Raw genomic sequence first — 72089 nt, 5'->3', positions numbered from 1 at the left:
GACGTTTGGCATTGGCATGAGTGACCAAAGGTTTGGCAATAGCAGCCTGTCCGTGTATATTGACCCTGTGGAGCTCCCGACAGATAGTTCTGGTGGAAACAGGAGAGTTGAGGTGCACATTTAATTCTGCCGTGATTTGGACAGCCGTGGTTTTATGTTTTTTGGATACAATCTGGGTTAGCACCCGAACATCCCTTTCAGACAGCTTCCTCTTGCGTCCACAGTTAATCCTGTTGGATGTGGTTCGTCCTTCTAGGTGGTATGCTGACATTACCCTGGATACCGTGGCTCTTGATACATCACAAAGACTAGCTGTATTGGTCACAGATGCGCCAGCAAGACGTGCACCAACAATTTGTCCTCTTTTGAACTCTGGTATGTCACCCATAATGTTGTGTGCATTTCAAAATTTTGAGCAAAACTGTGCTCTTACCCCGTTAATTGAACCTACACACTCTGCTCTTACTGGTGCAATGTGCAATCAATGAACACTGGCTACCAGGCTGGTCCAATTTTGCCATGAAACCTCCCATACTAAAATGACAGGTGTTTCAGTTTCATTGTCCAACCCCTGTATCTTAGATTGTCATCATGTTCCTCCACAGTTTTGCCACTTATGAGTATATCATCAACAACATCATGATGGCACATGGATACCCATCAAATATCTGCTCCATGGGACATTGAAACACCTCACTGGCAGAGTTGAGTCCTAATGACATTCTGAGGAACCTGTAATGACCAAAACAGGTACTGACTGTAATTAGCATGGATGACCTGTGATCGAGTGACACCTGCCAAAAGGAGTTCTTTGGATCCAAAACAGAAAATGCAGTTGCATTTGAGATTAAAGCAGCTAATTCTTCTAGGGTAGGCATGGGTTAATGTGGTCTTTTCAGAGCAGTGTTTAAATCTCTTGGATTTACGCATATTCTGATCTCATTCTTGCCCTTTTTATTAGTGGCCACCATGGATGATACCCAGTCTGTTGGCTCAGAGACAGGAGTGATGAAACCCAGTTCCTGCATCTAACTCAGTTTTGACTTTGTCTTTCATAGCAAAAGGAATGAGATGTGCTGGATGAACAACTGGCTTCACTTCAGGGTTTAGTGTCATGTGATAAGTGACTGGTATCTTTCTAAGCTCATAATAAAACCAATCACTGTATTCTGTGAGAATTTGCTGTGACAAATCATCTTCAGTCATGCTTAACTGGTGAACATCTTTACTAAATGACACAAGGCCAATTTCTTTACATGCACATAGCCCTGTAGTGGTTAAATATCTTCATCAACGACGTACAATGGCAAGGTGTATGATTGCCCATTAAAGAAACACTGTAACTTAGTCACACCCAATATTTCGATCTTGCTGCCACCATAAGCTACCAGGTTCACAGACTTGGAAAATGTTTTATCAGTTCATTAGGTTTTATGCAGTCAAATGTATTTCCGGGGACAACACTAAACTTGGCACCTGTGTCCACTTTTTTTTCAGCTGTGGTGCTGTTATCCTGCACAGTGACAAAAACGTCATCCTTGTCATATTGACATCAGCTGAAGGGGTAGAACCATGGAAATATATCCTGTCAACATAAAATGTTTCATTTCCACTTTTATCAGCTTGGTCTGGCCTTATGTGATGAACACTTCTTCTGGATCTTTGTGTACTCTGAATAGGCTTTCTTAAAGTGATTCCGCTTTTTGCATACATGGCACTGCTGTCCAAAAGCTGGACATTTACTTTTCTTAGCAGCATGAGCACCACCACAGTTATTACAGATAATGATACGCTGTGCTCCCGTTTTATCACACAGATTTTTTATTTTATCCTCTCTCTGTTTTCTTAAAAATTTGGGAATGACAGCATTTACATTTGTGGTAGACTGTGGAGGAGAAGCAAGGGTCTTATTGTGCTCTTCAGTCATTTAATGGATCTGGCATACAGAAATTGGCTTTGCTAAAGTCAGATTGCTATCACGCAGCTAACACTTTTCTCAGACTGTCATTGTTGATGCCACAGACTAGTCTGTCTCTAATTAGCTTTTCACTCAGATTCCCAAATCTGCAACTCTTTACTTTAATCCTCAGATCACTCACATAAGATTCAACAGTCTCAGCAGTCTTTTGATTCCGTGTGTTAAACTTGTGCCGTTCTATTGTCACATTAGTTTGTGGGTTACATATCTCCCTGAACTTCCTCTTAGCTTCAGGTCCCACCAAGTTGAGCAGAATATAGGCTTCTGTGCACGCTGCCTCGTCAGAGTGTGCCGCCGTGACAAAAATGTCATATTCCTGTTCAAAGATATGCCAATTTTTGGCAATGTTACAGTCAAACACAAGCGGGTCGGGTGTCCAAAATACATGCGCCATATTCACTGACTGACTTACCAGTCTGCTCTAGCTCCACCACGAATAGAGTAGACATTTGGATTTTACATCAGTTTTGCAGCAGCATTGAAGATGCCCAGGTCTCGTAGTTGGATAAAAATTACCCCAACGGACTCAGGATGTTATGAGGGGGATTGTTAAAGCATACGTCTACCGAGTTTTTCATCAGGTTGCAAAATTCTTAGAGTGATCCCCAGAATGCAGGCTGGGAGGCAGAAGCAGCTCAGTGAGAAGAACCAGTTTAACCTTTTAAGCCCCAAGGAGTTTTTTTGTGAAATTTGTGCTCAATGTAACATGCCAGGAACCTAAAGGAATGAACTGAAGCACCACCTGGCAAACATAATAAGAAACATACATCATGATAAGAGGAAAAACCCAAAACAAAACTCAAACATCTTTAAATCATAGCAGCTTTTTAGCCTCCTCCACCACTGAGGATCTACTTAATTTTCAAATAAGCTCACAATGATATGATCTCTTTCAACTGCAGGCAAGTTAACTATTATCAATAACAACTTAACAGAATTTCACTCGAAAAATGCAAACTAGAACTTCATGCTGTCTTTCAGTCTAAATCTTGCATAAGAGACAGAAACCATATGACAGAGAAAAGAAAATGTTTTTTTTTTGCTAGTTTTTGCAATATCTGGCATTCAGAGGTCTCCAAAATTATTGGCACGCACATCTAGTAAAGATGTGTGCAAAATCTATAAAATAAATTGTTGTTAAGTGAAACTTAGTGTCCCAGAAGTGCAAGTCTTTATTGCAGTTTTATAACTGCCCTGTGAAGATACATATTTTCTAACGTCTTTATCTTCCAAATCATTGTGCATGGCTGCAAGTTGATTCTGGGTCTCTGTTCAGCCTTGACAGTCACAGTTCCAGTTCTTTAAAAAATTTTTAATTCATGCTTTGGCTCTGAAAGAGAACTGAAAAGGACTAGCAGGAAGGTTTTTCTCAAATGAATCATAGCTCATCGCCTTTGCGTTTATGAATATTTTCAATTTAACATTACTTAATATGTTTGTGTGGAGAATTTATTCACTCAGTACAAGGGAAATAAATTATGTGTACCGTAGTTTAATGCCAGTATGAAAACAGCTGTTTTGTGAAGGCCTCAGAGCTTTTAGTGATCACTGGTGAACAAACATTACCCAGATGATCACTTGTGCATAGAACTTCTGTTGTTAGATGCCACTGATGCCACTGCTGTTTTAAACTTTTTGTACTCAACCCAATCGATGGATTTTTAAAACAAATTCAGTTTGAGATTATGCTGCTGCAATAAAAATGAATTTATTTTAAGGTTTAATATAAATTTACATGAACAGTGCCAAAAATTGTGAAGGGAACTTTGGTTGCTGGCAGATGAAGTCCCAAAAGGACTTCATCTGCCAAACTGCTTTATAAGCATCAACAAAGATATTTTCCTTCATCACATTCTGGGAGGATTTGCACAATAACAGCACGACAATGAACACAGACTTCAGCAGAGTGATGAAGCAATACAGTTTATGTTGTTAAAAACAGTCTATAAAACACACTGTCCTAGAGAAAGAAAACACACTGTGTAGATTTCACAGCTTTCTGGGGTGTGACCATTTGGGTTTTCTGAACATTTTCATCACCACCAAGAACAGCCTGTCTACTTCAGTCACTGAGTCATTGGATGTTAAACTGATGACTGAAAGTTTGGGGGAAACAATCACTGAACCTGCAGGCACAAATGTTTATTTGAAACAATGAATGTGTCATATGTTGTGTACAAACACTCCAAATGTACAATATGAGATCTCGATTAAACTAAAGTGAAGACTATAGTTTGGATCAAATAAACGATTACCATATGGACTACTCAATTAAAGCCTGCCTAAACTGGACCTGATTTTTCAAGTTCATCCGCGACGAAACACAAGCTAAAACAGGGTAAATGTGGTTTTGTTCTGCCTTCCTGTCACTATTTTATGATTTCTCACAGTGTAAAATAAATTTTTACATCAACTAGAACATAATCACAATAACTACATTATTGATTTGATGACCTAAAATAGAATACCAGCAGCACAAAGTGAAAGGCTAATAGAGGCTTGCATATTCACACAGGTAAAAAACATCTAAAAAAACAAAAAACAAAAAATAAGACAAAATGTGCATGTATATTTGTGTGAAAATAAAAAAAAATACAACAACAACAGTCTACTTACAAGAAATGAGAAAACTATGTAAATAACACTAGAGATGTAAACACTTACTGTGTTTAAGTTTGTTGGGAGCAGTGAGGGTTATGAGGTCTATCAGCTGCTGGGAGAAGGGATCTGTAATGACGCTTCTTTTGACACCTAGGATGCAGCAGTCTGTCAGGAGCTCTCCAGTTCTGCAACAGCTTCATACATGGTACAGGACATGTTGTCCAAAAGTGATGTTAATTTTGCTAGAGTCCTTCTGTCTCCCATCACCTACACTGGGTCTAGGAGGCATCCTAGGACACTGCTGACCTTCCTGTTTTCTAATCACTTATCTAACCACTTCCTCTCAGTTATAGATAAGCTGCTGTCAACAAAGTACACCATAGAAGATGGCTGATGCCACAAAGGGTCAACATCTTCAGGAGCACCCCCTGCACTCAGCCTCCTTAGCAGAGTCTGCTCTGACCCTTACTGTAAACAGCATCAGTGTTGTGACTCTACTCTAGTTTATTGTTCAGGTGAACACCCAGGTATAAGAGTCCACTATCTCAATATCAGTTCCTTGGATGTTCATTGCTTTCAGTCTGGTGGGTCTGCGCCTGTGGAAATCTGCCACCAGCTCCTAGGTGATCAGACAACATTTGTAGATGACCATATGGGGAGTTGATGGAGAAGTCTGCAGTGTAGAAGGTGAACAGGAATGATGCCAGCACAGTTCGCTGTGAGACCCCTACTGCAGACCAGCCTGTCAGAGACAGCCATGTGTTCTCACATACTGCGGGCGGCCAGTGAGGTACTCCAGTATCCACTGGGCTAGGTGGTGGTCCGCTCCTGACGGCTCCAGCTTGTCCCTCAGAGGCCCCGGCTGTATAGAATAAAAAGCACCAGAGAAATCAATTAACATGATCCTCACGGTGCTTCCAGGGTTCTCCATATGGGTGAAATGCCTGGAAGCACTGATTTAGATACTATAACAAAAAAAAGTTGTACTCAGTTTTACATGCAGAAATAAAAATAAAAAAACAACTTAAAACACATCAGACGTATTATTTATTGTTCTTTGGGAGCAATTTGATTTAGAAAATTTCAATTAGAAAGTCCTGGTAACTTATGCAGCATAAAACACGAGTTTAATCTGAAGAAGTATCAGCAATATGGGAGTATATGTAGGAAAAAAGGAAGTGGGTGTGAAACGTATAAGAGCTCACAACTTCTCTAGAGATAACAGATTCATGTAAAACCGATGGAGAGAAAAGCAAGCCTGACAGATGAAAGAGAGTAGGAAAGCAGCAGAGGGAAGGTTATTCTCACTGGAATTACATCTCATCACACTCCCCATGCCTGCAGTATATTTTTTGTAAAAAAAACAGAGGGAATGAAACAATAAAAAGCCATACAGTCACTAGAATAATCTACTGCTCATTTGGGTGAGATAATCATTCCCATTAGTTCTTGAATGTAAAAAAGAAATTTCTGCCAAAACTAAATGATGAGGGTAGTGGAAGAAAAAACGCACCCATTCTTTAATGATACGATTCTTAGTAAAGAATGTATCTAATAACACTAAACCTGGAGAAAATTCTAGTGAGCATCCATCTAACTCATAGTATAGAGCATAAGATCAAACCAACATATGTGATGTCCACATGCATGCAATGAACTGCAGTCGACAGTTTATACTTTGCTTCTAGCCTGGAGAAGAAGGGAGAATGGCTGATAGGCAGGTCAAGTTTATCCCTCAAACATAATACTTTTTTTTTAGTTACTGTGTATGCTATCATGTTTCGCACCACGTTTGTGTCAGCAGCAATAGGAAGACCAAGGAACATATGAGACAGTTGTGGGATAAACATTGTGGAAAAGTGCTTGGCTCAATCTATAATTCATCTATGCATCTGAACCTACCTGTCCTTGCATGGTCTCTTTAATTTAGCTCTTTTGCAGGGAGCTGCAGAGATCCATTATTTAGGTGGGGGAATTTGTAAAAAGGACAATTAGTTGTGCAGTCCACTAATCGGTCCTTAATGGATAAGTGGCTTGAGGAAAGCCTTTGTTAAAAGAAAGCCATAACAGCGGCCATTTAAGGTTTGCCACAGCCCATGTAGGGGACACATGCAAAATGCCATGTGTGGAGGACATATTTACCTGAACACATCATACCCTTTGTCAAACATGGTGGTGCCAGAATCATGCCTCAAGAATACTCTTTCACAGCATGGACTGAGAAGCTACTCATTGTTGATGAGAAGATGAAAGGAGCTAGATGTTGGGTGTTACTGAAGAAAAGCTGTTAGATGCTACAAAAGGCTGGAGCTGGGCAGAGGTTCACCTTTCAGCAGGACTACAACCACAGATACTGTTGAATGGTATAGTATCAGGATCTGGGTGTGTGTTTGTGTTTTGGTGTTGCTACATGTGCTTATTCTCAGGTGGTGCTGGGTGACAGGTGCGACTTATTCCACTGGTTGCCAGGAGGAGTACTTAAGCAGGAGGCTGCCAGCACTTCGATGCCAGAGTGTTTTGCCACCAGTGGTACAAACTTGAGCCACACTCTAAGTTTATGCTTCGTTCTTTGACCTCGTTTAACTTTGTTTTTGCTCCTCTGCAGATTTTGAAAGCCTAAGCTTGGATCTATGTCACTGAGTTTCTGATTACGTTTCTTGAAATCATTCTGGATGATCAAGCCCATCTACATTCGAGGATTCCTATCCTGTCATCTGCTTTCGTTTGGATTCGCATCAAGCTGGCAGCTTCCTGCTCTCTTCGTTTCCTGAGCCAAGTGACAAGCGTACCCTGTCCACCCTCCAACGTAAGCCACCGCACATCGAACTAATTCCTTTGTTCCGAGCTCACACAGAACAGCACCAAGTGAACTCTCTATGGATATCCCTGCTTACACCTGGATCCTGAATCTCATTCCCCCTGGCGACCTGACCACCATTACTCAGTAAGCCGATCTCAGAATCATGTTAGTTATTTGTTCTTAGTTTTGTTTTTCCTTTCATTACCCGTACTCATCCATTCTCTTCACTTCTCTCCCTACAGTGAGATTTTCGTCCATTTCGTTCCTGATTTCATGGTCAATAAAACAGTCTTTCTTTTTCTTCCTCCTCCTGAGTGTTCTCTGTATGTGGGTCAGAGCTATTTCGAATATAATGACATATAGTTCATTACTTAGGTTAGAATAGCACAGTCAAAGTCCAAAAAAGTCAAAATCCATTAAAGAAACTGGGATAAACCTTTGCCATTTAGAGACGCTCCATCGAGTTATTTTGCAAAGAAAAGCAGGAAAAACATTGCTGTGCACTTTTGGGTTTGATACATTTTTTTTATGTTAACCAACAGGCCTATAAACATCTCACACCTGATTTATACTGGCTGTTTCTGTCCTTGCAAATGGCAAATTGCGTGGGGTGTTTTGGACATGGTAGGTAATGTCAAAACAGCAAGGGAGGCAGTGACTTGACAACAATAGGGTTCAAATATTTTATGCCCCTTTTTCATTGGCTCTGCTCTGGCCAGCTCCACTTCATTCAGCCTGTTTTGCAACCATTTCCATTACTGGTTTTTCCTGCCCAGTACTAGCTTCCTTGGTACCAGCTCATCAGCAGGTCCAATCAGGACTCAGCAGGGCTGAAATGTGACGTGAACAGACTGCTGATCACTGATTGGCCAAGTGCGTGCTCCGCCGTATGTCAACGGCATGAGAAAGTGCCAGCAAGGGTCAATAGAGGCACAGCACAAGACGCTGATGGCTGGAGGTGGGGCTTCAAGCCATATCTCCAGCTGTCAAGTCAATGTAAACAATACAGCTTTCGTGAGGAGTAGAGATCGAGCGGAGAGGAGCAATGCAGCAGTTACTGAACCACAATTTATTTTTTGTAGCCTTGTTAATTTTAGTTGAGCAAATTGACTTTGCAACATTATTATGCATACAACTATGTTATAATGATAAATATTTGTGTGTGTGGGTATATATATATATATATATATATATATATATATATATATATATATGGTGCTATGCATGGAGTTTGCATGTCCTCCCCATGCGTGGGTTCTCACCAGGTACTCCAGCTTCCTCCCACAGTCCAAAGACATGCCTGTTAGGTTAATTGGTAACTCTAAATTGCCCTTAGGTGTATGAATGAGTGTGTGCATGGTTGTTTGTGTGTTGCCCTGCGATGGACTGGCAACCTGTCCAGGGTGTACCCTGCCTCTCGCCCATAGACTGCTGGAGATAGGCACCAGCTCCTCCGCAACCCACTATGGAATAAGCGGTAGAAAATGACTGACTGACTGACTATATATATATATATGAATAAATTAAAATATTTATTTAAGTGTCATGTGCACAATGTGCCCAGCCTATTCAGGCTTATATGACACTATTAAGAAGTAGTCATACATAAACAATACAATAAAGAAACAATATTTTAGACATGATAAAGTGCTGTTTGTATAAGCAACCATGCTCTCTCTATAAATTTTGCCAACATAAACATCTATTTTTCAAAAAGCCAACTCAATATATCACCGTCTGATAGCCTAAACAAATCAGGATTTGTATTTGAATCTTCTCAAACATAGAGATTCTCAGGTCAGTTTATAATAGACAATAAAACAAAAAAGGAAATTCATCTTCAACATTTAAATCACATAAAACACACAAACATAGTTACCCCAATAGCCCTTTATCACACCCAACCTCAACAAAAAGAGGCAGAACACCTGCTCTCAGCTGAGCACAGAGAGATCTCTCTCTTCTTTTTTCTTCAAATTTCCACTGGTCTTTTTATGTCTGAAACAAAGTCTGCTTAAGTGTACATAAAAATTGACTGCTTATTAAAGGAAATATTGCTAGAACATTGTTTGACTAGGGATATTTTTCAGATTTGTCCCAATTAAAACAATTCCTCAGGAGCACAAGGCGGTTCCACAATCGGATGACTTCTGCTCTCAGTTTAATCAGACAAGGCTCCCACCCCATGTCACCCTCTTTGGCAGCCCTAGTGATGTACTTATGAGCTCTTAAGAAGCACCTCATAGCTCTGTTGTGAATGATGTTACATTCAGGTACACCCCCAAAGCCCCAAACACCTGCAGCATACAATAACACAGGAGCAACCATGGAGCTGTACACTACAGTATGCGGCAAAGACCAAATCCGGACACAACTTGATCTTATTAATCACACTTCCCAGTGCCCTCCCTGCCAATTCAGACAATACTCTTCTGCCTTCAACAAATGTCATGTTCTCATGAAAAATAAAACCAAGGAACTTATAAGTAACAAGTAAACATAGTGATGTCAAGAAATTGTCATGATCCTGCAGTATTTGGTGTTTAAGTTTTGAGTTTCTTTTATGTTTCTGTTTATTCATTTCTGTGTGTCCATGATTGTTAGGTGCTTTTCTCATTACTTTACTTTTTTAGGGTTGGGCTCCTGTTTTTCTATTGTTTATGTGCATTTTGTGTTATTATTCTGTGTTAGCTCATCCTTTCCTGTGTTCCTCTTTGTCTGTTTCTGTTTGTTTTCTCTCCTCCCTCAGCTCCCTCTCTCTTCATTGATCTTAGCTGTTGCTCATTCACACCTGATTACTCTCACCTGCTTGCTATGCCTTTCTCCTCACTTCTCCTCTCTATTTAAGTGTTTAAACATTCTCTATTTTTTGCTCCTCTTGTCTGTGTAAGTTTGGTTTTGATTCTTTATTAAATCCTGTTATTCATTATGCTTCTTCAGAGTTTCTGCATTTTATTGTCACTTCAACCTTACAATGCATGACAGAAACATGACAAACACAGTAAAAAACATTTGTTGAAACTAAAAGTATCTTTGGCAGGGATCATGTCTGACCAATCACGGTGGGTCACCTGACCAAAAATGCCTGGGCCATATGTTTGTCCCAGTCTAGCACTGTCCATTACAGGAATTTCAGCAAAAGTTGGTTCTATGAATATTTTTTAATTGTCCTTTCTCTGCACAACTTTGTGTTTGTCTACCACATAAAATCTCAACAAAAAAGATATGTTTCTTGTATTAATGTGATAAAATGTGAAAAAAGTCAAGAGGTTTGAATACTTTGACAAGGCACTTTATGCTGAATACCTTTGTGCATTAGCACACGTGTTCACATGATGGCCATCCTCCTTGCCCTAGCATCCCATAGGACTAATAACGTTCATGCATTTTAAATCCATTTTGCAAGCTCATAGCAATTTTCTACTCTTTGCTTTATCTAGGACAATGAACATTTTCAACTCGCTGCTTTAGTATTTGTGCAACGAAAAACAAAAACAGGATCTGACTCTACCCAACCCTTTCATTAGCTGCTTTTCCATTTGCTTTCTTCACTGTCCTTCCTTCCTTTTATTTCAACTGCTCAGACTTTCTGTGACCTAAAGCTTCACCAGATTCTTTGTGTGTGACCTTGTTTGATTGAAAAGCAAATGTTTTCTTGAAAAAAGGTTTGCGCTGAAGTGAATCACTAACACAAGTGGCCTAAGCTAACAATAACCCAACCTTATAAATGAAACAGAGTAAAGCAAACTGGGTTGTTTTGCATTATGTGATGTTTAATAATGACTTCTCTAAGCTTTGACAAATAAAACTGAATGAGATCTAACATTTTGCTTGGAAGCCAGTGTCTGTAATAGGAGGTCTACATACCATTAAAACTAATACATACCCAAAATGCTAGGTGGTTTTCACTTTGTGTCTGCATTGGCGTCAGAGAATAAATGGGATAAATTCACGTCATCCTTTAGTTGTCAGGCTCCTCACTTGTGGAACCAACTCCTAGTTTTAGTCCATAAGGCAGACCTAATGACTGCTTTCACTCCTATGCTATATTCTCCTACTACTCTGCAATTTTGCATTATTTGCTGTTTTTTCAGCTTGAAACTCTGTTCTTTCTCTGTTTTTTTTCTTTCTAGAAGCTACATCTGACCTGGCTCTGTGTTTAGCTGTGGCACCTTCCTGGAGGGGAACATCGGCTGAGCTATAGCTGCCAACAACTTATTGCTCCCCTTATGCAGATGATACACTTGGCCCTGTCTTTCAATGTTTAACCCTGTCTCTCCTAGACATAGCTACTGGCTGAGCTTCTACTGTGACTAACTGTATGTGCTCTCTTTCATACTTTAGACTTGAAAACTGGCTCAGAGTTCCTCTGCTTAGCTGTCTTCCTCTCATAAATGAAGCCACTAAAGAAGCTACAACCATTAATGTTTCACTTTTCTTTCTCATTGAAAGTACTACTGGATCAGTGCTTTATTCTTTTTGTGTCCCTGCTCTGTTCTCTCAAACCCCCAGTCAATTTTGTTGGATGGTCCCTCACTCTGGGCCTGGTTCTGCCAGAGGTTTCTTCCTGTTAAAAGGGAGTTTTCCTCTCCACTGTCGCTACATGCATGCTCAGTAAGAGGGATTGCTGCAAAGTCAATGCAAAGGACTGCTCACTGTTGCTACATGGTCATCCAGGAGGAGTGAATGCTGCAAGTCACTGACTGGATGCAATCTGCTGGGTTTCTTTAGATAGAAAAACGTTTTAACCAATGTGAAAATAACACTGAATCTCATTGACTTTGTAAAGTGCCTTGAGACGACATGTGCTGTGAATTGGTGCTAAATAAATAAAACTGAATTGAATTAAAAAAAAGCTTTATGTATTCAGTAGCTGAGGAGCTAGGTTGTTTAACTTCTACTGACAACTCACTTTATATGTTACTGTTTGTGTGTGTTGTATGAAAGAAAAAGCTGGCTACATTCCCAAGGGAGAAAGAGCTAGACTCATATCTAATGCTCTTTATGAAAGAAAGCTGTCACCCCCTGTCAGATCTCTGTTTCTCCCTTCTCCTTTCATTTCTCTCTCCTCTTTATGTTCATCTTGCTCTGTTTTCTCACATCTACTCCCCCCCCCCCAAAAAAAGCTCACCCCTCTGTTTTTCATCTGGCTGTCTGTGTCTTTTTCTTAGAATCCATCAGGATTTCACTTTGAACCAGATTTTCCACTCGCTCCGTCCATGTCGAGGGCATTCATGATAAAACTGAAATACTGAAATTCTTGCCTTACATCTGCCAGCCTGCATTTCGTCTTACTTATGCAATTTTTCTAGCACATTGAAAAAAACATTCAGGCTTTCCTTGGAATTGGCTGCAAGTTTAATAAGAGGGTAAATCAATAACTTAAATTAGTAAGCCGTGGGCTTTTCACAAGTGTTCAGATCAACAGTTTTCACCTTTTTGTGTGTGTGTTGTTTAGTTTTGCTCAACTTTGAGCTCGACAATGTCTATTTTTATTTATATCAGCCTTCCTCATCTTCACCCCCTCTGTCCTTGACCCTGCTTCATGGTGTTAGAAGAGCCATGGGGGTTTGTGGCTGGTCACTGGTGTGGCGCCAGACAGGAAGCAGCTGAACGCATGTGCAGGATATTGGACAATAAAAACACACTGAATGTCGGACATAAAGAGCGAGACTCTGGGTATCCATCGCATGTCTGTGTGTTGGTAATAAGCGTGGTGGTGTAGACCATTGTTTTCAGAGGTGCCATTTTGCCATGAACTGGATGGATGCTTGATGCACCTATAACACATTTATTTTTCCTGTTAAATACGTAAAAAAGACTGGAGAGTGAATACTTTCCTTTTGCAGGATCCAGTAGTTATTTAAAAAAATAGAAATAGAAATTGCCTTGGACTGAGAGGTGTATAGTTCGTTCTGGCACGTGTTGTTGGATGTTCTGGATGGTCCCAACTTTGGATCATGATGGAACGGGATAGTTTATATGAAGGGAAAAGGGAACTTATATAAACTAACTGGCTAAGCTGAGCACACATCAACATTGTGTGGACAATTTCACACAAGCTTTAGACAAAATAGATAAACATATGATATGGACAGCAGAACCTTTAAGACTGCAGAACTTGGTAAATATCCTATCTGTGAGAAAGCATTATGGACACAGGTGTCTTTATTCCACCCACTTCAGCTCAATGTAAGAGGTGAATTCAGGGATGGTTTAGTCATGTGATTGTTGATCTACCAATCACATGTATATTTTCAAATACACAAACTAATTTTATTAACCTCTCTTAAACTTTTGGACTTTTTAACCCTAAAGACTGTGCATCCCTATCAGACGTTAAGATAACAAACTAAACAGTATCGTCCTAGCCAGGGCATAGGCTCTGCATGTATCAAGATCCTGGGCACCATTTGTTTGCTTTGACTAAATCAATGGCCCTATGAAGTCATTTGAAGTGACTTGCCCAAGGACCCTTCTTTAGTTTACATCCAAAGTGTGTGTGCTTCACTACAAAAAAACTTTAACATAGGGTATAAGCTCTAAATTATGACACTTGCTTACATGATAATTTATATGAACATGGATGGGTGAACAATTGTAAGCTATACTGATTAGGAGTTACTTATGAGTCACTGATATAAAAAAACACATCAGTGGTTTAAATCTGATTAGTCTATGAGATCATAATTATCACTGCACTTGGAGCTGCAGCCTATAGAAATACCTTATATGGTAAGTAATATAAACAGTAAAGCACAGATCTCATAAAGGAAATGATTGGCATGCCACAAGCTACCTTATGGACAAAAGACAGAAACAAAGCGAGTCTGTAAATAGTGCCGCTGTACGTCTGTGTGCTCCCAATGGCTCCTGCACACTTCCTTATCTCAGAACCATCGACTTCATTGCTCCTGTGAAGTCAACGCTTCCCATTGTTCCTGGAAAGAATGGAATTTCGCCGCTGGTGCTATAAGACAGCCGGAGCAAGAACAAAAAGCGAGGAAAAGCTCTGACATGGACGTATATGGAAGAAATAATGCCAATAGGACAATTTTTGAGCCTAGTGTATTTTTTTCGTCAGGCTGTTTTGATCTGCATTGCATTAGCTGTAGATCAGAGGAGCTCACTACATAGCCAGTCCAATACAGAGAGGCTTTTGTAGTGTCTGGTCAAACCAAAAACCCAACATGCCTTTGCTTAATAAGGCTTTCAAATAAAAAGGAGCATTCTACGCATCATTTGACACATCATCCATAAAACTGATTTCCTGTCATTGTTTCCATTGGAGGGGTGGTTTGAGAAATTCTCACAGCAACTAAGATCAGAATATGACAAAAGATAGTTGCTGAAATTTGTGAATTACTGAACAGCTGCCATACAGGTTGTGACAGATATTAATTTAGGTTTAATACCGTTACTTAATAAAATGCAAATATTTTTAAAATATTTCCTTGGTGAAACAGAATCCAGCAGTTTTTAGGTGGCTGTGGCTAGAGCTTTAATGATAAACTATAGTTTAAAGAGTGAAAAGCTATGGGGTGAGATTGGGCTTCCTTTCTCAAGTGTTTTAGGTGAGGAACATTCAAGTAAGTCATATTTACCTGTGGATATACTAAAACGATGATGGTAAAAATCTGACTTAGCTTCCAGAGTCTATAAAGAATAAAGCACAGAGGAGGGAGTGTAATGGTATCGGTCTGGTTTAGTGCATAAGATTTTAGAGGGGAACATTCACGGGTGGCACAATGACAGCCTATTGTAAGAGCAAACTGTTCTTAAAGCTTGGTTTTTATTGCACCCCACAAAATTTTTAAATTCCAAAAGATAATTTCTGGGCTCATAAAAGAAGTCAACTAAATATTACACACAATAAAAAAGGTGAATTAAACACATTTGAACTAAACTACCCCTAACTCTGCCCTAACCATGGTACAAGGTTTTAGGGAGGAGCATTTAAAGATAGCACAATGAATGCTTGCTTATGCACTGCTTTTCAAACAAATCATTTTTAGTTTCTGGAGGCTTCGGAGACGAGATAAAATTCCTCATCATAACTCAAAACAAACTGTTTACATTATGTAAGGCCTTTAAAAGAAGAGCACAGGTATGATGGGTATGACCCGGGAAAGTATGTCGTATGACTTTAATCCAAAAGGTTACTTTCAGAGAAAGACAGCCAAAGAAAAATATCAGAACATCTCTGCTGAAATCGTGCCCTGGTGTCTAAATTCCATGTAAGTCTATTTTTTTTATAAGACAGAGATCATTTTAAAACAAAAGTATATATTAAAATACATTGATATGGGATTGCTTCTGAATAATCATACCACTTCCAGCTTTTAAAGTCCTGTCACCAAAACTGGACCTTTCATGGGCCAGCAATGTTATTTTATGGCTTTGTTGCTGTTCTTGTGTTTTTTCATGGCAGATTGACTATTAAGATGAAACGATATGATAAATTGCCCTTTGAGTTTTGTCCTTGGAGACACATGACTCATTCTCTTGTGTGCATGTGCGTGTATGGAGGTGATATGTTGCTGAGTTTCCAGACTTATCCTTGTCGATCTTTCAGGCCAAGACTGCATCATTGAAAAGGTCACAAGACGTCAAAAAAAGCAGACAGACGAAAGTACTGGTGAATATTTCATACAGTCACTGTCAGAAAAAAGCAGACATACAGGAGCAACAAAGGATTAAAAAGTATTTTTTACAGTGCAGAATAAGCAAATAACTTAGTGTTAGCTTCGAATTGATAAGTTTTGTTTGTCTGATCTAATGTAAACATGCCATCCTAAATAAGCACACCCTTGCTTCCATACATGACAAGTTGCTTCTCTACATTCTTGTTTGTTTTTTACCATTAAATCTAGATAATTGAATGTTTATTTTTTAGAGCAATCTGCCCAGTCTGAACATTGTTCAGTCAGCTACATACCTGAACAGGTATCGATGGCCCAGATTTTTTACTTCCTTGTGCTTCTTAGAAGCGTCTCTCAGGTCATTTTATTTCCAGTGGCAGAATGGAGTGGAGGTAAACAGGTGAGCAAAATGAAACAAGACTAGGTCAGATATTGTAGTTTGAAACATGACTTTTTAGTAAAAAAAAAAAAGAGATGCCATTTTCTTCTTAGATGCCATAGTTTTATGCCATCTGTTGTCTCTAGATGCCTGACACATTGCGTTTAACTGTAATAAATGTTCTCTTAAAGACACTGATTGCTTACATTTTCTGTATGTTGAGATTTTAGGCTTTTTAGTGCTTCAGTGTATTCTCTACTGTAAAAAAAAACTGCTAAGCTATTAGGAAGTTTAAGCTATTAAGAGTGATTTAAATGTAACAAGTTTTAAATGTAACAAGACACATAATAACGAAAGGTTATTTGAGTAATTCAAAGCTAAAACAACTCATATATTATATGAATTGTAATGAAATGCTAATGAAAAACAAAAATTCAATGTCTATGAAAATTTGAATAATACAAAAGACCAATAAATGAAAGCAAAAGATTTTTACCTGAGAAATGTTATGTTGTGGCCTTGGTAATTTTGGAGAAAACTGGTAATTTGTCTGTTGTCCATCAGTCACATGATACTCCATCAAGACGGTATGCCACAAATAGGATTGCAAAAGAAGCTGGCTTTTCACAGAGTGCCTACCAATTAAAAGTTGAGTGGAAGGAAAATATGCAGTAAACGATGGCCAAAAGGCAACAGACATGACCGCCAATGTGAGAGGATTTTGAAGCAAAGCAAATTCTAGCGTTCGATAGAGATTCATAAGTTGTGAGATGTGGCTCAAGAGCATGAGTTACAATTGTCCCATGAGCAACTCTTGAAGCTGAGGTTGCTTCAGAAGCATCTTGCCCAGGCCAAAGCAAAGAATGACTCAACTGTTGCTCAGTAGTCCAAAGTCATCTATTCAAATGAAAGTAGACTTTGCATTTGGTCCAGTACGAAGTTTCCACAGAGTGATATTTGTTGTGTAGCTGCCTAGCAAGAAATTTTGAATCCCTTCATGGTTATGTCTGTTGGTAGGCTTTATGATGATAGTAATAAGTAAGAACCTGTCCACAGTGCTAAACAAACAAATAGATCCTTTAATGAGCATAATGTTACTGTGTGGGATGGGCCAGAAATCTCAGCACTGTCAAGAGGAAAATAAAAGACCATGTCAAGCCACAATAATTAGTAATTCATGCCAAAGAAGCCTTGACCTAGTATTGAGTGTACATACTACAGAATACATGGACATGCTTTTCAGTAGGCTGACATTTCTGTGTTAAAAAATATTTATTTGTTATAATAGTCTAATTTTAAGATAAACTGGATTTTGGGTGCCTGTTAGCTGTAAACACATGATCATCAATAAGAATAAACACTTTAAATCATTCACTCTGCGTGTTTTATATAGTATGAGTTTATGATTATGATTCTATATGTACATTTATTGCTCTAATTTGCTCATAAATGCTGTAATTTATTTTCTCTTCTATTATTAAAGCTTTTAATAACACATAGTTATAGCTAAACCATAAAGATACACCTTTAAATGTAATAAGAAATACAATGTGCAAAGAAATGTAAGCTAGAGTACAGAGTAGCTCCACGGACCAAATTGCCCCTCGAAAATAACACGTTGGCTGACTTTTCAGAGCTACCTTTCCTCCTCTGTCTTTACCCACACGTGAATGCCTGGAAATTACTGAAAGTGAAAAAGATGACACACTGGTATTTCAAAACTGGAGCCAAGTCTTTACAATACTTGTCTTTAAAAAAACAATAGATGAATTCATATGATACCAAGGAGATATGTGCTGGAGGTGTAGCAAAACAATTTTCTTGAATGCATTATTAAAGATATAGAACAGTTTACTGAGCCTTTGGTAATATGCATATCTTAGGGCGTGCATAATTTATTTTTCCTATGCAGACATGCACACAGGTTACACATACTCTGCACAAACACAAGCGACACATCTAATCACACTCACTTCCAGTCAGCAGATGGTGAACATCAGGTGGGTGAACGTCAGGTGACTCAACTGTCACATCTCCCTCATGACACATCTCCCCGCATATTTCTTCCACATGATTTTCTTTTTCAAACCAGACCTGTTCCAGTCCACAGCTAACAACTTCTAGAACACTGTCAGTCACCTCAGATTAGAAATCTGCTGCCAACCACATAACCTGGCCATAACAATAAATACATTTAAACATGCTTTTCTCTTTTCTAATGTTTCATTATCTTATTTAAACTCACCAACACAGAAAGTGGCCATCATTGTTTGTCGTCTACTGCTTTACCAGTATTGGTTTAGTTTCAACACTGAGTTTAACTATAAAATAATATAACAGATACAACCATATTTAAAGAATCCTATTTTAGACTAGTTAATGTTAAGTATTCTGTTGAGAAAATAAGTTTTTCTTGCCAGCACAGAGAAAACACAGCAAGAAACGTTTCAGGAAAAAAAAGGATTGGTAATGCATCATTACTGAGTATTTCTGCTGGGTTTTTTTTGTGGTGTAATTTTGTTACATTAATATTTTTATTTATTATGAGGAAATTTGCATTCAGTTTCTCAAAACTTCTCAAAACGTTTAGATCTAACAAACCCAGAAAGAAGAGGGTGAATTGGTTGCTTCTGCAAACAAACAGGCAAGAATTTGGATAAATAATAAAAGACCCAGAAAGCATGTAGAAGCTAACCAACATTTCACAACTGTAAGTCAGAATCTGTATTTCCATCCATCCGTCCATCCATCCGTCCATCCATCCATCCATCCATCCATCCATCCATCCATCCATCCATCCATCCATCCATTCATTCATTCATTAGCTTACCCTGTAAGTTGCTTTAGGATTAGTTAAGTGTTATTCTGCAGAAACAAAAAACCTTTTGTTTTCTGTTTTCATTTTTTTGAGTGAAATTGATTTGACAGAACTCCTCACTCCCAATAAGTACAGAAGAAAAAGATTACATTTATTAGTGTCTCGCCAAATAAAAACCTTGTAAAAATAAAATAAATCTCAACTTCAGGGACTGTCACAAACTGAGTGTTGCAGTTGCTGCTCTTGTTTTAGCAGAGCTAGCTCTAAGATGATTGTCAGCTCGTGAACCAATCTAATTGGTTCTCTCCTCTTCAGCTATTTCCTTCTGTCTCCTTAGCTCAACACTGCAGTATTGTCAGTCCCACCGGGAGTTCGTGGCTGTACTTTCTCCCACACAAACAACACACTCACGCACCAACACAGCTTAGGAGCATGGCCAATGAACAAATACACTTCCCCACCACAACCCCTGGCACGTGCAAGTACCTACACTCCCCACGAGAGTCAGATTCTTCCTGTATTTGCAAACAGCTTCTGTACCAACTCCCACACATCTCATAGACACACACACACTTGCAGTAGGCTCATGGCTGTGTGTATAAAGCTCATTAGACAATGATAGATTCAGTAAGCTCGAGTTTAGGCCCTGAGAGAACCTTGAGGCAGATTACACCCTAATTAAAAGGTATGACGGAGACTGAAATTTATAGCCACACACACACTTAAACAGATACTGACACACAAAACAGTGTTAATCACCCTATTTATTATTCAGATGTAGTTGTCAAAGTGAAAAAAAAATGTTTACTTGCTTATCAAATTCTGCATTTACTTGCATACTGATACCCTCATACATTTTTTTTTTTACATTTAACATGCTTCAGTTTCCTGCGTTGTTCCAACACCTTTTTCTTTCTGCAGATTATTCACACCTAACAAGCACTGTGGGTTTGTGAGGAATATGTTCTGTGCAAACCCAGTACTTATATTTGTAAACATACGCGTTTTTTTCACACCCAGCTGCATCTTATGAAATCGGGTTCTTTTTCTCTGCAAAAGCACACAAAGCAGGGTTTCTATTTTAAGTGACAGGAGAAAACCTTATGTGGGGAAAAGGTGAAGCTCTTGTTCCTTTGTAGACCCTCTTTGCTGCAAAGTAGAACTATGGTTAATTTAAGACATTCCCTTCAAAGTGGAAGACAGTGAAGGGAAAAAAGGGGAATGTGTTTCACAGAACAGCACAAAGCGTATACAGTTGGGGTCACATGGTCTGGGCATCATTCCCAAATTATGAGCTCACCGCCGCATGTCAGTGGTCAGCCGGTTTGTGCCCAGAAAAGATTCAACCTCGGTGAGACGGTGCAATTTTAAGCAAATGAGCAGAACTCAAGGTGGCATGGGAATCAGCAGTGATTTATGCACTGCAGATGGCTCAGAGGGCAAAGACAAAAATCATAGAAACCGGGGAGAGAAAACTAACAAGTTCACAGGTTTAATTAGACTTTTAATTATAATGTACAGTTTTTTCTTCTTTTTAAATGAAACCTGTTATTAATGGGATTGTTGCTGAAATGGCACAATAGGAGTAACATCCTTTTAGCATTGAGTGTCCTGCAAAAAGGAGAACAACGGTGTTAAAATGCACAGACTCGCATTTTTGTTTCATTTAGAGGGTTCATTATGAGAGGCTCTGCAAAAAGGTTATATACAGGGGTTGGACAATGAAACTGAAACACCTGGTTTTAGAACACAATAATTTATTAGAATGGTGTAGGGTCTCCTTTTGCAGCCAATACAGCGTCAATTCGTCTTGGGAATGACATATACAAGTCCTGCACAGTGGTCAGAGGGATTTTAAGCCATTCTTCTTGCAGGATAGTGGCCAGGTCACTACGTGATACTGGTGGAGGAAAACGTTTCCTGACTCGCTCATCCAAAACACCCCAAAGTGGCTCAATAATATTTAGATCTGGTGACTGTGCAGGCCATGGGAGATGTTCAACTTCACTTTCATGTTCATCAAACCAATCTTTCACCAGTCTTGCTGTGTGTATTGGTGCATTGTCATCCTGATACACGGCACCGCCTTCAGGATACAATGTTTGAACCATTGGATGCACATGGTCCTCAAGAATGGTTCGGTAGTCCTTGGCAGTGACGCGTCCATCTAGCACAAGTATTGAGCCAAGGGAATGCCATGATATGGCAGCCCAGACCATCACTGATCCACCCCCATGCTTTCACTCTGGGCATGCAACAGTCTGGGTGATACGCTTCTTTGGGGCTTCTCCACACCGCAACTCTCCCGGATGTGGGGAAAACAGTAAAAGTGGACTCATCAGAGAACAATACATGTTTCACATTGTTCACAGCCCAAGATTTGCGCTCCTTGCACCATTGAAACCGACGTTTGGCATTGGCATGAGTGACCAAAGGTTTGGCTATAGCAGCCCGGCCGTGTATATTGACCCTGTGGAGCTCCTGACGGACAGTTCTGGTGGAAACAGGAGAGTTGAAGTGCACATTTAATTCTGCCGTGATTTGGGCAGCCGTGGTTTTATGTTTTTTGGATACAATCCGGGTTAGCACCCGAACATCCCTGTCAGACAGCTTCCTCTTGCGTCCACAGTTAATCCTGTTGGATGTGGTTCGTCCTTCTTGGTGGTATGCTGACATTACCCTGCATACCGTGGCTCTTGATACATCACAAAGACTTGCTGTCTTGATCACAGATGCGCCAGCAAGACGTGCACCAACAATTTGTCCTCTTTTGAACTCTGGTATGTCACCCATAATGTTGTGTGCATTTCAATATTTTGAGCAAAACTGTGTTCTTACCCTGCTAATTGAACCTTCACACTCTGCTCTTACTGGTGCAATGTGCAATCAATGAAGACTGGCTACCAGGCTGGTCCAATTTAGCCATGAAACCTCCCACACTAAAATGACAGGTGTTTCAGTTTCATTGTCCAACCCCTGTACCTCCAATTGGTAACGCTCTTGGCATCTACATTCGCTTGACACTCACATCTCAGTAACTTGGAATATCTTTATAATGTTATTTTCATTTGGGGCTGCATGGTGGTGCAGTGTTTAGCATTGTAGAAGGTCCTGGGTTCGACTCCCGGCTGGGGTGTGGATATAGAAAGATGGATTGATGGTTTTTTCTTAACTAGTTTATTTTCAACGCATTGAAAGTTATGCATTCATTGCCCAAATAGTGTTCTGTTTTAAATGTTTATTTTAAACAGTTTTGGTGATTATAGCTATTTAAATGTGACAAAAGACCACAAAATAGTTTTTTCATTACAAAAAGGTTATGTCCACACAAACATTTGGAAGGTTTACTTGAAGGTTGTCCAGCAGACACTAGGGGCTAAAATGACTGAATGGGGGTGGTCAGATAAGTAGATTCCCATTTGGCAGAGTTCAAATTACTTTCAGTATTGAAGGGAATCTTTCTGCACTGAACATATTCTCTGAAACACATATTTATAAAACCTTCCTGTGTGAGAAAACACACAAAGAGTCTTCTCAGATGTGTTTTTGTATTGCATTATGACCGTATTAGATTAAAACAACCATGAAAACTGCATTGTTGACAGATCAAATCTGGACTGAAAGATAAATAAACACAGTTTTGATTTGTGAAATCTGTATTCTGTATATGAGAACAAAACCAAAGAACACCTGGCACAGAGTGAGGAGCTCACCTAGGATAACATTTATTTAAGGGTCACCAGTGGCTGTATCTCAGCATAATAATGGAAAACTGAGTGGAAGTGACAAAGTGTGGTACCAAAAGGTTCACAGGCAATGGGGACAGGCACGACCTGGAGAAGATTGTGATGCAAAACCATTCAAAGGTTGTCAGATATTCACAAGGTGTGGACTAGAGCTGGAGTCAGAACTTCAAAAGCAAGATATTTGCTGTAACTTTCACATTTTTGGGGGTTTGGGCCACTGCTGAACTAAGACTTCTTTTCAGATAACATTTTGAAGTTTATGTGGACATCCAGGTCCCAGAGTCTCGAAGAAAACTAAAGAGGGACAGAATCCAAGTTGCCTAAGGTCCACTGTGAAGTTGGGGAACCACCTCATTTGCTGGTGTTGATCTGTTGTGTTGCATTAAGTCCAAAGACAGTGCTGTCATCTACAAGAACATTTTAGAGCATTTCTTGTTCTGCTAACAGGTATTACAGAGATGATAATTTCCTTTACCAGCAGGACTTGTTCAGGGAGGTCTGTTATTAAAGGAACCTGGGCTTCCCAAAGACCTCAGCAGTGCCACATGCTGATCCCCTCCATGCCATGCTTCAATGATGCAATAATTCATGCAATAGGAGCCTGAGCAAGTATTGAGTGCAAATACTGAACAGTGGATGGACATAATTTTTAGTAGGCCTGCATTTGTGTGATAAAAAAACTGTTTTTATTGGTCTCATGTAAATTCTAGATTTTTCTTAAATTAAATATTGGGGTTTCCCAATCCATAATTATCCAAATAACACCTGAAATATATTACTCTGTGTGTAGTAAAACTATTTAATTTATTAGTTTCAGTTTTTAAATTGAATTAGACAAATAAACAAACTTAATAACTCAATAATTTTCAAATTTATTGAGATGTCACTTAAATCCAGATTCATTGATCCAATAGGCTTGATTCAGAAGCAGCTAATGGCTGCTGTGAGAAGATCCATGGCCAAGGCAGACTTTTATCTTTTAAAGAAACTCCAATCTCTTAAATGCCATAGCAGTTTGTGTAAGCAGATTATAAACCTTTGTTTGCATTTTATTCTAAGTAAATAACCATTTGCATAGAATCCAGTCATTAGCTACACAGAACTTACAGGTAGGAGGCTTCCAGTGGTGTTTCCATGTTAAACACATACTGAGACTGGAATGTAAAGTATTTCTGGTCATCATAAGTGTCCGATATAAAAGTAGCAGCCAAAATATTACAGTGCTTTCACTGAACACTATTTTAGAATTTAGACAAGCTCAGTTTTATTTCAGGCAGTTTCTCTGACTGAAAATGCTTCACATGCTTTGTTCTCAGAAAGGGTTTAACTTCAGAAGATTATTGTTTGTGCACTACCTCCAACCTCAATTTCCTTTAAAAAAAACAGAATTTAATTATGTGAACATATTTGCCAAAAGCAACAGATGCCACTTTTTAAGGGCACACAAAAATAACTTTTGCATAAACTACTGTAATATTCTTTGGAGCTGTTTTTAAATGGGGAAATCCCTTTTAGTTTTGACCCCTCTTGATCCAGACCTTAGCTTAAGTTACCTACTGCAGGGAAGATGTTAACTGCTTATAATATTTGAATAGAACCTCACTTATGAACCATCCCTTTAAAAATATATGAGTTTTAAAGTAAGGCCACCACATTATTTTAACAGATATGCTAGATTTGGTAGTTTAACAGATAGTTTAGTGATGCCGTAAATCTGCTTGCACAGTTAATGTTAACAATAGGTTATTAAGGATTTGAGTTTAATTAGTTTATATTTTTCTTACCAAAAACGCAGAGAAAAATTAGCATTAGCAATTCTTTAACCGCCAGCTATGTGTTGATCATTCAATGATGTGCACATACCCAGTGGAGCTCATTAGCAGTCTCAGTGTGTACCATTTCTGACCGTCAGAACACCTTAAAACAGCCCCACTTGGCTGCCTGTTGGACATTCTTGGACACAAAGTCTCTGAAAATAACACTAAATTTAAAGCATAGTAGAATCACATAAATCAGAACCCTTCACATGCAGATGTGGTGTTTCCAATTATCTTCTTTATTTTTGATGAGGCTCTAGCTATCTATAACACTATCACACCTACAAAGGTTTGAAGACAAAATCTAAATCTATAAATGTACCATTTATTTATTTTGAGGATATTTGGCAATCACTGTGTAACATTTAGGAGAATCTGTAGTTAGTTATTCAGAAGCTTTTTTTTGCATTTCACAACAGCAGCAATGAACCTTTTCTTAGATAGAATTATTCATGTGCAATGCAGCTATACAGTTGAGAGAGAATCCATGGTGGTTATGTAAGGCTATGCTGCTGTCAGACTGTAATAGCACCACAGAACCCTTAGAGCTCTATGAGGAGATGTTTTAGTAAACCTGGTTGTTTTTTTTCTTCTGATTGGATTCAGTGAAGCATTCCCCTGGTGTTTTTATCTGAAGCATGCTTTTTTCTTCCTCTATTCATGTGGCCTAATGAAATGAGGCAAGAATTTAAAAGTTTGGTCTTTTATTACTTTTGTGATGCAGAAATTCCTGAACCAAGTTTATTGGTCGTTTCCTCTGGATACCTTTTGGAAAACCTACAACAATTTGGTGATTATAGCAACATTTATAGCAAACGTTATGTAACAGCCACAAGAGAAGCAAATATTGCCCTTTAGTTATATATTGGTAATAAAAAAGTGTTTTTTATAATAAGTTTATTATTTTACTTGAAATCTATCCACCCTTACATTTACCCTGCAAGATTTAACAGGACAGTTCAGTCATTTGACCCTCGACCTTTGCCAGTAGACGAAAGAAGAAAGGTATTGTTAAAAGAAAACCATCTGAAGTTGCATTTACAGTTTGCCTCAAATCATGTGGAAGAAGGTGCTCTGGTGTGATGTAACTTGTATTTTTAGCCTACAAGCTAAATCGTGACATATACATACAAGTTTAAAGTAATCTTTTATTTTACCAGCTAATTTTTTTTTTAAGACTTGTACTTGCACTAATGGCCTTTAATCAAAGTAGTCAATGAGCAAATGGATAGAGAGAGAGAAGGGACAAAACATGCAGCAAATGTCCCGAGGTTGGAATCAAACTCGGGATCTGTATTGTGTGTGGGGCACCTGCTCAACACACAGTGCAGAGTGGCCCAGCCAGAGTCCCAGTGCAAGATTAGGGTGATTGCAAAGAGACCTTCCTACCGCAAAGACCTGTAGCTCATTAATTATCAAAAGTAGCAGTGAAAACAAGATTGTTCACAATTTAAAAAAGGGTTTTATTTCTTTAATGCCAATGGTGAGATTCCTGTGATTATTGAGAATTGCTCATTTTCAATATTCCCTTATTTATAAAATGTAAATAAAAACAGATAAATGATATTTTCAAGGTCAAGGCTCATTGCATCAATACACCTGTTAGATTTTTTTACTTTCTTTTGATTGATAGGGTTTCTGTGTGTCTACAGAACTGAACTGACACTGAACGTTAATTAAGGAACAGAAAGATGGGAAACAGCAGAAAATTGAATAAAAAAGTAAAAAAAAAGAAAAACTAGGATTGTGCTAATAAAACACATCGCAGCACTATAATAGTGGAAAAAAGGTAAAGGAAAAATGAAATGCATCAAAACATCAAAATAAAATATTCAAAACTTTGTACTAGAATATCTAAGAAAAAGTTGCAAAAATAGTGCCATCAACCACCATTTTGTACAAAGTCAGCAGTGGTAAACATTCCCAAAATTATCTCCATGTTCACATCATCAGAGTAAGACACATTGAGGTACTGAACCTGACATAATTACATTTTGAAATTCAATTGTACCACTGAAGAATTAATCAAACAGTAAGAGTAAAATTTTGAGCTTTTAACGTGAGCCAACATGGACTTTACAAATAATGAAAGTTCTGCCTAAGTGTTAAAGGTTATCAAACCAAGAGCTTAGAGCTTAAACCTAGCTGGAACAAATCAGACAAAACGATTAAAATGTTTTGTGCTTCAAGCCATTCCAGAGTTAGAGAGGAGTGCGGACAAAATGCGGGTCTCACTGCCCTCTTTGGTCCTCGCTGGGACGATTTTAGCCAAGGGGAAGAAAACCTCCAAGGAATTCGGCGTGACAGAGCGATGGATGGAGAGAAAATGGGAGGAGCTTACCTCAACTGCAGCGGACTGATGAGTGAGAGGGGAAAAATAGGGAGGGTGAGTTTGAGATAAGGAACAGTGATGGAGAGAGAGAGAGGAGAGAAGGGGAGGGGAGGGGAGGCAGCAGCTTCCCACTGCAGAGCCTTTCATTCATAAAGTAGCAGAACTGCATCTGGACACATCATTCTCCCCTCATCATGCACCCACACACACCCCTCCTGAATTTTCCTTCTCTGAGCATTCACCCACAGTGCATCTCAAGCTGTTGCTCTGCTGAAGACACACACTCACACACGGATTCCACTCAGTGACATGCTTTCGTTAAAAAACAACCTCATCACAGACTCTTCGTCACATCTCTCTGTTCTGCCTTCGGGAATGAAGACTTAGTTCTGTGAGGAAACTGAAGGAGACACCTGTAACTGACGAGATGACTTGCTGCTCCTGATTTGGGACTCTCAAAAACAAGCAAAAAGGCTGCAGTGGGATCAGCAGAATCAGCAGAAACAACAGCATAAAGGTACAGATGGAGGCAGGCATGACTTCTTACTTCTGAGTAACACACTGAGAATAAAAATCCTTAAACTTCATACATATTGCAGTTTAGTGATGCTTTAAGTCTGGTGAGACTTTTGTAAACAAAGCTGTTTCCTCAACTCACTAAATTTTCATCTTTCTAATGATATTTCACCTTTCCTTCTACTTTCTGTCTACTGTTTATCCTTATCTCTTTTCAGTTTTGTTGATATTCCACAGTAATCCCACACTAACTGCATCATCCTGCCTCCCTCTCTCACATTGTGGTCCACATGCCTCCTCCACCTCCTCTTGTCTCCCTCTCCTCCGTCCCTTTTGCTTATTGTCACACAGAATCTCTCCCATCTTCGATCCCTTGCTCTTTCCGAGGCGCTTTAAACATTCTCTCGTTTTCTCCCTGTCAGTCCTCCCGTCATCCTGGGATCTACGGAGACAAGCGGGGTGCCGGTGTCGGCCATGAAGATGGTTAACGGGGGTGGAGGAGGAGGTGGTGGGGGAGGTGGAGGAGAAAAAACTGCTTTCTCCTTTAAAAAGTGCTCTGCCTTTCAGTTTGTCAAGAGGAAGGTGAGTTTTCTTTGGGATGATTTTTATGACTTTGCCTTTTCATGCACCTAAACATACAGATGTTCCCAATCCCTCTCTGTCAGAGTGTGTGTGTGTGTGTGTGTGTTTAAGTGTGTGTGCCAGAGATGATGTCATAGTCGAAGCTAAGCCACTCTAATCAGGCGAAAGATTGAATTCACTCTGAGTCGGTGTGTACAGTGTGTGTGATCTCTCCTTGGATTAACAAGCATGAAAATCCTTCAGTTCAGCCTGGTCCGGATCACCCTGAACATGATTCTGCTGTGTCGTCACAAAGACAGTTTCTTAAATGTCAAAATCTGCATGTTTTTTTTTTAATGACTGAGCATTGATATTGCAAAAAATAACTTGTCAAGAAATAGCACAAATAAAACTTAATTTAGAGCAGGTTTTAATGCATATTTTACCTGTACAATAAGGCATTTGAACAGTTCACTGAAAAGTTCAAGATCCACAAAAAATATTTACTAAACCAATATGGTGTCATTTATGCTAGTAAAGAGATAATGTGGGTGTGATCTGATGATCTTCTGATTAGTTTTAGGAAGTACAAACAAGCCAAAGGATTTTCCTCTATATGGCCTTTGGTTATTATTTTTACCCCACAGGCCTATCCACAATTTGTCAAGCATATGGATGGTGCTCTGCTCAGATGAGACAAAAAGTCAACCTCTTGACTTAAATGCAAAATGTTGTGTGAGGTAACACTAGCCATCACCCTCAACAAACCATCCCCACCGTGAAACATGGTGGAAGCAGAATTATGCTGTGAGAATGCTTTTTTCAACAGAGGCAAGAGAGGTCGTGAGAGATGATGGGTAGAAGGGTGTAACTAAATACTGGAGTGGACTTGCCACCTGTGAAGGGGGGACCCTGCCTCTTGCCCATGGCCCCTGCAAGAAAGACTGGAAGTTTGCCTTTCAACAGGACATAGCCCAATACTGCCAGAGCTGCAATAGAGAAGTTTCAATCAACAAATAATGTAAATCTAACTAATAATCTGTGACAAAACTTTAAAATTTGTCTTCATAGAGGCTGACTGAGCTATTTTTTCAGTCTCTACATGTGCAAAGCTGGTAGAGGCATAACATAAAAACAATTGTACACCTAATTGCAGGGAAATATAGCTGCACAAAGAATTAACTCAAGGGACCGAAAACAAATGCACAAAACATCTATTTTCATTTATAAAAAGATGTGAAAACCATGTATCCCTTCCTAGTTAAAAAAAAGCCTCACTTTTGTGTGTGTTTTACATAAAATCTTAACAAAGATTTATGTAAAACACCCTAACAAAATATATTGGAGCTTGTGTATAAAATGCGAAAACATTTATGTGGTATGAATACTTTTGTATACCAGACCATGTATAAGAGAACAAATAGACTTAGAGGATAAAGAAGAGAAATAACTGTGGCGGCCATGTCAAAAATCAAGTTTATGTTCAGCGAAAGCATCAAAATCAGAGAAAACTTTTTTTTTTATATAACAGAAACATCTCAGCATTAAGAATGCAGCACCCTCTCTTTGTTGCCAGATATTTTTGTTTTAAAATGGTCCCAGTGGTAAAAATCTCCTCATTAAAAAGAGAACCGAGCATCCTCTGTTTCCTTTAGCTGGAACGACAATAACAAAAATACATTCTTTAGCTTAAGTTTTTACAAGGTCCATGAAAAACGACGTAAAAATCTTCAGAGAAAACTAAGTAAACAAAAACACAAATAAACCTCCTCATTACATGTTTCAGCTACCATTAACTGCAATGACATTAAAGCAGCATTTTCCTTTGAGTCTTTGTGTGGATTATGCACTTCTTTACCCTGCAAATTGATTCTTAAACCAAATGATCAAGGATAATGGGTTGTTCTGGATTTGTGAACACACTTTATATGTTATAGTTTCTCATAAAACTTTAATTTTGTTGTTGAGGAGAGAGGAATTAGTTTGGTCATACCACGCTAGATAAAATACCACATCATTAGAGAAACAACAATGGTGATTTCTTTACATTTGAGGATTTTATGTTCAGATAAAGATTTATAGATGGCTATGAAATAAAAGCAGAGTTGACTGAGTAAAAAGTGAGGCAATGCATTAATCGGCTGGAGGCTTGTTTGGCTGATGAGCTGAAGTGTGCTGCCTGCTGTAATTATACCGAGCTTGACAAGCAGCACAGCTCTTGCTTTCCCTAATTTGAATAATTTACTGGTGAGATCAAACAGTGTCTTGACCGCAAGCGGTAAAAGGAAGGAAACGACTAACATTTCTTAAAGCTTGTGAAAAATATGTGGACTGAAGCATTCATTCAATTTCTGTTCCCCTTCTGGTAAACAAGAAGCATGTGTTTGCCTTTAAACTGAACAAGATCACAAAATATATTAAGTATGTTAGTCTCCTCTTATGTGTCACTATCTTTCTGTCTATCAATCTATTTAATGATCGGTGTGCTCGCACTCCATCCTGGCAGCAAGAATAAAAAAATCCCGGAAGCTTTCAGCCAAGTGTGAGGTCACAGCTCTGAAACAGAGACAATACTTGCTGTGATTCAGGGTTGCTTTTCTCTCCATCTTGGTCTAAACAAGCCTAATTTCCTAAAGAAGTGAGCAAAATTCCAGATTGGAATCTGTAAATTTCTAATCCCAGAATAGTGAAACGATGGAAGGAAATCTAACATCGATATAAACTACCGGTTGTAGAACGGCTTTCTCACTTAATGGGTCTCTTTATTTTCATGACAATTTGAATTGTAGATTCTCACCAGAGACAACATGGAATTATGAAGTGAACCAAAAGTGTGAAATAACTCTAAACATTTTTCTATTTTGGATTATCACAAAATAGCAACCCTTTGCATTGATGACTGCTTTGATCTCTTGGCATTCTCTCCATGAGCTTCATGAGGTGGTCACCTGAAATGGTTTTCCAAAGAGTCTTGAAAGAACTTCCCAGACCCTTACTGAGATACGGGCCAGAGGTTAAAATTTCAGTCATTACAGCAAAGGGTAACTGCTTTATTTTATGATTTGGGGTTGTTTGGTTTTTGGTTGCGGGTTTTTTCCTCATATGTTTCTCACAGTTAAGGTTTTGAATCATGCTTCTGTTTATTATTTTCCTGGTCATGCTTTAGTTTTTGTCTTCTAGTTCATGTTTTGTCAAGTTAGATTTTTGGATCTGGTTATGCTTTAGTTTCATGTTTTTCTAGTTATGTTTCCATTAGTTTGTATGCTTGAATTTCTGTTCTGTCCTGTCCTGTCCTGTCCTGTCTGTCAATTAACTTTATTCGGTTCACCTGCACTAAGCAAATCAGTCTCCTCGTTTCACCTTGTTCTTGCTCCATATATACACCTCTGTTCCGTTCATTCCTCGCGGAAACATTTTGGATCACTTTCTCTGTTCATGTCTTGTCCTTTGATCATGCCAAGCCTGTCTTGCCAGCCTGCCCATGTCTGTTTTTGCCTTCACCGTCTCTAGTAAGTTTTGTTAATTAAACCTTTTCACTTACCGTCATGCTGCCTGCTCGTCTGCATTCTGTGGTCCTCCGTTACACCGCACCTGACACTTTAAGGATCCTAAAACATAACATATTTTAAATTATTTTAGAATTGTTGGTTTGCTACATAATTACATGTATTCATTCACTGCTTTGATGCCTTCTTTGAAAATCTACGTAAATCTTCTTTGTCTTTAGATGTTAAAAACCGGTAGAGACATACCCTGAAAGACAAGCAGCTGGAAAAAGTAACTGGACCACACTTTTAAGATTTGTATGTAAAATGCTTTGATAACCATTTAAAATTATGCAATACTATGTGTTAATCTATTGCAAGACAAAGCGGAGTACTGTCCTGTATTTGATAATAAAGTCCAGGACTCTTTCTGAGGATTCTTGCATTGGTTTGTTTTTATTTCAGCTATGCACTGTTTGTGGATTTTGCCACTCTTGCTGTAGTTGTTTATGCTTTCACCTGCTGGGGAGTTTTTTCTCTACACCAAACATGGCTTGACATGCTGTCTGGCTACCCTTGACTTTAGGCTCCCAATCTCAACATGTTTCCGTATGTGTGTGTGTCTTTGTGTGTGTGAGTCCCAGCTGTCTGAACTTGCTCCGTCACACAGGCCACAGCCCCGCGGTGTATGTTTACTAAGTGTTCAACACGCGCAGCAGGATGAGTTTTCTCAAAGCCTCCTATTAAAAAGCTTTTCTATCCCTGTCAGTCATGTGCTTCTGTTTTTGTCTTTTTCCTCTTCACTTCTATTATATCTTTCCTTCATAACTGCAAACACTTCACTTGCCCACATTCACCTACGCACCTATGTTTTGCAAGTAGTGGCAGGGGTTCTGGGGAAAGAGCTGAGTCACTGTGTGTGCCGTTTATATTGTTCCTCATGTGCTGACCTGCAACTGTGCTGTGTATATAACACTAGTAAACATAATGTACTGAATCAATACTGGCTGCACATGACTTCACATCTGTTTATAATATGGCTCTGGCAGAGTTTAATATCTGACAGTCATCAAAGCATCAGATCAACATGATTTGGTCATTTGTGTATGTCAGTGTGTGTTCTCATCTCTCAGGGCATGGTTGAACTTCTTTTAAGTATGTTTTTGTGATCCTATGTAATTTGGAATAGCATGACAAATTGCTTTGACCTTGATCAAACACTACAGCTTGCAAGGCTAACATTGCATATGTGTGTGTTTGCATGTGAGAGGCAAACACAAGTAAAGGTGAGATCAAACAAGAAGAAACTGCATTGATATTATGGTTTCCTGTGCAGGTACGGAGATGGATGTGCAATCCCAAGATAAACGTGGAAAAAACTGAGGGGAAAAACCTTCTCTATCCATGTCCAAGGTGTCCACTGGCTGAGGACCTATGGTACACGCACTTCCCCTCGCCGTACAGTTGCTGTCACTACACAGGCCTGCAGGGATGTCATTACTACCACCAGGAGCCATGTTCGCCCTGTACCAAAACTGGCCAACCCAGCGGGCATGAGAAAGGCAAGGCCTGCAAGGTAAAAGATGACCAAACAGAGGACGTTGTTTGTGTTCTCATGACTCTGTGTAACAACCATTTTGTGATGTCATTCAGACATACTATCACCAGTTTTTACTTTACAGGGTCACTTAAAACCACAGCGCGGAAGGCAGCATAGGATTTACTGTTTCTGAACTGCTTCAGGATTTTTATTGATCATTAATGGAATTTTATGATTTGTTTTTTATTAACTACTCATTACCTTTAATTAGAAAATGTGATTATGTGACTAAATACGACCTACTAACAGAAGGTTGGTAATAACTATTTTGGTTTAATCAGGGGTCACAATCTTTCTTTTTTAATAGGAGTCAGCTAACCCAAATTGGAATTAGAACCACAATCTATTCTAAAAGGTTGTCATATAACATCTTTAGAAAATGATAGACAGTTAAATTGAATGATAGACTATATCAATTCAGTATGTAATTCCATAATTCATTGAAATACTGATATGCAAGGGGTGCGAAAGGGGGCGAAGCGGCCCAGAGGTTTTCTAAAATTACATAATGTACAGTACATCCCTCCAGCAACCTACCCACTTGCTCAGAGTAAAAAATGTTTTGTAAGAACTAAGTTTTTTTACTTGTGTTCTCTGTTTAATGGGCATTTTAGCAGGGAAATGTTTTTCAATCTATAGTTCAGCCATCATCTGTGTGTTATGGTGCATTTCACAAACAAAAAGGGGCCTTTTAAGAAAATAGAAATTGGATTTTGAATATGCTTAAGACTGTTGGGAAAAGGTCAGTGGCTAATTTGACCAAATATTGAACATACTTAGGGACTCTAAATAAAATGAATTAAATCAGAATTTACAATTTATTTTAATAACTAATAACATTTTCTGTCTTCTAAACATCTAAACATCAGCCTTATGTGCAATTTAATCTGCTTACTCTTACCGACAGATTTAGTGTATGGTTCAGTGTATGAACAAATCCTGAAGTTCTATGGGATCTGAGTTGTTTGTTACAGCAATAGATTACTGCTTTTATATTCTGCTTTAAATAAGTGAATTAAATGACTAATGAGGTATAGATTCAAATAATTACTTATCACATTTACAGCAATGCATGCAACATCTATCCTGATAGCAAAGAGGTGCAAATCAAACTGTTTTGTGTGCTAAAAATACTATGATCTCCACTTACTCCAGCATGCATGTAGTTAGATTATGGGAGGCAACAGCAGGCACAGGAACAACACACAAACTCCTAAAGATCCAAGCCAAGACTCTAGCTGATAATGTCATTGCTGTTTTTGAAACATCCTGCTCCTCATAAGTACATTAACCTCTGATTTTGTCTACTACTACATCTGATATGTACACTGATTGAAAAATAAGCTATACTTATCTTTAAAGAGTATTTAACCAATTGTAGGAGGTATATGAATGATTAGTAAGGACTTTATGTTCTATTTCATATTGTCTGTGATGCAATGGCAGTGGCCACCCTCTCATCTGCTGTTTGCGCAAGCAAAAATGTTTCCCCTCTGGTCTGCAGGTGGAAAAGGTTTACGAGCCATAACTTCATTCATTTCTCAGACATGCCTCGGTTAACCTATTAGCATTACTGAAAGAAGCTAGGGAAGCAGTGGGTAGTAAAAGGATTGCAGAAATTGTTTTGTTTCTCTTTGTCCTGTCTTGAGGCGCCACCATGATTGTTGTTATGTAATACAAACACAAAAGCAAACAAAATACTGAGGTTTACTGCTGCCCACAGTTGGTGAGTGTTTCTAAAATGGACAGTAGGAGGCCTGCATTCAGTCAGAAAACATGAAAATGTCAACAAAAGCCTTGCCTTAACACATGCTACTCTAATGTCACCATATTGTGGCTGCAGCTAACCTTCTGCTTATCACTCATTGCATCCATCAGTTCACCCCGCCTTTGTGTCTGTGTGTGTTTTTCCAGTTTCCTTGGCGTTAAGAGGGAATGAGTCATCATCATCCCATAGAGAATCTAAGCCACACTCTTTCAGAGTTAAGGCTAGTTCTGCTGTCTGTACTAGTATTAAGATGTTTTAGAAAATCTATTGTCCTTCCAATCCGCTCCTTTTTCCATTTTCTTCTAGTTGCTTGTGGGTAGCGTCTTCCACCCACACCCTATCTATACCATATAGTATGTGTTGCCAAAGAGATTGTCAATGATTTTTGGAATGGGGTTCTAAATACAAGCAGGTATGCTTGTCTAACCTGTTGAAGATCACTTTTCATATTGTATAAATCCAGACACTAGCTGTTCCCAGACGCTGAAGCTAATAGCTAGTTCGAGGGAGGTCAAGACCAAAGAGGAATTCTCCAATCTTAAAAAAATGTGAATGTCAAAAACCTCATGGTGGTATGCAATAGCTACTTTATGAACCTTTAAACTATCGTCACAACTGAATTGCAGGGTTATTTAAATAAATCATGAACTCACAAAATAGAGGCTGGAGGCAGTGTGCCACCAATGATCTTCCTGTGTGAAACACACGCTGAGAAAGAAACAGGTATTTCCAGTGACCATCCAAAACAAACATGAGGACGATGTTAAGGTTAATAAAACTGCATTTTTATGAACAGCTGTGAAATTGTTGAGCTCTTAGTTGTTTTATGATGGTCCACTTTGGTTTTGCAGACTAGCCGTTAGCATCATCCTCCAGGCAATGGCGATTTCTGATAGTGTTGTGGTTCACTGTGTAGAGTGCTATTCTATCAGGGCGCATCACCAAGTACCAAAAGAACAGAAAAAGCTATCTCTGTCATATTGTTATATTTATATATAAGTTTTAGGCATGAATGGATGAAGCAATATATAGGAAAATCAATTCTGATCAAAATCATTATAAACTGATCTGAGATTGTTTAAAACAACCAGTTCACTGCTGCAGCTTCTTTTGGATTTATATTAACTGATGACAAGAGAGTTATCTACTGCAGGGAGTCTATAAACTACTTATAACCTTCTAACAGCATCTCACTTCAAAACTCCTGATCTGTCTCTGTAAAATGGATGAATCTGTCCACAGTGTCTCTTATCTGGGAAAATAAGTTATGAGTCTGCAGAAATATTCGGTGTTGCATTGAGATTAGAACATGCTGCACAGAGAACCCAGTGTTGATTCTATGCTCTATAGTGCTATAGAGCATTGTGTGAATGTGTGAAGTCAGGCCTCATAAATGACTGACAGCCTCACATTTATCTCACATAGCAGCAACCTGGGCAGATGTCCTCATCTGATCTTGCACCTTATTTTCAAATATTGCAGGTCAAATATTGTTGTACATAAACACAGTATGACATCTTTGAATACTCTGTCCAAATGCTTTGGAAGTCAGCCCCTATAAATGGTTTAGTAAACACTTTCAGAGCTTCAAAATAATTTTACTTGTAAGTCGCTGCTTTCCCCTGATGGAGCCCACCCTCAGCATGACACAAATGCAAATGAGCAAGGTTTCATTATGTAATTTATCAGCCCATCAAAGTAGATTGTAGCTGTCAAAAAGTCAGGGACTTCACAATGTCACTGATAACTGTAGGTAGTGTTCATTTGCTTTGCTCACTGTAGCTTCTCTGATTGTACATCTTGTTGTGTTACAAGAATTTGTAATTTTTTAATCAGCACTTGGCAGCAGATGAGTTGTTGTTGTGGTATGTTGCTGGAGAACTGGAGACCTGGATATGAACTGAAATTAAACTTTCTTCAAATCCATGAAGACATCTGAATTAATACACACACTTTTAAAAAGCTTTTTACTCTTGGGAGAGTAAATCCTACCTGACAGATTTCCCGATCTCACCTTTTTCTACTCCACATTAAAAAGCCAACACAGCATCTTTTACTTACAATTACAAAGTGTCAGCAACATTAAAAATGCAAAAAAGCTCGTCCCACTGCTCTTTAGCTGTCACCTCACCGACACTTTTGATGACTGCCGGTAGAAAGGGTTTCTGTAAGTAGAGGGGAGAATGGATCTTGAAAAATTAACAAGAATTTCTGGTTGTAATGCTGGAGCTGATGTGAAAGACGTAAAAAGAGGAAACAGAAGCTTAGAGGACAGCTTTATTACAAACCAGAAGATGATGCTCAAGCTTGCCATATGCCCTGATGCTGCTTAAGCATGAAGAGGAATCAAAACTATTAATCCTCCTGAACAGAACATACTGTGGTGTTCAGTTTACTAACCAGACTGCCATACACTCACACATAAATGTAATGTGAGCACAGCCCTTCCAGTAATCTCTGGAATCAAGCCTCTACTGTTCCTCATGTTAGACTTGATCAAAACAAAAAGAACATGAACTCCCACTAAGAGCTCCTTGTCCTGACATGTGATCTCCCTCTTTTGCAGTTTTTTCTTCTTTACCTCTCATTTCCAAAAATCTAAAGGCGATGTCATGCTTCGCAGCCCTCACTGCCCACTGATATTTAAGAACAAAGAAAACAACATGATAATATTTCCATGTGGATTAACTACACTCGACACATGTAAACATGCAGGAACACACTTTGTACTTTGTTGATGAAAACCTACAGGCCTAGCAACAGTGCCACCATCAACAGCTCTGAAAGTAATAATGCTGTTTAGAACTTTTATGGTGTTTTCTGGGGCAACGTTTATCCAATAGATTTATAATAAAACTGCACTGGATGGGATGAAATATAATTCTTGAACCTATAGAAGTTCAGAGTACAACAGATTAGCATTTAAGGGTTCATATCTGCAATGCAATCATCATTGTAGACTGGGGTTGTAACAATCCATCCAGCTCACCACATAGAACAATATACAATTTTGGGTACCAAGAACCAAGATGAGATTAAAACTATATTTTGGGAAAACTAAGAGTGTTCATAATCAGTGTAGAATATTCCAACGTATGTTTGACTACAGTAGTCAATATACTATGATTTTCAATGTTGCCTAGTTCTAAGATTACAAATAAAGAAAAATGGTATGAGTTTTAAACAATTCTGTTCAGTGTAAAATTAGCTAGTTCAGGTTTGACCCATCTACATACAGTCATATTTAATAGCTTAGAATATGGGTTCTGATGAGGCTCGTTTGTCAAATTTAAAAATAAATAACCTTTAAGAAGGTATTAAATACATTTGTCAAGCCCACATTTCTGTATTAAAAATATTTTTATTGGTGTGATGTAATGTTCTTACATTTTCATTAGCTGTAAGCAGAAAATCATCGTAATTAACAGAATTAAAGGCTTGAAAACATCAAGCCTTTAATTGTACGAGTATACTCCCACAAAGATGGTTTTAAAACTGGTGGAAGATTCTTACATGTTTTTGTATCCAAGGGGTTGATTGATCAGCCTGACAAGAGGTCAGCTCGTCAGAACAACAGGACATCTCTAGAACTGCTTCTTTTCTAATTTAAACGTAAAAGTCTAACATAGATATGGCATGGTGTCAAGCATCCAAAACTCATAATATGAGCTTGCTCTAACTTCATCAGATGAAATAAAATGCTGACAGCAACTGCACAGCACATTCTGAGACAGGCTTCACTTATCGTTTATATATATTGTAGTGTTTTAATGTCTTGTGGCACTTCTGCTAAAGACTCATGCTAACATCGCCATTATTCTTTATTTAAACAAAAAGTGCATTTAGTATTCAGTGGGGATGCCCTGTTTAAAATTTCAGACAACTTAAACTAAGTGTTCAACCTCCACCAACATAGGTAGAGAAAACAGTGACAAACTAAAAAACTGTCTCTTGTAGTATATACAGTACGAATGAAATGTTTAGTATTTGCTAACATAGCATAGTAGTTCCCATGTGTTTCTGTAGTTTTAGTGCATACAAAAGTAAATATGTGAACATGTAAAACCCCAGTTTACTGTAAAAACACATTTTTTTTTTTTTGTTTCATGAAGTAAACATTTCTTATACTGGTTTACAAGCTTTAAACTGATCTGTTTACAGAACGATACTAATTACCAACAGTGAACTGGAATATCATGTCCAGAGGCTGTGAGTATCTTTGTCTTTGAACTCAGGTTGATTTCCTGTAATCATACCAGTTCAACCTCTCTTGACCCATAAATGCAAGACCTTAAACACATCTCACCATTTATCTGCAGAATATTCCCAAATTTCATTGATTCTTTTTTGGAGTTGCGAGAACCATACTTTACAACACTGAGGTAAAAAATTGAAGCCAATGAAAAAGTAGGTCAATACAAAGAAACATTTTTAAAAGTGATGATTTTGATGCACATTCTTGCTTTGATGGATTTCCATCACATTTAAGTAGATTTCTAACTTTTTGTACAGCAACATTTGGAGATAATTATATTGCAATGAATGTGAAAATATGCACACGTTGTGTCTGAGTCTTCACATCTGACTGAATTAGGACTCCACGTGAGTACTTATTTTCAAAGAAACTGCAGCAACAGGATGCTCAGGGTGTTAATTACCTTGCACTTTCCCAAGTATAGCTCTAAGGCTTTTCATCTATTACTTATTTATATGGTAGAAAGGGCTGCATTTTCTTATATAAAGCCAGACTGAGACCTTTTATCAAGTATTATATTACACCATATATTATTTAAGGTCTTAACTATCATCTAAGTTATCCAATACTTCCATTTTTCAGGCATTTTCTTACAGTCTGGTGTAATTATTGATGGTGGTAATCAGTAAATGTATCCTGGACCTCTTTGGCCCCATTTGTGTTTGCTGTCCAAAACTCAGTCATGCAGGAGAACGGAAGGAAGCCAGGAAGTGAAGCAGAGAAGATGACAGCTGAAGAAATCCAGAGAGAAATATGAAGCCGAGTGTGTCCAAGAGGAACAGAAATCTTTATCTTTATCCCACTCATCCCTGTGAGATGTGGATGACTTTTGATTCCACCTCTGACAAATGTAGCGGTAAAAGCTAGAGGATAAAAGCTTGAATCTAAATCTGGAAATTGCTTAGAACACCCCACTTCATTTGATAGTGAAGTAAGCACATGTTATTTATGTTCTGTGAGAGTTAGCTTGATCATTTTGTACCTTTGTCCTCATGGACAAAAAACTGCCAGTTCAGATAATCTGGCAGATGCTCAGTGGGTCATTTCCATTTATGATAAGCGTGTCAATGAGTCAGGTGGCCGCATGTTTCATTCTCAGCAGAGATAATGGTTAGGGGTTGATCTATGGTAACCTCCTCTGTTCTACATTAGCAGTGACATAACCGTACAGGCCAAGTCTCTGTTGTACAAATTTGAAACAAATCTTTCTGAGGCATTGAATAACACCAAACCAACGATAAGGACTCGAGTCCAACATTTAGATTTGAGTTGGAATTAATTTACAAAACTGAGACTCAAGTCTTGCAGTTACAGACAGAATGACCAGATTGTTATGAACCATTAAAAACCCAACGAACCTGGCTTATAAACTTAAAAAACCCTTTCACAAGTGAATGTGTGCGTCCCTGTAAGAGCCAATCTTACCAGCTGACCTTCAGATGCACAAATCCCCTTGTGAAAGGGTGTGTTGTTTTTTGCCAAGTGTGTTTGTAGACCATGGATCTTAGCTCATAACAATCTGTTCATCTTGGCAGTAGTTTTACAATACTGACCACAACCATGTCTCTAGAAGTGAGCCCTGTATTAAAATGGTTGGATTGTTTTAGAATAAAATAAACGTAACTTACTGCCAGCCCCTATTTCTCATCCTACTCGATGTTCTCTCACATTTATTTTCTATATTGAGCCTCTCTATTTTGTATTTTACTGTGTACTTTACTTACAAATATGTTGTGCTTTATTATTGTACATTTAGTATATGGTTTCCAAAGACTTGGAATTTCTCCCTAGCCAAACAGCATATGGTGCACTATATAATAAAGAAGAATTGGTTTGGACAGAAAGGGTACACCAGCTGATAACTAAGTCCTTACCACAACACTCAAATAAATGGTATTTGCTGTTATCAGAAATTGAATGTTAATAGGTGTCACTCTGTTTTTACTATTGAAATTTGACCATAAATATATTTATGTTATTAATACTGCATCTTATTAGTTTTGCCCAAAAAATCACAGGGCCCATAAGAAGTTTTAAAATTAAGTGTTAAAATGATAATGTTCCAGTTTAAAACTAATCTGAACTTGGACTTGGGATTTGACTTGGTTTGCCCTTCAAAGACCTGAGACTTGATTTGGATTGTCCTTGGAAGACTTGAGACTGGACCTCGACATGGAAAAATACTTGTGAACATTTGAGCTGAGAAGACAGTAACAGTGAGCTGGAAAAAAACTAAAGTTTGGTGTTAAATCATTTAACAAGTAAATGAGATCTCAGACGAACGAATCCCCTCTTCTTAGTTTTATATACTGGCTGTAAACGTTTTCTCAGAAAAAAAGTTTCCTGGCTTCTGTGGTGCATTATATATCTCAGATATAAAAAAAACCTTTGCTGGACTTTGCTCTCCAGACTTTGGTTCTTGACGTTGTCTTCTCTTGGAAATGAATTTACAAGGGAGCACTTCTTGATAGGGCTAATGAATGACGAGTTTAGAATCCAATTTCACATTGCAGAGTTTTACTAGTGACGTATTATTGGCCATTTATCAGGCAATGACATGAACTCTGTACTTCAGTCATCACCCGTTCAAGTCTAAACTCTAAAGGGCTGGGTGGAAAATCAGGACTTACTGATGATATGACAACATTCCGAAGTTGTCAGACATTCTTCAAAATACAGTAAAAAAAAAATCACAACTAAAAATATAGGCAGTGTAAAAACCTTTAAACTCTCTAAACCAGTTTTTCTTTTCACCTACCAATCATTTCATTTAGCCTTGGGAACCCCTAATTTGGATTTGAGCCTTAGCAGCATTTGCTATTAATTGAATTACTGTCAAACAGGGTTTTAGCAAGCCCTGGGAGCGAGATGGCAGTAGAAGATATACCCCTCAAGGTCCAATTAGAGTTACAGCGAAACCACTGGGAGCCAAAATCCCTCTCCAAGATGTTGGTTCGCCATGCATACTGTTTCAATATCAGGGCGAAATGCCTTTCATTCCCAAACTGTGTTTGCTTTTTCTGAACAGTGGATCTAATTGGCTCAGAACTTTCTTTTTACCTTGTTGCATACACCCAGGAAAATTATTTTGCTGAGAAATAAAACAGAGGAGGTGCAAGCTGAGCTTCAGCATGCAGCAGGCTTGTGTCAGTTTGGCCCATTTCCAGCAGCTGGCAGTACTCACAGGAGTCTATTGTTGAAACCACAGCTCCCCCAATCAAAATACAACCTTGTATCCCTCATAGCCTTCATCTTTTTGCGTTACAATTATTTTCTGTCTTTATTCTTACAATTTATTTTCTCTATCAATTCAGATACACCTAAATAGAATGTTAATTATGGAACTCTCCCTGGATCTGGAAACTGAATCTGTTTAACATAAATTTGGCAATGGAAACCTCCTAATCCTTTCCTTTTCTTTTGTGCACAGCCAAGCGTGCTGGCAGTAGAAGAATGTGGTTTAAGCAGTGGAATGGAACTTGCGTTGCATGATCTCTCATTTTTATGCCAAGCAGATAAATATATACTGCCTAAATATGCACAGGACATTGCTTGCCATTGCTGCTGCAGCATTGTGCAGACGGGCCTATTCTGTACCAAAATATAATACTTCAGTTGCATCTCCTAGGCCTTCCTGGGGTGTGAGCAGATACTTGTTTTACATTTGTTTTACTGAAATCTGATAAATCGCGTAGTAAAGGCGTTTGAGAGACAAGATTTCTGTATTACCCTTATTGGGTGAGAAGTTGATATTCCCTACTACACTTGGAGAGTTTTTGCAGTAAATAATTCAAAATCGAGTTTTGTTATCAGTTTATAGATTATATGTTACAACTAAAGCATCAAATGTGTTTGGGAAGCTATTATTTGCAAACGGTGCAGCCATCCGGAGGTCCAGCTTTTGTCCATGAGCAATTTCTGACTGTCTGTCATTCCTCTCAGTTTGAACAGTTTTAAGTTTGCTGGAGTGTCTCCAACAGTGGGTTTTGCTGATTTCTCTTCAAGTCAAGTCAAGTTTATTTATATAGCGCTTTCAGCAACAAGGCACTCAAGACGCTGTACATAAGGAAAAACATTACAATGATACAGAAAATCAAACAACAGAGGTAATAAAAAAAAAAAAAAGAGAATAGAATGATGGATAAGAAAATGAAAGGAAATTTGGACTGAAAACCACTCTAAACAAATAAGTTTTTAATCTTGATTTAAAGCAACCTAGGGTTTTGGTGCTTTTACAGTTTTCTGGGAGTTTATTCTAGATTAGTGGAGCATTAGAACTAAAAGCTGCTTCTCCATGTTTTTGTTCTGGTTCTGGGTATGCAGAGAAAATTTAAGCCAGAAGACCTGAGAGGTCTGGGTGGTTGATACACTGACAACAAGTCTGTTATGTATTTTGGTGCTAAGCCATTCAGTGATTTATAGACTAAGAGAAGTATTTTAAAGCCTTTTCAATGTTCTTTTGTGGGATTGAATGAAAAAGGCTTTGTGCCAGACACTTTGAAGAGTTCAACATCCAAGCTCTTTGTCTCAAACCTCGCTCTCTGACAGCTTTTGATAGACAATTTCTCAAATCCTTTGATTTCATTCTCCTCAGATATATTCAATTCAATTCAGTCTTTTTCTTGTGAATTTCATACCTTAAAAACGTATTCTTCTCTCCAAAGATCTCCTCTGTGACTTCCTCTTTTCAAACTGAGCAACATCTTGACAACATCTCAAACAGCTGAAACAGGAATTTCAAGATCTTTTCAGTTGTAACGATCTCAACCGTCCTGTTTGTGAACAATAGCATTCGAAATGCTCATAGAAGATCTGTTGGTTGATTCATTTAGTTTGAGATGCTAACTGGTAATTAATCAAATAAGTGCTGAGGAATATGTCAGTGGTCCATTCTTCTAGGTCTTTAAATTTGATTGGGCCATTTATGCCTTTATTTACTGGTTTTAAAGAGTTGGTTAAGCTTCGTTTATTTGGGGAGATGTTTAAAACAATTCATGTTACAGCCGATATCTTACCACATCTTCTTTAAACTTTGTCTTTCTGTTTCTCTTCATTTCTGTTCACCACTCATGGCCAAATAGAAAAGACAAAGAAGGAAAGAGAGAGGAAAGAAAGAAAAGAAAAAGCCATAAAAGTCTCTCTTCTGACAGATTTTATTATAAGGGATTTTGGAAATGATTGTCGTCATAATCTTCTGTGAGAGCCCAGCAAAACCCATTTTCCATCTCCATGTCCCAGAGCTGGAGCCAAACCTACCGTATCACTAAAGTGCAGTGGCAGCAGCTGGATTATCCATTAATAATTTGTTTTTTATACTCCCAGAGTCAAATCTACATAAACTGCTTGTGTGGTTTGAGTTTATCAGCCAAACATCATGGCTGAGCATGAAACTGACCTAGTTTTCTTCCCTTGGTGGACTAAATGCTGAGCAGTAATCTACTATAGCCGATCATTGTTAACAGAGATTTCATTCTGATCCACGTTAATAACTTGTCTCACTCTCAGTATTCATTGGTCTTCAAATATTACTTTCAATTAAGACTGCTGTATCTGTTTAAACACCCTCATGTTTAATGAAGGATTGTTAAAATTTGTTTTTCTTGATGTGAAAAGAAATTTAAAGAAACCCATTCCCCAGATTTTTATTACTGATAAAACCTGTATGTATTAATGAAGAAAGACTGAAATGTGATTTAGATAGGAATTTATTTCAAAGCTTCTTTAGATTTAAAGTTGAAAGAAGTAATAATGTCACAAAACATAACCAAAATAGGTCCAAACTCCAAAGCAGCTTTAGTAAAATTTTTCAGTCTTGAAGTTGGAAGCCTGTTAATCTGATTCTCTCTACATCTGTCAGATTACATGTCTTTTTCTCTCTTTTTTTAGCTCTTTTTTACTGGCTTTTGCCAGCATCTCTGCTGCGTAATCTCCCATATGACACATGGTGTATTCACTGTTAGTTCTCCATTTGGACCATCTAAATCTGAGCTTTTGCTTTTGCTTTTCAAACATGGATCTTTGCAAAGATGAAGAAATTTGTAAAAGACAGGCTTGCTTTTAAATTCTCTGTTTATCTATCTGTATTTCAAACATGTTCATGTGTGTTTTCATTGCATGCTGGCATTATGAGCCTGTCAGAGGTCAGTTAAAGAGAGGTAAAAGGGGTTCCCACACATTTTATGTTAAAAAATATCAGATATTGTCAGACTCAAAAACAGGTTTGCCACAAAATTCCTGATATTATGGCAAATATTTCTACAGTGTGCAGGATGCAATGAAGGAATCAATAAAGAGACAACTAAGAAATAACACAATGAGGGACGGAAGGTAAGACACAAAAGCAAGAACAGAAAGAAAGGCAGAAAGGAAGGAAGTAATAAAGGAAGAAAAAAAGGAAGGACACAAAAAATGACATGACATTTTGACAATGGTTGGTAATAGAGTTTAAAAAATACTAATATTTTTCTCACTCTTGGCAATGCTTGCCTGTACAACAACTACCAGGAATCTCATTAAAACATATGTATTGTTCTGTTAGATAATTGATTAGAGATTGATTGCTGTTTTATCATGCAGTGTTTCTGGCTGTGTACCAAGGGTACAGGGGTAAAGGTCAGACCTGAGAAATAAAGGCAAATAGATTTTAAAAATCCCAAGCCGGCAGAAAGCTAAGGAATAGTTTCTGTTGAAGTTTGAATGAAGCAATGTTTTTGTTCCCTGATTTATGGAGCAGCAAGTCCAATGTGGACATCCTGGCCATAGTATGAGAATTTCCTTCGGGTATATTGCATCCTGAATTTGTGAGGTTAAAGAACAAGTCTTGAGGGTGTTATGCAACTTAATCACCGATGATGGCACAAAACAAGGTCAAAGGGCACGGAGAGGAGTTGAAAGACAGGGGAGCCGGTCAAATATGTTCACTTATTCTTGCTGTCTGTTTATTTTCTCGGCCCTGTGAAGGAATGTTGGTAATTTTCCTTGACAATGCTTAATAAGTAGCCAATTAATACAATGTTTAAAGGTTTATTCACACTTAATAAGAAGAAGATTTTGCAGAAAATAATCACACTTGTATACATAATTTTATCTTTGACATTGTAACAATTTAAATGCACGCGAGTAACCATTCACTGAAAGGAAAGGTTCTCTGCTCAGCTGCAAGTTTGTTCCAAAGCCACACCATCTCTCTTACACATAATGTATCCCCATGCTATTTTGGAGGTAATGCAGAGGGCTGCCGGAGCAGCAGCCTTGAAAAGACTTATTTGAAATGACCGAGGTCTCTGAAGCTGTCAGCTTGCTGTGTCAAGGACACCCTTTACCAAATGAAAGGGCCGCTCTGGGTCACCGGCACATCCAGCTGTAATTTGGTTTCCTCCAGAGCCATTTGCGCCTTGACCTTAGCTTCTATTCTCTTATACTGTGCTGTAGTCCTCAAATGTCTCCTCAGTGCATGTGTGTGTTTCTGTGTGTGTTTAAAGGACATACTCTGTTTCTGCTTTTGATATAGATTCAGTCAGTGTTGCCAGACACATGCTAAATGGTGACTGAGAAAAAGGAGGTTTGTGGGAAGATTGTCCTCTGGAGAATGTGTCACTGCAGCTGTCACATAGGGACAAATTACTGCTGACGCTGACTCACTCACGGCCTCTTGTGCAAAACAAATGTGCAAACAAAATGTGGCCATAGAGGTTTTATTCATGAAGTGGAAATGTTGGGGTCATAGATTTAAAAAATATATTCAAACAAGTCAAACAGCTGCAGTAATTCAGTTTAATTCTCTTAATTTTATTTATATAGCACCAACTCGCAACATATCTTATAAGGCATCTTAAAGGCAACAAAAAATAATTGAATTGCTTCCAGGAAAGAAACACAGCTAAACACAGAAGCTATGGGCCAGGATACATATATATGAAAATAATACATGAATAGAAGGTAGCCACTTTAATTTCAAGATTTTTTGAAAATGAAAGTTTCACAAATATTTAACTGTTAGTTGCATATAGTTTATGTACAAACTCCTTCTCTAAAAATACCCAAAATACATCTTGTAGTTAGTAATGTTAATATACAGCAAGGTTCAGTACACCACTTTGCCCTGTTTTCAACATTACCAAGTATATAACAGTATAACAATTGTGAAAGTCAGGGTCAGATTATACTGCAGCAACGATGAACTTTTAATTTATTGTCTATATAATTAGATATCTGCATGTCATGATATGAATAAATAAAAAAGCTAATAGAAATGTTTTATGAAAAACCCCTCTACTCTATCTGTGGCAGGAAATTGCACCTAGCATGATTAGTTGATAGTTTCATCTTCAATAAAAGAAAATGTCCACTGAAGACAAAGCAAAGATAGCAAAGTCTCAAACGCAACATCTTCAAACATCTTCACTTCATGAACTCAAATGAGTTCATGAACTCAAATGAGTTCATGAAGTGAAGATGTACAGTATATGCTGATTTATGCCATGAGGATGACAGATGTCTGAAAGCAGTAGCTTGGAGACCAAACTCATCAGATCTTTTAAAGGAATTTAAAAGCACGTTAACTCGGACTGCCTTAATTTAGCGCAAAGGTGAACAAAAGTTTGTGAAAAAAACTAAAATTAGAATATTAAAAGGTTCTAGCAGCATTCAGATAGATCATTTCTGCTCCAGTTCTGACCAGCATGGTTACTTTAATGTCCAAAGGCTAGCACTAATAGGTTCGTTTTAAACAACTGATCAGATTAGCCTATTCTATTATTTTTATTCTATTATTTTATTAGTAAACTATGCTGGGCTTGTGGCCGTAGTTTAATCCATGCTAAAAATATCTATAATAGCATTAGCATAAACAGTGTTGTGTGTCTTCTTTCAGGTTTGGGTTGTTCCTTCCCTAAAATCTAAGCTTCGTGTTCTTTCATAATCCTACTGCAAAAACTGTTTCTTAAAGAGAAACCTTTTTTTTTTTTGTAGTTGATGGAAAATCCCCCTTTTTCACCTAGTTACTTTCATGGAGCTCTTACACATTTTCTGTATAGATGATCTTTGTTGCAAAGTGCTCACTTTTGTTGTCAAAAAACAGTCCATTGTGTGATTACCATGAGAGATTTTTGATGGTGCCGACGCAGATATTATGTCATCATCTAGTGCATTTCAAAAAGTGCATTTCTTTTTATGGGCGTAACTTTAAAGACTCATTATGATTCAAAACGATTTATCCTGAAAATAAATATTTTCTGGCTCTAAAACAAGATATGTACGCTTCAGGTTTTACAAATATTTGGGATTTATTTGTCTCTTTTTTTTCTCTTTATTGATTTGTTTCTGTCCATGATCTTGGATGATATTCGTATTCTAAATTAGATAAATTTTATATGTTCGTAATTGATGTGTAGCCTACATAAACCCAATGTTTGAATACAGTTATCGAAACCATTCACACAAAAAGTGTAATTCATCCTAATTTCCAGGTGCGGAAGTGGAGGATGCTCACTCGCCATCACAACGAGAACACAGGCAATCAGAAGGAGGCGGAGTCAGATGTTCACGTGGAAGGTTGTCAGTGCTGGGCACTTCACACCTCGCCCCTTCTGGCCAGCCCGGTGATCCTAGAGTGCTCCATCTGCAGCGGACCCTACATCAGCTATGCCATGGAGGAAACCTGGCAGCCTCGCCAACGTACACAGGTTCAATTTAATTAAAACATCCAAACAAACTCTTAAAAACAGAGGCATGAAAGGTTTTGTCCAGTTTTGGAGAGGTTGTTAATATTTGATTAGGACTGCTCCGTGCTGTAATGTTTATAAATAAATGTATTTTCTAACTACTACTGATCAAAATTAGACTTATCTCACAGTTAGGGACTATTTTTTTTACATTTAGCTCCTTATTTCTTTATTTTATGGGAAAATGTATCAATGTGTCAGTGTTACACTCTACATTGTTGGTTTGAGGATCCAAGGGCAGCCAAGAGACAGACAGTTTAAATGGAAATAAAAGTTAAGTCTTTAAGTATAGTTGATCAGAAAAATACAGAACTCCAAAGCATGAATAAAATCACATATTATAAGTGTAATAGTAAATAGAAAAATTTGTAGAGGAATGAAGAAAATTGTAAAGTTTGAGGACCAGGATGGCTGACTGCTGGTGTATGGAAACTATTCTTACTATATTAAACTTCATCTTATTCGATGAAACACAACAACAATGTAATTAAAACAAACTGTCTGGACTTGTAAAGCTACAAAGTTCTTCAGAAGAAGTTATAATTTTGGGCTTTATGATGACGTTTTTATCTCAGCCTTGCAATAAAAGACATTCAAAAACATATTCAGCTCTTAATATGAACTCTTTTGTGATTTTTCCACAGGCTCAATCTCATGAAAAGTCTTATGGGAAAGTGCAGAGATCAGCAGGGAGCAAACTAGGCTAAGGCTGTATTTAAAACAAACGCCACACACTTTGGAAAGTTGTTGATTGGCAGCATCATCAAAAAACTTGTGTGGTGCTACCCTAACCCTAATTATGACAGAGTAATAGGCCTTTGTAGATCAAGAAAATTATAATTATAGTAAAAATAATGTAGCCATGTAGGATTAAATTACCAACAATAAACTCAGAAACTTCTCTATTGATTTCATATATTTACAAAAAAAAAACTTATGTATGTTTTTTTTATTTTCTGATGTCTGAGTGTTCCCTAATTTCTCTCCCTAGGCGATGGACCTGTCCTATCACAATGAATCAGAGCCGGACAGCTACTGTTGCCGTGGTGACAGGAGTAAGTATTTTGCAATAAATCCTGTTGTTCTGCTTCTCCAATTCCTCCTTTTCCTCTCACCTTGTTCTTTCCATCTGTCCAAAAACTGTAACTGCACAGCTGTTTCCATACCATCTATTTTTATTATCATCATCATACAGTTCAATTTACTTTCTGCCATAATTTTAAAACTATCCACTGTTTATTCTGTTTTGCTCATGCAATGTTGTTACCTTCTCTTCCAAACCTGATGACTTCATCTTAATTCACCGCTTGGTCCTCTGAGCAGCTAACCTCTAAACTGCCAGGATAATTGCTGTTGTCAAAAAAACCCCAGATTACTGTTTGTTTCATGGAATGTGCCAAAACAGTAGTTACAGACACAGTGCTCAGGACAGATCATCATGCACAGCGCACCGTGACCTCTGTTTACAACCTAAATCCAGCTATTGATAGCATGTGAGCTGGTGTGATTGCTGCTTGGCCTAGATATGAGCTCCCGGGTGAGAGTTCATCTCTGTTCATTGCCAAAGTGACAGTAAGTCACTGAACTTTAATTTTCCACTGCACTCTACACTTGTGAAACAAATGACAGTCTGATCTAAAACACAAGAACTAGCAATTTCCATGGCCACTACTAGAGCAGATGCTGCCTGAACTGTACTTAAAAAAAATATTTCGAGAGAACCTGTCTAACAACCTGAAATAAACTAAAAGATCTTATAATGCAACATATCATGCCCCCAAGCTAAAGAAATTCAAGAATAGATGCGAAGGTATTGACATATCAATCTGGAAAGGGTTAAAAATCTATATCTAAAGAGGCACACATGGCACACACTTCAGGAGCAGAATCGATTATGCAGCAGGACAATGATCCAAAGTGGAGCAACAAGTACACCTCTGAATGGCTACAAAAAATTAAAAATGTACAAATTAAGGTTTTGGTGTGGCCTAGTCAAAGTCGGGACTTTAATGCAGCTGAGATGCTGTGGCATAACCCTAAAACCCTTCAATGTGGCCGGATGGCAACAACTGTGCAAATAAAAGTGGTCCAGAATTCCTCTGCAGTGATGTAAAAGACTCACTGTCAGTTTTAGCAACTCCTTGATGGCAGTTATTGCCACCAACGCTGAAACAACAAGTCATTAGGTTAGGGGGTAATTACTTTTTCACTCAGCATCAAAAGGAAAAAGAACCCTGTTAGGGTATAATACGTTTTCCCAGCATTGTAAATGCTTGAAATATATCAGTCTGTGTAATGAATCTATATAATATTTTAGTCACACTTTTTCAACCGAATTACTAAATTAAATTTGCTTTTGAGGATATTCTAATTTATTGAGATGCACCTGGGGGAGTGGTGGCCTAGTGGTTAGAGAGCAGGGCTTTTGCGTCCTGGAGAGGCCACAAGTACTCTGGTTCAAATTCCACAGCCTGCCATTCTGGGTCCCTGAGCAAGACCCGCAGCCCCTGAATGCTTCCCGGGCGCCACACACTGGCAGCCCACTGCTCCCTAAGGGAAGGGTTAAATGCAGAGAATAATTTCTCCATTGTGAGATTATTATTATTATTATGTGACTTACAGCATTAAAAAAAAACAAGTGATGCTGAAAAGAACTACAATAAAGCACTGCAAAAATCCTTAACCGTTAACAATGCCTTATGTTATAGTTAAATCTGAGATCTTAATCAAAATTATTTGGCTCTATGTATGACCTAGTTTGTCTATATGAAAAAGTTAATTGTTCCACTGATTTGGAACAGAAACTGAGAAAATGGTTGATTTTTTTGGAATAAAGTATCTGGAAATTAAGTAAAACTGAAAGTGGACATCAAGGGGAATATAATTCCATCCAGCTGGCCAAAGCTAAATTAAATTGCCCCCAAATGGCAAATACACTAATTTGAATTAAAAATATACTATTGGCATGCAATGCAGGATGAAATGGCACTTTAAATACACCCTATCAAATCCTAGATCCAAGCTCCCTTTTTCAGTTTTTATATATGGTACATGGCATCACTGCTAAAGACTGCAATTCAGTATAATATGCAACCCTCTGAAATATATTTTCAAATTAGCTATCAATTAAAAATGTTGCTTTTAAATGAGACACCAGTTGTATGGAGTGTAATATAGTCCTCCCCTCCCCTACTTGTTGCTGCAAGCTCTCAGTCTGTTTTGCTTCATGGCAGAGGGAAGAATATCTTCCAATATTTTTCATTTGATTAAAAGAGACAGCTTTCTGGTGGCAAAAAACACAGAGTGAAATCCAAAGAAGTGCAATCCAAAACTTTTTAGGACAGTGCTCTTTCAAAACAAACGTTAGCAACAAGCTACTACAGTAAGCATGTCTGTGGGTAAAGTATTCAACCTACAGAGACAGATATAGTTAGTAATTACATAGCTAACATCTATTTTTCAGAGTCCTAACAATATTTTACCACATTAAAGCAGACTGTCAGAAAAGACAATATTCTGCTAAATTTAGTTGTATATTATTTGTGTTTAACCAATATGAACTGCAATATTAATCAGGTTCAAAGAGTATTAGATTATGTGAAACTAAATAACAAAAAGAAACGGGAATACAGTTGCATTTGTGCATGTGTTTACAAACAGAAAACTGGGTTAGTTCTGTGCAACTGCAGCAATTTTGGTTTAAGATCTGTGCACTCGTCATGAAACATTCTCAGGATGAAATGTGACAAGAGCTACTTTTTGATGAAAATGCTTCTTTTTGGCACTGGCCTGCCTGTCAGTAAAACAAGTTTTTTTTTTTTTTTGGTGTGCTGAGAGAAATCCAAGCAATTATAGGAGCTGCTGACAAGCCTCTCCTGTGGCCTCTGCTGTTACACAGCTACACCCTGTCGATCCAAGTTCAGCAATTAGTGGCTTCAGGAGAGCTTAAAAGTGGCACGGTGTTGCATATATGAATCGTTTACAGCAATGCAGTCATGAGTGTGACAACATGTACAAAATAGAACCATGAAAAGAAAGGAATTAATCTAGTAGTAATAATTATAAGGGGCCTAACGTATGACTGTATAATTTTACAGATCAAGATTGTAATTTTCTGCTCTGAAAATCTGTACTTGATTATATTTTGTAATATTACTATTATAGAGCCTTTGGTTAATGGAAGCCATAGGTAAAGCAGCAGTATGTTTATCATCCTGCTGCAGTGCAGTGAATCAGCATTTATACTCCAAACTGTGGTGCTCCACTTTATCAGGCACCATTATATAACCTGTAATATTTGTCTCACCCCATTATGCTATAAAACTCACTTATTCACAGCATAACATGCAAACCTTCTTAAATACATGCACATATTCACAAATAAAGGACAAACATGTACTTTATAAATCCTTTAAAGACACTCCATATCCAAGGACACTAAACAGTTTGAGGTGAATGTCTAAACATGTTGGTAGATCTGGTTGTTTGTATAATGATCAGGTTAGGGTTAGGGTTACAACCAAAGCTTTCTTTCAATTTGCAGGATTTCCCTTTTAACATGATACTGTCACAAACATATGCAAATTTTACAGCTTTTTTGTAATAGACCAACTTAAAGTGGAGCAGTATTGTCAAGTGGAAGAAAACAGTTTTACTTTTTCCTTTACAGTAAAACTGAGAAGTGACTCTTAATTGGATTTCAGTCTACACTTTGACTAGGCCATTCAAACTCATGAATATGCTTTGATTTAAGCTATGACATGGTTTCTGTATGTTTAAGGTTGTTTTGCTTGAAGGTGAACCTTTACACAAGTTTGAAGGCTCTAGAAGTTTTTCTTTTAGGGTTCCCCTGTATGAAACTCCATCTATCTCCCTATCAAGTCTGACCAGCTTCCCTTTTCATAATGAAGAAAAGCATCCCTACAGCATGATGCTACCAGCCATGTGCATGGTTATCCACATGCTTGAGTTAGGCCAGCAAGTTCTGTTTATTTATTTAGAATTAATTTAATCTCTGACAAGTTTGCTTTATTTCAACAAAAATAAATAAATAAGAGTGTACAACTGACAATTGTCCTCTCTAGAGATGTTCCCACCTGAGCTATAGATCTCTGCAGCTTCTCCAGAGGTACCATGGTCCATTTGGCAGCTTTCCTGATTAATGTTGTCCTCGTCTAGCCTGTTAGTTTATACGAACAGCTTAGTGGATTGCGCTACAACTCTTTCTATTTTAGGTTGATGGGTTGAATAGTGCTCTGTGACACGTTTAAAGCTTGAGATATTGTTTTAATACCAATCTCTGCTTGTCTTCATGATCTGTTTGATTTGCTAATGTTATTTCACAAACCTTTTAAGGTGTTTAAAGAACACTTGGATTTATATTAGGGTTAAATTACACACCGGCTGACTTTATTTAGTAATTATATGGCTTCTGAAGGAATTTGGATGCACTATATTTTCTTTAGGGGTAAAGGGAGGCAGAAAGACATTACAGTTTCAGATGTTAATAAAAAAATAACCATGTAGCCTTTTGTTGCCACTGCCCAATTATTCACCACACTGTGCTGGTTTATCATACAAAATCCAAATTAAATACATTAAACTTTGTGGTTGTAATGTGACAAAATGTGAGAAAGTTCAAGCCTATTAATATTGCAATGCTCTGTATTCATTTATCTGGTCCTTGAATGTTCCATTTAACCTATCAATTACTTTCAAGGAACAAACTGTGAACTTTAAGGCACATTTATAGCAACCCTGCACTTTCAAATGAACAAAAAAACTGACGGATATTTCTCAAAGATTTCACTACAGCTTCAAACCTGAAAGACGTGACCCACAGTGGTGATAGTCACATGACTTCCCATTGATGGAGCTGAGATGATAAGAAGGCCAAGCAGGCCTCATATATACATAGTGTGTCCGCTGACACAATAAAGGCTTAGTTGTCCTCCTTAGAAAAAGAGGATTTTATGTAACACTGTCACTGAGGCGTATTCACATTCATCAGTAGAGAGACTGATTCCCATCTCATCCTCTTTATCTTTGGTAAAAAGAGCGGTCATTACTACAAAAGATTTGATGGACAGATATCTGACTCAGACAGGGCGAATTTCGAGGACATACTGATTACTGTGCGTCCTCTTTGAGGGGGTGATATTTCTTCTACAGTTCTCATGTCCCACAAACCCTTTATGTCCTTTCACCAAATGGCATACTGAGTGTTTTGGAAAGTGGGTGAGTCAATACCTTTGCTGGGTATGAGCACACTGCCACTACTACTTGGTTACATAACCCACTTCTGCCTAGAACATACATATAGAAGGGTAACAAATAATACACAGATTGAGTGCTGTTGAGCCTCCTCATGTTTGGAGCCTGGACACCGAGCAGCCTGTGAATTCAGAAGCAAATGAGAGCCAGAAAGGAAAAACACTGAGAGGATTTTCTTTTTTTTTAATTGCTCTCTCTTCTGATTTTCTTCCTCCACCTCCATCTCATTTTATTCAGGTGAGGGTTAGGGTTACAAGTAAAGCTTTCTTTCAATTTGCAGGATTTCCCTTTTCACATCTTACATGTCACATGTACACATGTACTGTCACAAACATATGCAAATCTCTCTTCTGATTTTCTTCCTCCACCTCCGTCTCATTTTATTTGGTTATTTGATCTTCAGATGCAGGCTTGATAGAAGAGCATTTATCCCAAAAGAGGTAACAAAAGGTCCTCTTCAACATCCTTTTCAACCTTCAACTATGTTCTCTACTTCTAAATGATTTTACAAAGAAAAAAGCACTTCGTCACCACTTATTTCTGCCTCCTAGTAGTTTTATTATTCTCTTTTGAGAACAGAGGAATGCTGGATGCTCGGCACGTGTTGTTTTCCGTTGCTGATCTCAGTTTGTGTCCCGTGAGGATGATGTCTTTGTTCTTTGCAACCTTGAAAGATGGCACCGCTGCCACCTGCACTGTCTCAAGACAAAAATGTCTTTGTCAAACTGCACAGTGTAAAAGTGTAGCAAAGTTCCTGGCTGTGCAGCAAGAAAGAGACATGAAGGACGCCTTGAAAGGATTTAGAAAGAATGCCCTATCTCTGTCACTGTTTTAGAAAAAGGTATTCTTGGTTGTCTCTCTGCAGGTGTGCTTTGTCCTCCAGCTTCTATGTGTGTGTGTGTGTGTGTGTGTGTGTGTGTGCTCTTCACTCCCTGTAGGTTTTATTTGCCCCTCGGCACTATTCGTGTGTGTCTGTGTGCATCAGGTGGCTGCAGCAGACAGCTAAAAGGCAGCTTTGACCTGAGTTATTGAATAAAGAGATATCAAAAAAAGGTCATATTTAAAAATTACAGAGTGACACATCTACCTTAGTTTCCCCTAAAGTATAATTTAGCCTTAATGGATTGCCTGTATGTGGATCTGTTTGTCTATTGTCTAATAATAATGGTATGAGGTGCAGCTGAGACGCAAAAACATTTATTTTCACCTTCAGCTTTGTGAACAGTTGCTTTGGGATGTATTTTATAAACCACCTATAATAAATCACCAGAGGGTAAAAGGAAACAACTGAGATTTTGTCATTTTCACTTCTTGTATCTTCCCTTGCTGGGCTTTTAAAATGTAAGCTTCTGATTGACCCATCATACAAGTTTTATATATGTGATATTTGTCTGAAACACTGCAGCAGCATGCTAACTAAAGTAGATTGTAAATTTTCACAGTACCTTGGCTGTAAGTATGTCAGCGAAAACTTCTTTTTGGGGGCATCAGAGTAAATAGGGCTAAATACAAATGCCCACCACACTTCTCAGATTTTTTTTTCAGTAACAGCTCCCTTCCACTCCATAAACATGCAGTTTTTGCTTTTGGTTGATCAAATAAAATCCACAAAATAGACACATTGTAATGTGTGTAAAAGTTCAGGGGGTATGTGTACTTTTGCAAGACAGTAATGAATTACAAATCATCAAAAGTCCAAATAAACTATTTATTACTGCAAGTTTTATATCGAAGGTAATTAATTTGGGTTTTGAAGTTGAAGATGGTGAGAAAAACCCACCTTTCTTACTCTGAATTCTGACTTCTTAAGGCATATTAGTTAAATTACCTACATTAGGACATTAATTAGACATTAGACATAAATTAGGACATTTGAACTTCTGTGTAAAAATGTAACACATCAATAAACAGCATTCTTTAGCCAACCATGCAGAGTCAGTTAATAATGTTTATGTTTTCCGTTTCTATGGTATAACTCAACATATTTTAAAGTTCATGTTCTGCTTGCTAGTTTTTATTTATGTCAAAAGGTTTGTGTGATTTTTCTTCATCTAGATATTTGTTCTGCTTTGTGATATCTCTGTAAGTAAAAAGAAAACTGAAGTTATTATTACACAGCAGTTATAGGAAACATTTTTACATCTAAAGTTTAACAAATTGCATCAGAATTGCTGGAAGACTGACAGAAATTGGACTTGTGTTTGCTGAGTTAATTAATTTATGTAACATTAATAGCTAGACTGATGGCATTGGATGGCAACTTTTAGTTCCTCATAAATCTGTAGTGGGACATTGGTTGTGTATTAAAAATAATTAAATATGAAGAATGAAACAATCTGTGAAGACAGGTGAGTAAAAACAAATTAAGTCATTGGAAAACCGCCTAAAAGAAGTCAAAATTTGCACATGGAAATAATAGACATTGAGGATATTAAAATCAAAGCTGCCACATTTCATGTGATGGTCTCTACTTTATAGTAAAGTCTTTAATGTTAATCAAATTATTTAAGACTTATGACATGTGATTCTATACTGGCTATGGATGGTCAGCCTCATCTATGCGTGAGTCAGCAAAACACTGCAGAAGTAGAACAAGTGTTAAAGACCAAACAGCTGCGTGAATTATACCTTTGTGTTAAATAAGCTTTGATATCTTGGATTTAGCTGTGAAACGAACAATCAGATCAAATCTTCTTCCATCACAAAATGCCGATAAATATCAAACCAAACATTATCATTAAAAATGGGACAACTCGCTCATTTTTTCCTTTCTTTTGAACTCACCTGAAAGAAATCTTCCAAAACCTATTCTTAGAAAACACGTGGATTTGCACATGTGACCGATATATTGAAATAACACATTTATCAGGAGATGGGGTTAATAATTATCACTGCATTTCTTGACAGCTGCCAAACCTGAATTGCTGTGAACTCAGTAAATTTACATAGCGGACTCCTGGATTTGAACAGTCTCAGCTGTGAATAGTGGGACGAAACAACAAACTGTGGAAAAGATCTGATTTTGCAAAGTTAAGAAAATGCTATTATACTGGTATAAGAAATTATAACAATTTAACATGGTAAATTTGTGCAAATATTGCATGCATTTTATTTGGGTAGATTTTAATCTGCTTTTCTGAGTAGAGTAAAAATGATACAGGTTTAACAGCTAAAAGACACTTCATGATATTAGTGAAATTCTAACTGATAATTAAGATAATGTTGCTTGTCTGTTTTGTCCTGCTATTAAAAAGGTAAAAATAAGAACAGGTTTGTGATGAAGGCATAAAACGTCAGTGAAATAGAAATAAACTTTCTAAACATATCCAGATAAGATGGCATAAAAACAATTTCCCTGAGGCGAATCCTTTGCCAATGACCGCCTCAGTGTAAAGAAGCTAGCTAGCAAGTTTGACAATAGCTTTAGAACTGTTGCTAAACTAGCTAAAGCTGGATACAAATTGTGGTAAGTTATTCTTTCTCCCATAAAGAAACTTTAGCAACTGCAAGTCCTTTGACAGCTTTTAACTTTAAGATGATAAATTATGACTTGAAGCTAAAAAAAACAAAACACTTCTAAGAAAATTAAAATATTATGAGACAAATAAAAAAGTGAATGTTAATACAGAAATGATGTCCTTATAAAAGGAGTCAGTGTGGTGTGGCATTTAACTGTTTGTTTCTCATCTTCCTGTTAGCTATACTGCGCCTGCGGAGTAGGTCAGGCGAGTCTGCAGGCGAATCAATCATTCTGATAACATGGTCCTTAAACCTTTGCTCTCCATATCATTAGAGTGTGAAAGCTTAGTAATGATGAACTCAATCAGCTTGGATTCTGTACTACCTCTCTGTTTTTCCTCCACACTCTAGGACCTTTAATCTCCAAAACAAATGCAAAATAAACTTCTGAATCAGGTACAGGAGTGGCTTTATGCAAGGAAGACAACAGTTGTTGCTCATGTTCTTGCTACTTCTGTGTGTTGGCTCTTGAATCACACCCACAGTCAATCACTTATGAATCTCCCCCAAACTTTGTGCTGTTTTTACAGTCCTCCCAAGACTGTGGTTATTGCTGTTGGTTGTGCAAAACGTTTTTCAATCACAAATTTTCCTTCTTCTCAACTTTTCATTAATATGCTTGGATCTGTAAACAGCCAGCTTATTTTGCATAGGCTTGTAGCATATGGTATGCACCTCTTTTCCTATAATTTCCTAAATTCCCAATTGTAAATAGCCGTTGATGTCATAATACCAACTGGGAAAAATTGTAAAGGTAAATGGTTGCCCCAAAGAAAAGTTAGCCATTGCCGAGCAGCCCTGAGTGTAATATCCTAACTGGTTGTCGTACATAGAGAATGTAGTGAAGGTGAATGGTGCAAACGTTTTTTGCATTTCTGACATTTCTCATCTCCATTGTGTGTGAATGCTGCAAATGATTCATTTGTGAACATGTTCTACTTAACTTACAAGAGAGAAATACATTATTGGCTTGTATTGCTATTACTTTTAGCACCAAAACAAATCCCACTGTTTAACTGAGTTCAATGACTACTATTTAATAATATTTAATAAATTTCTATTTATTGTGTAGGATTCAGTATAACTAAAAATCTTCTCCCTTCTTTATGTGATAAATAGAAATGGGGTTTGAAGTGAGATGACAAGGAATGAGGATGCTGGAGCTCTGCTTTAATTGTAAACAACCCCCATTCTAGTCTGGATGCTCTGCTCTTTTGTTGCAATTTTCTTGTTTCTTGTCACTTGTTGCTTAAATGGATGAATAAACATGCTTTTAAATTGTTTTGTTCACTTTCTAATAAAACAACAGTGGGTGCGGTTGTTTTAATGTGGAATGAACTTGAATGTGGAGCATTTGAAGGCACCATTCATTCCCCCCCACCGTGCCCCCTTTCCTTGTGAAAAGTCATGAAACACAAAACTGTGGAATAGAAGGAAGGCGGTGCGTCTCCGCCCTGATCAAAATTGAAAAAAAAAAATGCTGAGAGAAGCTCACCAAGAAGAGGAATGCGCTGTAGTTTGATTACTTCGCTGCCAAGAAGCCTGCAGCCTTTTTGCTTGCTGTGACCGGGGAGTTAAAGCATCCTTATGAAAGACAAAACGGCCGCTTTGACCTGTAAGTATAGAAAGTAGATTCTTTGAGAAAACACCGGTTTTGGTGTCGGTGGCCTTTTGGGATTTCTTTTCCTTGTTTTAATCCCCTCTCCTCCTTCTCCTATAAAGTAGTTAACAGCTCATAACCCACTTTCTGCGCATTGAATGGGTGAGAGAAAACGCAGGCAGACATAAAATGCGAAAGTTATCCAGCGACTTGGGTTTATGATGCCGTTATCTATGGAAAGTCCTCGCTGATAGGGAGTCCAGTAGATATAAGTACCAGGGCAGCCTTGGCAGCGCTCTCCTGCGACTTGTTGAACTCTGGAGCTGCAGCAGGCAGAGCAAAGATGAGAACTTCCGAGCTTAAAGGTTTGTTTGCGTTGTATTGCTTCACCGTAATACTCGATGCTAAGTTTCTTCCAGCTGTTCGCTATGATGTTTCCACTATGCTGAGTCGTGCGCGTCTTTATTCATGTTACGCACTGAGATTTATGTCCCGTTGGCATTAATTTGGCCCTCGCTAGTGATATCGTCTTACTTACAACCCACTATCATTCCACAGAGGGGTTTATATTAAATTTGAGCCAGGTGCTTTATATAACTGTTTCTCACTCGACGCCCCAAATCCAACGCAAAGGTGCGGTTTTTGTGCTTTTAGTCACATTTTAATCGGCCTCATAAAGCACTTTGGTTCTTTTCTGAGACCACTGCGGCAAATTGTTTTGTCTTGATCTTGGACTAGAGGTGTTCGGGAGTTTCTCCCGCTGTACTTTTCCACTAGCAGCGGCTTTTCTTGGCTTGTGGCCTCCCCTCTGCTCAAGCTGTCCCTCCCCTCCGTCCCTTCTTTTGTGCCCCCTGCGTCACTCCCCGGCTCTTTCAGTGAAGAGCCAACCCAGCAAACCGGTCATATGGTTTCTTCTACTCCTAATTGCAAATGTTGGTCTGTAGTTTTGTCGCGTTAACATGTTGGAAGTTTGAAAGCAATATTTAAAACAGATGCAAAAAGTATATATTTTATTTTGTACTTTTGGTATTGATTTGTTAATGAAATATTACATTTTGCATTTGCAGGTTTGTGCAAACTTGAAATGTTACAAAACCAGAGAAGTCATGGAATTGCACAAATCTATGTGCAAGCAGGAATGTTCCAGTTGGCTGTGTTCAGAACTTTTTTTCCTAGACGTCCATGACGCAAGCGTGCTGAGGTGCGGCTCTGACGCGTCAGGAGCGCAACTGCCCTCTATTGGTCTAAAGGGGTTTGATCACTTCATAACGTATTTACCAACGCTGAATGTTTCTATTGAGTCACGCCCTCCAGCAGGCGTGGCCAGCTCCTCCTTCTATAGGCCTCCTTATAAATCAGGGAGCTGGGGGCGTACAGTTATTTGGATTTTGGCTTTTGATGAGTGCGGAGCGGATCCTGAACTCATCATGACGATCAAAACAGAAACAGAGAAGCCTGCCCTGACCTACTCAAAGAGTAGAGGTCTTGTGGAATTAGTCAGTGGTATGGATTATGACTTAATGCGCTGAAGTGTCTCATTCCCTCATCTGTCTTATTCCTGGAGCCTTATTTTTTTTTTTTCTTTCTTCTTGTTATTGTTTTGCAGCTTTTATGAAACAAAGAAAGATGGGTCTGAACGACTTCATTCAGAAGCTCTCCACAAACTCCTACGCCTGCAAGCAGTGAGTATCATCTGACTCATATTATTGTTCTGCCTCCACCAGAGGACAAAACACTGGGAAACCCAAAGCTGAGAAGCAAGTGGTTTGTCCTCTGGCGAAACTTTCTGACCTAATCTGACTCCCGAATCAGCTGATTGATGTTGCAGAACAAAAAATGACAGTTTTCTTTTATGCAACCACATCTAAGCTCAGACTTTCTGTTTTGCTTTGTTTTCTTCCAGTCCTGAAGTGCAGTCGATCCTAAACCTGACTCCTCCGCAGGATCCTGAGCTCATGAACTCAAACCCCTCTCCTCCTGTAAGTATACTTGCACACAACAGCAAATGATAGACTTTTTTGGATTGGTGCTTCTTCTGCAGCAACACATTCTGTGACTAAACTTTCATCTGTTCGCATGTGCATCCTGACAGCCCAGTCCATCCCAGCAGATCAACCTCGGCCCATCATCCAATCCCTCAGCCAAGCCCAGTGACTTCCACTTCCTCAAAGTGATTGGCAAGGGCAGCTTCGGCAAGGTGCTGCTCGCCCGTCACCGCTCAGATGACCAGTTTTACGCAGTCAAAGTTTTACAGAAGAAGGCCATTCTCAAGAAAAAAGAGGTGTGTGACGACATGCCCGTATCTAGAAACACGCACACAAAAACAGCTCAATACGTCATGATGTGTGTTTATGATAAACCTCTCTAATCCCTGCTGCTTTGTTATTTTCTTTGTTTCAGGAGAAGCACATCATGTCAGAAAGGAATGTACTATTGAAGAACGTCAAGCACCCATTTTTAGTGGGCCTGCATTATTCTTTCCAAACAGCAGACAAACTCTACTTTGTCTTGGACTACATCAACGGAGGAGAGGTGAGTTGTTCTGCTTGGCTGCACCCCAAAAAGAAACTGAATAAGGAGAGAACTTAATAGAGGAGAGAGTTAAACTACTAAATAAACTGGTAGATTTTGACAAATAAAATTGGTTTGCATGCATTTTATTTGGGTTTAATCATTATTTCTGAGTAGAAATGATAAGTTAAACAGCTTAAAAGACCCTTTTATAAATCAGTTAAATTCCAACCAATTTATTAAATGTATTTACTCAATTCTTTAGGCAAAAGCTCATCTGATTTGTCCTCTCATGTTAAAAAGAAAACAAAAAATAAAAAGTGGTTCATGTTTAATGCATAAAACATCAATGAAATAGTAATAAATCTTTTAAATAATTTATTACAAGGTGACATTGAACCCTGACAGCCACAGCTAAGATGTGCTGCTCATTTGCAACAACTGCCTCAGGGTTAAGAAGGTCGGCTTACTAGCACGTTTTAACCTTAGCATTGTCGCCTAACTATTTAAAGCTGGATACCGTTTTTTTTTTAAATCTATTCCAACAAGGTCGTTTTGTTAACATTTGCCCTGACAACCACAGTTAAAAAATGCCATTCACTAGGAACAACTGCCTTAGCTTTAGTGGACTAAGCTTGCTAATATGTTTGACATCAATGCTAGCCCTACACTAGGGTACCAACTAGATAGACTTAGGTTCTCACCATGTTAATTCATAATACAACATATATAAACATATTAGCCTTACTGTCCTCTGCTGGACACCGCACATGACAAATGAGAATGGTTAACGCTTGACTGAAACATTTAAACTTAAATAAATATGTTTAGGTAGCATTTGTTATCACAATAAGGAAGCTTTTGATGTTAGAGTTGAACTGTTACATTCACAAACTAATAGGCTTAATTAAAATGTTAACATTTTATTTAATTACCTTTAAAATAAATTTTTGTATATAAAGAAGAAGCTACTGAAATGCCTTTAGTAGCTCAGAGATGAAGATGAAGCAAGGAGACATTTTTAAAGAGTGAAAACTGAAACAGATTTTAGAGAATGATTCACTTCCAGATGAGACAAAGGGGGAAATCCTGTAACGAGAGCGAGATTTTTTTACTGGGGGGAAACACTGCTCAGGAAACCATGGGGTGGGCTTGGACGGCGGGGAAGAAACTCAGCTCCTAAATTAGCAGCGCCACAGAGACTCTGTGTGTCTAATCGAGCTAATTTCCTGCAATTGTTGCACCAACAAAGACAATTCTGATTAAATATGAACCTCATCAGGAAGTAGAGGACATTTACTCTTTCATTTCTCTTTTCTTCCCTCCATCCTGCTGCCCTCTCTCTCTTTGTCTTTCTCTCCACCTTTGGCCTTTGTTTCATCTGTCTTCTCTTGTCGAACGTTTTTAAGCTAGTCGCCTTCCTGCCTTTTATTTCCTCCCATCCGGTTTCCTCTCTTAGCTCTGTCTTTTTAATATTGGTCTTTTCTCCTATTAATTTCCTGCTGCTCCTCCTCTTATAGAGACATTGTAATTTCAGGAAGGCAAATATTAATTTGTAATCTTTTTTTCTTGTATGTTCTTCTTTTATTGCAGCTTTTCTACCACCTGCAGAGAGAGCGCTGCTTCTTGGAGCCCAGAGCCAGGTTTTATGCCGCTGAAATCGGCAGCGCGCTGGGGTACCTGCACTCCCTCAACATCGTCTACAGAGACCTGAAGCCAGAGAACATCCTGCTGGACTCACAGGGCCACATCATCCTCACAGATTTTGGCCTCTGCAAGGAAAATATCGAACCCAACGGGACCACATCGACATTCTGCGGTACGCCTGAGGTAAGGAAACATTGTTTGGTTTTTTATAAGTGTCTTGTTTTGCTGCATTTATGCCAATTGTCTGAGTTTAATTCACTTTTTTTCCTTTATAGTATTTGGCTCCAGAGGTGCTACACAAGCAGCCATATGACAGAACGGTAGACTGGTGGTGCTTAGGAGCTGTTCTATATGAGATGCTGTACGGCCTGGTATGTAGTATATAATACTTAACAAAAGCACTAAAGTCACTCCGTTAGATAATGCATATTTAATGCATGAAGCATACTTACTTGGTATTAAATATTTTTATCTTGTCACCTGCAGCCTCCGTTCTACAGCCGTAACACAGCGGAAATGTATGACAACATCCTGAACAAGCCTCTGCAGCTGAAACCCAACATCTCCAATGCAGCCAGGCACTTGTTAGAGGGTCTGCTACAAAAGGACCGCACCAAGAGACTGGGCTGCACAGAGGACTTTGTGAGTACTCATGGATTTTGTTTTGTTTTAATATGTGTTTATGTATGTTTATGGACAGCTTAAGACTATTTTTTGTGTTTGTGTTCCCCAGATTGAAATCAAGAACCACATATTCTTCTCTCCTATCAACTGGGATGAACTCAATGCCAAGAAGATCACCCCTCCTTTTAACCCCAATGTGGTGAGCTTCTTTAAATGCTTTAACATCTATTTACTAGACAAGGTCACGATTGGACATGGGCTGATTACTGGTGTCAAGGTATTCCAAGGTGTTGTAGTTCCAAAATTGCAAAAGAAATTTTCATCATACCGTTCCTACATTTTAAAGTCCTTTGAATTAGGTATCAGAGTCAAGTGTGGTTGCAGAAATAACAGACAGATCAGCTGTGAAGCCAAAAAACCACACTAATCACACCTAGTAAAGTAAAAGTAAATATGGTAAATCATGAGCTGTTTGGCAAGCTCTTTTAAATAAAATAAATTTTGTGTTAATACCTTGAAACCGCAGTGAGAATTTTATAATATTCCATGTCTAGTCGCCTTATTTGCTCCCTTCTTTGCGCTTATGTAACCAGATCAAACGCATGGAACATCTGCTCTTTGATTCTGAGCATGTCCAATTAAGGCGAGGTGCTGGAAAGCATCACTAATTCCCTCTCTTTCTCTCTCTCTTGCAGACGGGACCTAACGACCTGCGGCACTTTGATCCGGAGTTCACGGACGAGCCGGTTCCCAGCTCCATCGGCTGCTCCCCAGATTGCGCCCTTGCCACTGCCAGCATCAAAGAGGCAGCCGAGGCCTTCGTGGGCTTTTCTTATGCTCCATCCATGGACTCCTATCTATAGGACTCAAACAGAGCCACTTAGCATGGACACTGGTTTTCACTTACTGGACATAGGTTCACTGTGCCATGTCGGTGGACTTGCATCTTGATCCCCACCCATCGTTTCCCATCAGATTGATGGTTTACTCCCAAACCAGGCCCTGTGAGAGCCCTTCAGCAGCATGTGTACTTGTCATATACTATCCAGCACTTGAGTGCATTTCAAACACTTGGAAAGAAGGAGTGTCTGCTGTAACTAATAGGTTGGGATTGTTTTCCTCCATTCCTAAATCCCCTTTTAGTCTTAAATTCCCATCACTTACCTGCTAGTGGAGGATTTTTGCACATAGCTCAGGCAACATAACAGCTCCTTTTATGTCCCAACTCACAAGCACACAACAAAACTTCCACCCTTTGTCAAAAGAGGAAGGCTGGGCAGTTTAACAACAACAGCGACAAAATAAATTGAATAAATTTCCATTCCTTGTAGTGAAACATCTTCCCTCCACTACCCTAGGGGGAGCTACATGTTTAGCTTGACCAGAGATGTTATACATTTTTGGTGCTTTTGTTTTTTTCTCTTGTACTTCCTTTTTTTAATATGAAAAAAAGGGAGTCAGAAGAAGCTGAATGTTACAGAGGGGGGCGTTTCATTTCTCTTGGGAGGTGGCCTTATTTTCTCTCTCTCCATCAAAGAAGTCAATCATTTGGGTTTTCTCTGTGTTCTGCAGTTTTGTCTACCTAAAGCAGGTTTGTTTATCATGCAATACTGTATATATATATATATATATATATATATACATATTAAACATCCGAGAATGTAGCACTAAGTTCAAACCTGTTTGATGTAGGGACTCAAATGATGTTTCATACCTTCATTTGCACATTACCACTGATGGAGAGGTGGGAAGAGAGCACTGCTGCTGGGTTGAGAATGAGTGGCACGTGTCGAGAAGTATTCCCGTACTTTTAGCTTGCCAGCCACATATCCCCTCATTTAGTCTTCCAAATTGCCTCACACTGATGTGACGACAGCCTGCAGACAGGCTCAAAAACATTCAAACAGAACATTCCACTTTAATATTGCTGTAATGCATTTTTGACGGTATTTAAGTTTCTTGTATATTTGGAAGTTATGTGTACTAGTTGTAATGTATATTGAGCAAGAAAGTGACTAAAGGTATGCTTTAATATGTATATGTAACTATTCATGTTTAATGTACTGTAAATTGTAAAATTGTTTATGTGACCATGTTTGGTTTGGAATAAAAGTTTAACTTTATTACACGTTATGAACTGGTTTCGGATGTTTTATTGATTTTGTTTGTTTCTGATCATATTGAGGAAATGTAATTTGGATGTTAATAGGTCACCCTGCCTGTGATGAAAAAAATTAGCCAATCAAAGTATTTTGTTAAAGTTACTGTGTAAACTAAAGTATGTGAGGAATGAAGAGCAAAAGATAACATTTGTTGGAAATGACGAGCTATTGACTAACGTCCCAGATTAGAGTGGACTTTCTCCCCTTTTGTACGTCAGCAGCCTTACACAACAAGCAGCACCAGATCCAAATGTCTGAGTCCTTGAAATGTTGGTTTAACCCAGCTGAGTAGGTGGGTTTTAATATTCCTGAACACATGGTGTTCAGGATGACTAAATAAAATTGGTATAGCACTCTTCGTTTTTAACCCAGGAGTTCAAAGCTGGAGTGTTAAGCTGAAAATGTCGCCCTGTTGGAGTGCAGATCTCCCAAACTGGCTTCATCCTGTTTAGAGCTGCATGTTTGTTGGAGCACATCCCACTTCCAATACACACCCTGGATAGGTCACCAGTCCACCAGCGTTGTCTCTAATGTCTGTGTCTGGTAATAAACTCCTCTGAGAGATTTCAGTTAGAAAAGGCTTGAGTTCCTTCAATAAATAATCAGACGCTCTGTTGAAAGAGCCTTTTAAATCCTAATTTAAAGTGACTTTTAATGATATTCATGCTCCTTTTTTACATTTTGTCATGTTACAACCACAAACGTCAATGTACTTTATTTGGGCTTAATGTGACAAGCCAACACAAAGTAGCACAGTAAGCATGAAGTGAAAAGTGAATCATGTATTTGTAATCAGCTCCCTTGATGGATGGACTTTTGTTTTAGTTACAGACATACCCCAAATCTGTATGTCTGTACCAGCTTTGCACATCCTAAAACTGAACTTTACACCCATTTTTCTAGGCTAGATAGCTCAAGACCAGTCAGTTTGGATTTAGACTGTCTAAACATCAATTATCAAGTCTTGTCTCAAAAATTCTAATTGGGATTTAAGTCTGGACTTTGACTGGGCCATTCTAAGACATGAATCTCTGCAGCCCCTCTAGAGTTACCATGGACTATGTACCAGGCTTCTTTTTTGATTGAGGCTCTTCTTTCTTTGCTTGTTAGTATTAGATTTTGTTCTATAACCTAACCCTATCTATACTTCTCCAAAACGGTATCCCGGACCGGCGTGGTGTATTTCTTGGTCTATATGATGCAGTTTGATCAATAATGTTGTCTAATAACCTGTAAAGCCATCATTGTTATATTTATATTATGATCAAGGAGTATGAATACATTTGCAAGGCACCAGATTTAATGAGAGATGCTTCTACTACACCAATAAGCTTCATCAACTCCACCTACATTAAAAAAACGGTTAAAAACATAAAAGACGCGGTACCTACTGTATTTCATCATTGTCCTTATCTTAAAGTTTCACACCTGTAATGCAGCTTTTGTAATGCAATGCCATCTGCTGGCCAAGTCGTGAAAACGAGTCGGCTAATTCCTTTGCATTGACTGACAAAATTCTCCAGAACACACTGAAACTGAAGCTTGAACTAAGCTGAGGTTTGTTTTATGAAGCTCCATTCATGTCTAAAATTGATTGCATGATTGCAAAAAACTCAAACGGTACTTTAAAATCTGCATTAGTTCTACTCTACTTTTAATTTTTAAATGTAAGCTTTGATTGCTAACTTCACAATATGATGTTTCTCAGATGATTTTATAGTGTTTTAGCAGTAGTTTAATTGTAGTTTTTTGCAACTACAGATCACAGTAGCTGTTTTGCCCCTAAAAACCTCCTTGAAGAACATTCATTTTAATTACAATAATTAACTCCTAATAGAGAGTTGGTTTAGCTTGCTTACCTGCTGGCTTGCTTTATATGCATGTACAGTTGGAGGAATGACATCAAAATGCAGAAAGTCAAGTGAACATCCTGAAATGGATGTTGGGGTAAGTTTAGTTAATGGAAACTAGAATTTGGTTAGTGAAAACAAATCTTAAATTTACGTGGAATGTTACAAACACTATGGGTTGCAATAATGAACTAGAGAAGAACAGCTAGAGAAAAAGGGTCAAAAACTGCAGGCAGGGCAACAGATGGGTTTAAAGTTAAAGAACTGGAAAAATTACAGAGTTAATTGTAGAGGAGATCTTAAAGCAATAAAGTGAGCTCCAAATAATAAGAGTTTATAGAATAGGAAGATACCCCTTAGTAGTTAAGGACAAAACTTGGTTTAATCTGATCAAATTAGTGTTAGCTGAATAAACACAACATCTTCCAAAATTATTAGAGCCCCTGGCAAAGGTTTGCACAAAAGCCTTAAATAAATTACTGACATTTTGACCCCATGATGCAACGCTTTGCTGCAGTCCTCTAATAATGATAGTTTGAAGGGTTTTTACTCTCCTTTACCATCCTGTTCACTAAACATAGTGGTGAGATGATTCTCGTTCTCTTCCAGCATTGTTTTTCAGAGTTCTGGTTGCTTTAAAGTTTATAATTAGGGCTCTGACTGCAGAAATGGATACATTTAAGCTGGTAGCTAATTTCTCAATGCCATTTCCTGGCTTATGAAGGTCAACCGAAAAAGCTGCCTTATTTGATTTGCATCTTCTCCTGTTTTCCCTATTTTGAAGAGTAGTTAGGAGGAATGAGCCTCTGTGTTATCTCATATGGAAACAGGAAAGCATGGTCTAACCATTCCTTGACACCCTGATTAACATTAAAATTTTATTTAAATTATTATGAATTACAAAGTACTTGGGGTACATTTATTTTGTAAGAAATGCTAGGGGTTTCAATAAGTGAACTGCTTAAAATTATTTCCTGGCCTTTTTCTCCCCCATAAAGAAATGTGCTTTCAATAAATAAGGTTGGATTTATTAATCTAAAATGTATGTTAAAGTTTATTACATACTCTCATCATCCTTGTTATTTTCAGTTAGGCTTTTGTCTTACATTAAAGCGCATTTCAACATAAACACAAAAAGAAACAACTTTGCTGGCAAACTGGCACTGAAGAAATTGTATTAAAAACTAATTACAGACAGTTCAAAAGTGGTAAATATGTTTGAGTGTGTTGAGTAGAATTGCAGCTACAACTAACATACTGGCAGTTATTTTTGGACATCACTATGAGAGACAATGTAGCATCTGCATATTCAGACCAAGTAGGTAAGGTACTTATAAGGATTAGTAGATGGTCTACATTTTGTGTTATTAAAGTTAATTTTCAGTGTTTTTATTTTAAGATAAAGGCTATATGCCAACTTGTTTTGCTACAGAACTTGCCAAGATGGGAACACGGCGAAAGGAAGAGCTGCTTTTAATACCAGGTACGAGATCAAAAATTAAAAATATTTTCAAAAGGTGTGTTATATCCCAAACCATTATGCTGTCTAAACATTCATGGTCACAGTCCCATGTAACTACCTGGCCCAAGCTTTTAATCTTGTATGTGTAAATCCTTTGTTATATTTGTAGATAGCCCTTATAACTTTTAAAGTTGGATTTTTGAAATTCGTGCAGAGACATCCTCACTGTGGTGGTACAAAATTATACAAAATTATATTAAAGGAGCATAAACCTAACACAGGTTTTCATTAAACCTAAATAGTTTGCTGATATAGTTTATGTTGGATTTGATTTACAGTCAGATTCAATAAATTAGAATATGTGTTTCAGTGAGGTTTGTTTGTCAGATTAGGAGTTTTTTTTTTTTTTTAAATAACCTTTAAGCATTTAAGCAACCTTAAAACATATCTTTCAAAAAACAGACATTTCTGTATTTACAAAGTTCTTTTTCATTGGTCTGATGTAATATTCTAATCTTAAATGTCATGTTTTCATTAGTTGTAAGCAGAAAAGCCTAATAATTAACAGAAAGAAATGCTTGAAAACATCAGTTTGTATGCAGTTAATCTATATGTTTTACTTAGTGAGCTAACTTACTGACATAAATTGTCTTTTCTTGTTTATTGAATGGGTTTGTAGATTCACAGTGACTGCACAGTAAAAAGCCTTCCACAAGGGGTCCCCATTCTACTTTCAACAACAGTCTGACATCATCACTGGACCCCTTTAGCTCAGTTGTTTAAACATTAAATAGGCAGCATTAACTTTGCTTCAATAGGAGTGTTCAACAAGCATAAACTTTGCATTGTTTACTTATATATATCCAGAGATAATAAATAGAATGGTTGTGTAAACTCATTAAATTCAATTAAATTCAAAAATGCTTTATTATTACCAAAGGGAAATTAAATGTTGTAGCTCTTATTATGCAGGATTCCTCAAAGAGCCGTTGTAGATGCTGATGTCTGTGGGCAGGAAGGATCTCCTGTAGCAGTCTGTCTTACAGCAGATCTGAAGAAGCCTCTGACTGAAGACACTCTGTTGTTGTAGGACAGTCTCATGAAGAGGATGCTCAGAATTCTCCATAATGTTCTTCATTTTATGAAGAATTCTTTGTACAATGATCTCCAGAGGTTCCAGAGGAGTCTCCAGAACGGAGCCAGCCTTCTTTATCAGCTTGTTGAGCTTTTTTAAGTCCCTGGCTCTGATGCTGCTTCCCCAGCAGATGATTGCAGAAGAAATCACACTCTTCACAACAGACTTATAGAAGATATGCAGCATCTTGCTGCAAACACTGAAGGATCTAAGCTTCCTCAGGAAGTACAGTCTGCTCTGTCCCTTCTTGTAGATGGCTTCACAGTCCACTCCAGTCTGTTGTCCA

At 38.1% G+C, this 72089-nt stretch overlaps 1 protein-coding gene across 4 annotated transcripts; it reads left to right on the top strand.

Moving 5' to 3' along the window:
- Nucleotides 1–27281: 27281 nt before the first annotated feature.
- Nucleotides 27282–67327, top strand: sgk1 (serum/glucocorticoid regulated kinase 1). Of its 4 annotated transcripts, XM_047388174.1 has the most exons (14): nt 27282–27630; nt 28052–28211; nt 33012–33251; nt 48766–48981; nt 50012–50075; nt 62019–62094; nt 62316–62391; nt 62505–62693; nt 62813–62944; nt 64517–64753; nt 64846–64941; nt 65057–65212; nt 65304–65393; nt 65890–67327. In XM_047388174.1, exons 2-14 carry the CDS (start codon nt 28104–28106, stop codon nt 66055–66057), a joined length of 1848 nt encoding a protein of 615 aa, XP_047244130.1. In that variant the 5' UTR covers nt 27282–27630; nt 28052–28103; the 3' UTR covers nt 66058–67327. The 4 variants fall into 4 exon arrangements, with proteins under 4 accessions (XP_047244130.1, XP_047244132.1, XP_047244133.1 ...); XM_047388176.1 differs by lacking the exons at nt 27282–27630; nt 28052–28211; nt 33012–33251; nt 48766–48981; nt 50012–50075 and adding an exon at nt 60274–60427; XM_047388177.1 differs by lacking the exons at nt 27282–27630; nt 28052–28211; nt 33012–33251; nt 48766–48981; nt 50012–50075 and adding an exon at nt 60571–60777.
- Nucleotides 67328–72089: the final 4762 nt, after the last annotated feature.

Source organism: Girardinichthys multiradiatus, chromosome 15 (assembly GCF_021462225.1).
Source record: "Girardinichthys multiradiatus isolate DD_20200921_A chromosome 15, DD_fGirMul_XY1, whole genome shotgun sequence".
NCBI lineage: Eukaryota > Metazoa > Chordata > Actinopteri > Cyprinodontiformes > Goodeidae > Girardinichthys > Girardinichthys multiradiatus.
The sequence above is the reverse complement of the archived record's forward strand: the minus strand, read 5'-3'. Positions and strand labels throughout refer to the sequence as shown.

Excerpts from the sequence above, each read along its gene's own strand:
- sgk1 (XM_047388174.1), top strand. The coding sequence starts at position 28,104 with ATGAAGATGGTTAACGGGGGTGGAGGAGGAGGTGGTGGGGGAGGTGGA. Across the intron at positions 28,212-33,011 it reads TTCAGTTTGTCAAGAGGAAG|GTACGGAGATGGATGTGCAA; the intron begins GTGAGTTTTCTT and ends TTTCCTGTGCAG. Across the intron at positions 62,392-62,504 it reads ACTCAAACCCCTCTCCTCCT|CCCAGTCCATCCCAGCAGAT; the intron begins GTAAGTATACTT and ends GCATCCTGACAG.